The 72,089-nt window shown below is 37.6% G+C and overlaps 3 protein-coding genes and 1 long non-coding RNA gene across 6 annotated transcripts in view; 2 read left to right on the top strand and 2 right to left on the bottom strand.

Annotated features, from left to right (window-relative positions):
- Nucleotides 1–18,179: 18,179 nt before the first annotated feature.
- Nucleotides 18,180–24,085, top strand: LOC137737588 (uncharacterized). 2 transcript variants are annotated; one of them, XM_068477120.1, is made up of 16 exons: nucleotides 18,180–18,300; nucleotides 18,383–18,411; nucleotides 18,533–18,644; nucleotides 18,791–18,888; nucleotides 19,175–19,271; nucleotides 19,355–19,444; nucleotides 19,554–19,616; nucleotides 19,766–19,840; nucleotides 19,954–20,019; nucleotides 20,096–20,173; nucleotides 22,331–22,441; nucleotides 22,525–22,602; nucleotides 22,689–22,808; nucleotides 23,213–23,256; nucleotides 23,322–23,382; nucleotides 23,820–24,085. In XM_068477120.1, the coding sequence occupies exons 1-16, from the start codon at nucleotides 18,268–18,270 to the stop codon at nucleotides 23,832–23,834; spliced, it is 1,170 nt and encodes a 389-aa protein (XP_068333221.1). In that variant the 5' UTR covers nucleotides 18,180–18,267; the 3' UTR covers nucleotides 23,835–24,085. The 2 variants fall into 2 exon arrangements, with proteins under 2 accessions (XP_068333221.1, XP_068333222.1); XM_068477121.1 differs by lacking the exon at nucleotides 23,322–23,382.
- Nucleotides 24,086–38,370: 14,285 nt separating this feature from the next.
- Nucleotides 38,371–38,874, bottom strand: LOC137736528 (uncharacterized). The gene is made up of 2 exons (XR_011068760.1): nucleotides 38,735–38,874; nucleotides 38,371–38,646 (listed from the first exon to the last, which is right to left on the bottom strand). It is a non-coding gene; the product is annotated as an uncharacterized lncRNA (long non-coding RNA).
- A 22,809-nt stretch (nucleotides 38,875–61,683) lies between these two features.
- LOC137736015 (uncharacterized) lies at nucleotides 61,684–62,518 on the bottom strand. The gene is made up of 3 exons (XM_068475363.1): nucleotides 62,191–62,518; nucleotides 61,942–62,144; nucleotides 61,684–61,803 (listed from the first exon to the last, which is right to left on the bottom strand). Exons 1-3 carry the CDS (start codon nucleotides 62,516–62,518, stop codon nucleotides 61,684–61,686), a joined length of 651 nt encoding a protein of 216 aa, XP_068331464.1.
- Nucleotides 62,519–67,553: 5,035 nt separating this feature from the next.
- Nucleotides 67,554–72,089, top strand: part of LOC137737019 (replication protein A 32 kDa subunit B) — a 4,870-nt gene continuing 334 nt past the window's right edge. Inside the window, exons 1-10 of one of the 2 annotated variants that reach the window (XM_068476361.1) lie at nucleotides 67,554–67,755; nucleotides 68,097–68,207; nucleotides 68,288–68,385; nucleotides 68,482–68,523; nucleotides 69,041–69,118; nucleotides 69,943–69,987; nucleotides 70,343–70,421; nucleotides 70,529–70,588; nucleotides 70,668–70,747; nucleotides 71,922–71,990. In XM_068476361.1, the coding sequence (XP_068332462.1) occupies nucleotides 67,651–67,755; nucleotides 68,097–68,207; nucleotides 68,288–68,385; nucleotides 68,482–68,523; nucleotides 69,041–69,118; nucleotides 69,943–69,987; nucleotides 70,343–70,421; nucleotides 70,529–70,588; nucleotides 70,668–70,747; nucleotides 71,922–71,990 (767 nt within the window). In that variant the 5' untranslated portion in view covers nucleotides 67,554–67,650. The remainder of the gene's footprint in view (nucleotides 67,756–68,096; nucleotides 68,208–68,287; nucleotides 68,386–68,481; nucleotides 68,524–69,040; nucleotides 69,119–69,942; nucleotides 69,988–70,342; nucleotides 70,422–70,528; nucleotides 70,589–70,667; nucleotides 70,748–71,921; nucleotides 71,991–72,089) is intronic. The other variant, XM_068476362.1, reaches the window with a different exon arrangement.

Genomic DNA, 72,089 nt, shown 5'->3' with positions numbered 1-72,089 from the left:
ATTTATTATAATCTTTCCGTCAGATATAATTTTCTCATCAATATTATAAAATATTGTGTCAAAAGCATAAGGTGTCAAAGAATCTATGAGACTTTAATTTTGTAAAAAGTCTCCTTAATGTTTGTCTTCTGCCAACAATCTAATGAGATTCCAGAGTGGACGGAGTTCATTGAAAATTTGAACGACACCCACTGTGTTGTAATCCGTGGAGGGAAGCCATTCACAAGAACCCATGCCATTGCCATTAGTTCATGAGCTAGACAAAATGTGTGAAAATGTCAAACATTCAACACGTTGTCGGACGGATCGAGAACTGCCATGTATATATTATTAAATCCCACATCGGCAGTACAAAAAGAGAAGTAACAGTTGAGATACATTAACTCTACTTTAATTAATATGGTGGATCCCTTGACCTCGAATAAGGTGAGTTCCCTTGGCACGTGGTTACTAATATGTGGATTTCCCATATGTGACTCACTAATTGTGTCTCATGTGAGGAGGCGTGTTGAATCCTGCATTAGTTGTAAAAAAAGAGAAGTAATAGTTAAAATACATTAACCCTACTCTAACTAATACTAAAGATTATGCAGGTGATAATTACTAAATTGAGGAGAATATTAATATTGTTAAAATGAATCTTTGACCTGTTTCTCTAATAATTCTACATATATGTGCGCGCGCGCTGTATGTGGCCGTAGTCTGGTTCTGGTTGTAAGTTGTAAAACCTGAGTTTGTATTATTATTATTCAATCAGATCTTCAATGTTGAAGATGGATGGTGGTAGGTGGACGCGCATGGTGCGGTGCCCCTCTCTCCACCCATCACTATTAACTTCCATTTGCTAAAACTCTGTGGTACTGTAATTGGGATTTGGATTGCATCCGAATCCTTTTTGTAAGAATTTTAGGAATTTTTACATTTTATCTGTTCATCGTATATCGTGTAGTAAAAAATTATTATAAATTTTTTATTTAAAATTAAACACAAATAGTACCTAATGAAAACTAACTGCACGATGAATAAATGAACAGATAAGATGTGATGATCCTAGAACTCGGAAATGACCATCATCCCTCTAATTGGCCAGCCCCCACTTCCCTACATGGATTGCCATTTTCTTTTTGAAAAAATCAAGACTAAGTCGTACTACTTTACTTATAGTTATTTTTATGAATTGAAAAAATTGATGGTTTATCATTAGGATGGTATTTGCTATCATAATTGTCGATTTATTCGACACCTTTAGATAGCTAAATAGCATCCAAATCAAATGTATTTTTTTAGAGATGGTCTATATGATGATAAAGAGAATAAACAGTTCCAATTACGACGTTAGTAAAAGATAAATTTTAATACGACCACACCTTTCTTGAGGACTTGAGTTAATTCCAACGGTTTTGGTGGTTTTCATTGTTAGCTTTGATTAAACTAGTGACTTATTCCAAAAAAGATCAGTCTGCTGCCTCATAAGTGCGAGTCTTTGTCACTTTGGTTTGTGTCCATTTAGTTGAATTGATCCTTTGTCAAACCTTTCTGAACAAGTTTTGAGGCGTTAATAACACTTGTTACTTATTAGTTTCTTTTAATTTTTGAAGGATTGATATGTTTGTTAGTCCTCATATTATTATTTTTTTTATAGGTAATTAGATTATTTGGACTATCATTAAATAAGCTCTCGTTTTCAACCAAATTGTCACTTATGCTCTTAAATAACGTTGAATAATATGTACAAAATTAAGATCTTAGTAACTTAATCATACACATATCTTCTCACTTACACGTCATACATTATTTATGTTAAATTAAGGGAATTATTATTAGCACTCTAAAAATCTTATTTGACACTTCAAACTTTCCATAATTAGAAAGAAAAATACACTTGTGAGGAGTGTAAAATGAGATTTTTAGAGTGCTAATAACAATTTCCTAAATTAATACTTCCTAACTTGAATCACAGGCATAATATGTTCTATAATATGTGATACAACGATAAGAATAGCCAAGCAGTGTTATACGATAACCGAGGGTCAAAGGGCTCATTTTAGCCCTGTCACAAAAAACCGTCTCCAACCGAGGGCCAAAAGGCCAAACACAATTTATTATTTAAAAACTACAACTTAAATTCAAATCCAACGGCTAAGTGACGTCAGCTAGCCATTGGATTTGAATAAAATTTTGTAAAATAGAAGTTATAGGAAAAAAAAATAGAATGGAAATCTAATAGTTTTAAGCAAAATTATGGCCAGCCCTCTGGCCCTTTGGCCCTTTCAAATTCCGTGAGGTCCACGAGCGCTCTGGCCTAGCTCTCGGTTGGAGATGATTTTCGGGCTATTTTCGACTATTTGGACCCTTCGATTGGAGATAGCCTAAAACCTTGTGTTGCAGTGCGGATTAATAAGATACATAAATAAAATAGTCAAAGTCCAAGGCCTTACCATAATTTATTTATTCCTATTTATTATTATAATGAAATAATAATAATTATCAATAATGTGTGATTGATACGGTCAAAGGCCCTGGAAAATCATTTAACTATTCTTAAGAGGATGCGCATCGAGCTCTAATCAAACCGGCAGGTCAATTTGGACTCGACCAGCTTCGCCGTCTTCTCCTTAGTTTCCCTATAATTGTTCATATTATATACGTGCATATGCATGTATGATGTATAGGCACAGCATTTGACACGCTTGAGAGTATGAATTTCATATCGAAGAGCTGAGAGATTTTGTAAGTGTTTATAAAGAGTTTGATTATTTTTAATTTGTCAATTGGCTTTATGGTAAAATCTTAATTTTTTTTATGCTATCAGAATAGTTTGATCCATGTGTGAAACTCAACGGTCACACGTACTCCACTTCATCTAATTTTGTGTTGTTCACGTGTTAGGCTTAAAAAATCATTACATGTAAGTGAGTGTGTTGAGAGTATATGAATTTCACGTCGAAAAGAAAAAAGACATGCATGTGTATTATAAAAAAATTAAAGCACTCCCCATATTGCTATTGAATCAGTTCAAGTTATGACGTTTTGAAGCCGAAAAATATTAATTCTTTGTTTCTAAGCTCAACTTTTGAATTTTTTTTTTCGCCCCTTATGTAATTCAGCCCTTGATTTTAAAGTAGATATACCTTATAATCAGCATAAGGTCAAGACAGTTGATGATCTTTGCCCTATAAATAAATGAGAATATACGATATATTTGCTAGTACAAAAGAACAAAAAAAAAAAACAAAAGAATTATATATATTGACGTATATATTGCATCCTTGCATGCATGCACGGTGTGCGAGAGATACTATATAGTTGTTGTCAACGAACCCGAATTATATTAAGTGAATTGAAAACAGAGAGAGAGAGTGATAGGAGCATATTTATACTATTTAGTTATGTTGTTTCCTTTCATTTAGTTAGTTAACTACTACTTATTATAGTCTTTTAAGCTATTTTCGTATGTTTTTAGGTCCTAATGGCAACAGGAGCAAGAAAGTGCATTTTGGAGTCATTTGGAGCAGTTTTGGGCTTGGAATGGATTGCACATGCATGGAGCAGGGTGGATGGACGAATTTGAAGATCAAGACAGGCTAGGAATGTGATTAACATCTAGAAGAATTAAATTGAAGACTTGGAAAATAAGCAATCAGCTACAAAGAAGGAATATTATCCAAATTTCCTTATCTTATCCAAACCTTATCCAACCTTATCTTATCTTATCCTATCCTAACCTTTTCCTACCTTAATTCCAGCTTCAAAGAGGACTCCTTTCACATTAAATCACCTAAATATCATGTTCTAGAAGCCCTATTTTCGTGCCCTAAGTTTATGCTACATGTAACCCTTCTAGAAGTTCTAGAATCTGCCACAAGGACCATTCATTATCCTCCTTGGAATCTGATTGAAAGTGTCCTCGTTCTTTGGTGATTTGGAGTCCTAATTCCTCTCATTTTTAGCCCAAATTCGTGCCTTCCCTTCACCCTATAAATACATGATGCCGCAACACTCATAAACCACCACCCTCTACCACAAATTCACACCACACCATTCACCACACCTCAAGAGCCTAAATTCACACAAATCCCCATTGTTGGCAGCAAGGAAGGAAGGAGGAGCCACCTGGAGTGTTTCTAGGTGTATTCTATCTTTGTTTTTAATGTTTAAGTTTAATTATCTTTGTTTTGCAAACATGTGGAACTAATTTCTTTTTAGTTGGAGGTGAATTCGAAGCCATGATTATATGTTTTATATGAATTGATTCCATCTAGTTATTGTTTTTTAAGGCTTGAATGTGATTTGCTTATCTAAGTTATTAAAACTTGTTTATGTATGTGGGTTGGGGGTCGACACTTAATTTGCATGCATGAATTTGATGCTAGAGTGTAAGGGGGTCTCACGTAATAGTTATTCACTTATATTCACAAGTAGTGGAGGTTGCTAGTCACAATCGTGTTAAGTAAATCCTTGGTATGAGTCTCATGCGTTTCATAGTGATGAATGCATTGTCAATGCTTATGATTTTCATAGAACTTAATGACTTTTAACATGTATCTCTATCATGCGTTTCATATAGGGAATTTGAGAAAGATAATTTGGTTTAGATGCGTATTCCATCTAATTCAATGAAATAAGGAAAATCTGATGGTTAGTTGTGCGATACAACTAACTTGGGGTGTTGTCATTCACAGTCTAAATGAAAAATAATTGGAAATTGGTTTATATGCATATATCATGTGTGGAGAAGGACCCTCTAACTAGCCTTTCACCCATTTAATTCACCTAATTTCATTTTTACAAAGTGTTTTCTACAAAGTTTTTGTTTTAAGTTTTAAATTCGTCAAAAACAATCTCCCTTTCATTTAGTCTTGTTATTTGAGTCAAAATATGTTTTCTTTGAGTCTTTTGAGTCAAGTAAGGTTTATTTTTGTCCAAAACACTTGTTAGGTCTAAAATTGAGTTTTTTTTAGTGTTTGTTGCTGTTTTGAGTGTTTTAAGTTAGTTTAGAGTCTATAGAGTCTAGTTTAGTGTTTTTGAGTCTTAATTGTATTGATTAGCATCCCTTCTAATCCCCCGCCTAAAACGATTCCTACTTTCATATACTACTGTTTGGACCCAAATTTACGCTATCGGCCCATACAATCAAGGCCGTTAGATGAGTAAAGCTCTAGACCGTTGGATGATGAAGTGGTTGAGATATTTTTCAATTATTATTAAAGAATAATATTGTGGTTTTCATCATAATATTATCTCTTAATATATATTGGATTATCTAAGCCTAATATTGGCTATATCCAGCGGGTTGGTATCAGATAAAGGTGAAATAGCGCAATGACGGTGATCGTGATCAACAACGGTTTGTGATAATGGCAGAAAAGGATTTGCAATTGATTTGCAAATGGTTTGCATGGATAAGACGACATGAGAAAGGGAAGCATTTTGATGCTCTCCACGTGGAAGGCAACCCACGAGTCATGATGGCCTGCACCTTTGGAATTTGAAGGATTTTGGCAGTGCCGTGAAGCTTATCAAATTGGCTAATGCATGCTAATTGTTTGCATGAAGTAAAGAGATAATGATGATATCTAAAAGATAGGTTGTTGCTTACCTTGGGAAGTCTTTGACCTAGACTCTAGCTGATGAGTTTGAATTAAAATCAAATTCTACACAAGTGAAGCCGCACCACACATCTGCTTCTATAAATACAAGGCTGCGAACACCATTCAAAGGACCTTCAAATCAGCATACAATTGCCCTGCGCAAAACCTCTCAAACACCTTGAGATTTTTTCCTTTTCTTTTTCCTGCCGACACACCTTCAGTTTGGATAAACAGCACTGTGGAAGCACCCGGCGAACACCTTCAGTTTGGATAAACAGCACTGCTGCCGCAGAATCAGCCGACCAAGAAGCACCTTCAATTTGGATAAACAGCACTGCGTCGAGGTCGACCGATTATCTATCCAAGTCTCGGTCGAGAAAGGTTTTCGAACCTTTGTTGGCAGAGGTCACCTTGCTAGCCTTCTCGGCATAGTTAGGTGTTACGAATAACATTGCTCGGCGTACTGGTCGCCGAGTGGTTTTATGATTGGATACGCACAAGTGAGTTTCAGGGTTCGGCATTCCGATGGCCGAACTACGTTTACCATCAAGACATACATCACGTTCGAGTACCTGTGCCCATACAGTTTGGTCTCGATTCGACGTGCTTATACTCTCACGAATATAATCACAGTGACCGAATCGGGCTCCGACGATTTGTGAACTCCGCAGAATTAGCAGCCTTGTCTTCAGGCTGTAGAACCCAGAGACCGAGAGCGTTCCTTCCTCGGTCGCAATCGCAAGATAGAGAAGTCAACAACGCGCCCAAAGCGACATCAACAAATTTTACTCCTCGGCCAAGCTCGGCCGACGAGTTGGTACGCCCCGCATTCGACCGAAGGACGTAGTTAGCTTATTAGTTACTCGGCCTGTGCGCCACGTAGGTTTTGTAATTTTTAGAGTCAACAACTACAATCATAGGATTTTAATTTGAGTGTTAGAATATTTCACATCAGAGAGAATAAAAATCACACACAAATACAAAATAATCAAATATATAATACATAATCTCGTACCATATGAATCATGGAAATAGAGAGACCGGTATAGTTGTCAAGTTTTAGGTCGATCCAAAATTGTAAATATTACCTTGACATTTTTGAAACACAAAGGACTCAATCCACGCCTCTACAAATCTTGCTTATCATGTTATGACCTTCACCTTTGTATATACGAAAATTGATAATATTTAATCATTTCTTTGGATATATGTATCTCATTCCTCACGAATTGCGTATCTTAATCTTACAAATATATAATTAAAACATATCAAATTAGAACTGTTTAGTCATTCAAATATATTAAACATATTGATGGTGTAAGTACTAGTAACATCTTTTCATTGTTTCATTCCTCTTCATAATTATAAAGTATTACCATACACAAATTACAATCATAATTTGATTTATAATTTGAACGTGATGCACAAGTGTTTTAATCTTTTTAAAATCATATTTTAAGTTTAAAAAAGAAGCTAATGAAGAAGTTGTGCTAACACAAAGTTCATGCTCTTTTTTAAAAAGTGTTAAAGGAAATATAAAAGAAAACTAATAAAAAATGCTTGAAAACTTTGAGTTTTAATGATAAGCACAAAATAAAGGATAAAATGAATAGTACTATGATTGACTTTTTAGTGTAAAAATATGTTTTTTTGTTAAAGTGAACAGTACCGTGAATTTTTCGTTAAAAATCGCAATATATAATACTATTTTCTCTGCATATCCACTTTCCAGCAAACCAACCACCCTCCTTTTATTGACAGGTGCAAATTATTGCTGTAGAAAATCCAGAAGAATCACCATGAGGAAGATCTAGAATATCATCATGGTCTCAAAATTGGTAGATTTCCTGCTGGCCAATAACAAGCTCCATTTATAGTTGTCACATATATATGCCCTAGCTCTCATGCTATTTAATGTAATTCACATGTTATAATGTACGTTTGTGGAGCAAAATCCTTCATGACAACCATTGGTGTCAGTTAAGTAATCATGGGAGACGACGTGATGTCACCAGCCACACCAGTCCCTACATTCACTGACACATCCCATCCGAAAAGTTTACTTGGACTCCAAATTGAGTTGTGTTGGCCGATACCAAGAGGGTGACGAAATTATAAAGTATAGTAATGTGGGAAAATGTGAATAAATTTAAATCTAAAAGTGCCTAAATATGAGAGTGCGATGTGAGTGGAAATGAACCTATTTCACATGTGATGTCAGAGCATAAGTAAAGTACAGTAGAGTTGATTGAGAATCATACCATTGAAGGTAATCTCCAATACCAAGATTTGCCACAAATCTTCGTCAATAAGAAAGCTCAGCTAAAAAAAAAAACCTGGAGGGTGGAAACAAAACAAGGGTGAGTGGTCCTGAAAATAAAATTTTAATAAAAACCTTCTAAATCATTATAACCCCTCACTGTGAAACCTGTATAGTTTTAAAAAAAAAATCATATCACGTATCAATGTAAAATCAAAATTATATCAACAGTAAATCCATAAATATACCACAACACAGCATCTCATGAGCAATATAAATAATCATGTGCTCAATAAATCAATACTAGCATGTAAGTCGGAGTCACCTATAGTGACCTGTACAACATGCTGCGTGTAAATAAATACACTCACCTTGGATCCAAGGTAGGTGTCAGCTTGTCGTACATATCACATTACGTGATTCCAACTCGTAAGTGACTTGCGATACTTCGCACAGCCTTCACCGCCCGGTCCAGGATGTGACATTCACACATACACACATATATTATATACAATGAAAATAATAAAATGATATTCATATGCACCACATGTGTCATATGCCGCCCGACGCCCTTTGACTCCATCATACATGTTTTCTGTGCTTGTTGTGTGACCAATTCTATAAGAAACTTTACAACCAACCATCAGCCATTTCATATCATTATTTTTTGAGAAAATTAAAATTCCCTGCACTTTTTTAATTCTTTTTAAATCAAACATTGGTTCTCTTTTGATATTTGATTAGAACGCCTAAACGATAACCATATCAGCAATTTTATATTTATTTAGATTACATGTCATTATTGTGTATTTTTTTTTTTTTGGATGTGCTATCCACACACCCCAAATTACTTCTCACACACCCCTTGTTAATTTTTCTCCGTTGATCTTCTTCAATTCATCCGATTAGACGGCCGAAAATTAGAAGGGTGTGTGAGAAGTAATATGGGGTGTGTGGATATCACGTCTTTTTTTTTTTAAATTTAAAATGTTAATTATTAAATTCCATATATATCCTTTTAGGCTGATATATTTCTGTACATGGCCTTTTTTGTAGGAAGACGTATGGTTTGGTGGTAGTGTTTCCAGAATTCTTCTCCCACGTTTGAATTCTGTGATCCTCATTTTTGAATTATGTGATGCTCATATGAATATCCTTTTCTAATGCTCCTTTGTGGTCATACGAACGATTGCTATTCTTTTGTACATCCTTGTCTTTTTTTCTTTTTTTTTTTTTCTTCTCTTTTTTCAAACAAATCTATAAGTTCAGCCTGTTAAAGTCACATAATTGAACTCAAGTCGCAGAAAAACTTGGCTGCAATAGTTAGGATTTTCTTAATCCTTCCATCTTGAAAAGAAGTATTTTTCTTTTCCGCAAACACCAAAAGATTGAATATGGCAGACAGAAGAATGCTCGGAAGACTTGCACTCGCTCGGAAGAAGTAGCGGTGCTTGGTATTCTGAATTTCGAGTTCCGCTCCATGCCATTAATTGAGAAGTTTGAAACTTGTGATGATCTAAAAGGACGTTGGAGAATGCAGATCCAGGTACCAAGGATGAATCCTAGTATACAGCCACTTTAAAGTTTAAGGATATGGAAGAGGAGCGAACACATCCTCACCGGTCTCCCACCCAAGTGTGTAGCAGTTGAGGATATTTCACCCTTCTCTAGCGAAGGTGTCATAGTCCTCTTGGTTACGAATTCTTATCATGGGCGGCTCATACATGGTGTCATGGTTGTGGCTGGGGCTAGTTGCACACTAAAAGAAGCCATTTTGCTCCCAAAAAAATGAAGAGTAAAGTCAGAACTTGAAATTTGAAGGAAGTTGGGAATTTTCAAAGCTTTTTGCAAAAGAGAGAACCTAGAAGATTTGGATGTGGCGAAGATAATGAGAGAGGAGATGTAGATATTTATGGACAAAAGAATAGAATTTCATAATCATCGACTCCAGAGCTATTTGCATCTAGATTCGTGATCCAACAGTTGAAACCTTTCGAAAAAGTAGAAATTTGTTCCTCAATTTTTGTGGACACGCGATGTGATGGCTTTCCATACATATCTTAATTAGATCTAGCATTCGTGTCGTATTTTTCATGTTCAACTCTTCCTTGAACATTGCATACAAAGAAATGGAAACAGATATTAAGATATCAATCTATAAACTGAACCGGTGTTACGTGCTTAACTTACATACAAAATAATAATAAAATGCATGCAAACTCTGCTGAACCAGAGGAGTTTAGAAATCAGAAACAAAGTACTTAATCCGCTAAATTCATAGTTAAGAAAAATGAAAATCACTGTATAAAGGAATATCTATCAATAAAATAGAAATAAATAGTTAAATACCCAACATTAAACTGAAAAATCAGCACAAGATTTGTAACTAATCAGCACAACATTAAACTGAAAAATCAACCAAATAAGAACCGACTTTCCTTCCAATGCTTCAACTACAACAAGGGCCTTGTCCACTGCACGTGGGAGGAGAAAAGAGAGACTGAAAGAGGCTACCGGAAGAACTGAACATACGGTGGGAGAGAAGGGCTAGGAAAAATAGACGGCAGGATCCGGAGAGAGGGTTACTAGAGTGGGGAGAGAGAAAGGGATTAGGGCTTTTGTTTTGATCAAATGGTAAAATTGGAAAATAATGGAATAGAGAAGGGGTTTTTTCGTCCAAAAAAGTTCTAATAATATAAGTGAAATAGAATCCAACGGTACATATTTACTCTCATTTATCTTACGGCTGTTATTGTGACATCCCACATCGCCCAGGGGAGTGATCCTTAAATGTATATTCCCATCCCTACCTAGTGCGAGGCCTTTTGGGAGCTCACTGGCTTCGGGTTCCATAGGAACTCCGAAGTTAAGCGAGAAGGGGGTTAGAGCAATCCCATGATGGGTGATCCACTGGGAAGTTGGTCGTGAGTTCCCAAAAACAAAACCGTGAGGGAATGGTAAGCCCAAAGCGGACAATATCGTGCTATGGTGGTGGAGCGGGCCCGGTAAGTGATCCGTCCCGGGCCGGGATGTGACAATTTGGTATCAGAGCCTAACCCTGGTCTTGTGTGTGCCGACGAGGACGTTGGGCCCCTAAGGGGGGTGGATTGTGACATCCCACATCGCCCAGGAGAGTGATCCTTAAATGTATATTCCCATCCCTACCTAGTGCGAGGCCTTTTGGGAGCTCACTGGCTTCAGGTTCCATAGGAACTCCGAAGTTAAGCGAGAAGGGGGCTAGAGCAATCCCATGATGGGTGACCCACTGGGAAGTTGCTCGTGAGTTCCCAAAAACAAAACCGTGAGAGAATGGTAAGCCCAAAGCGGACAATATCGTGCTATGGTGGTGGAGCAGGCCCGAAAAGTGATCCGTCCCGGGTCGGGATGTGACAGTTATTTAAGTAAAATCTTTAATAGTTTTTTAATTAATGTAGAAGTGTAAAAAATATATAAACGCTCGTAATAACAAATTGTACAACTTTCGTGAAGAGCTTAACTTCGAAATTTGCCACCACAATCATATAAATCATAGATCAAAATTTAACCATTGATTGTTGTTTACATTTACACTTCATTTTTCTGATCAAATTTTGTTTTTTCGGATTTTCTTTTTTGAAAACATGATCTATTAGAGGATGCAAGAAGATGAACGGTTTGGATTGTTGATATTATGTTCAGAGTTTTATAGTTAGTGAAAATATTGCTTAATATTTATAAAGTTTCTACAAACTATATGACATCAACTCATATTTCAGTTAATCGCAAATATTGAAACGTGATATTAAAGATCTGAGCCATTCATCTTCTTACATCCGCCAAATAATCATGTTTTCAAAAAAGAAAATTTAAAAAATGAAATTCAGTAAGAAGAATAAAGCGTAAATGACAAACAGGTTTATGGATTATAATGTTGGATTTCGAAGCTAACCCTTCATGAAAGTTGTAAAGTTTGTCACTATGAGTGATTGTATATATATATATTTTACATTTTTTACACTTCTACAATAATTATTATTAATTTTGCCCTCAAATAAAAAACATTATTCATGAGGGTTTGGAGGGTTTTAAAAATCTAAACAATAATGTAAGTGTAACCATTATCTACTTGTGGAGGAATAATGATGAATCACGAGTGTTTATATATTCTTTAACATTTTTCATACTTGTATGTATGTCTTCTTAGTTCTTGCCTATACAAATACTATATTAGTTTATTTTAATTTTGGACAACATGTTAAGTAAAATTTATCCTAGTAATGATAATAAGGAACTCTTATAATAAAAATAAATAATGACTAAATATTTTTTTTATAACTTATATAGAATAATAATACAAAACTATATATTTAATATAGAATATATTGTATATATTAATATGGCTATTGTATTTTATAATAAATCTTTTAGTAATTAAACTTTAAAATTATCAAAATAATTTTTTTCTTATCGGGTTGAAACAGGATACCCACATGTTACCCGTGTGTATATACTCGTTAAGAACATGTTATTAACAGGTTCTTAACGGATCGCTCGATAATGACCCGATTAGTTATCGTGTTGACCCGAAACCCATTATTTCCATGTCGTGTCAGAAACTGCCGGGTCTAGTCTTAATGGCATAACTCTTAGATCATATACCTAAATCTGGAACATCTCCACTACCTAGCATTGATAACAGAATCAGATTGACACATGTCAAAGAATCCGAGCAACAAGCTATTTCGAGCTACTCCAAAAGGTATGGTTCCTGAGTAACTATCCTTAAGGGGAATGGCCTTTTCCAAAGCACAATTAGGGGCATTTGTGGGACCATGAATTTTTTGTGGCCAAGGTAAGGCGGAATGCCAATGACTCATAAGTCTGGTCATGAACTCAACGACTCTAAGACTAGGCCAACAAAATGGATCAACGGTTCCACCACACTATGTTGGCTTCGGAATGGTAGGCAAGGCCCACATACCATGTTGAGATCAACAATGTTTGCTCCGCAAGACATGAAAGCCTAATTTGACTAAGGATCAGATTGGTTTCCTACATTCTTGGCGATTTCTACAATCTGGGGATTGGTATGCGCCGTAAGTAATCGCATTTCTGAAAGGAAGCAATATTTTATGCTAGATGTCCTTTAGGATTCCTTTGGTTTGATACAAATTCTATATCCTAAAATGACTTTCTTCCAACAAGTATAAATACACTCATCTAGGGTTCATCTATGGTAACATCTTCATAACGCATATTTTGCTCTCTAGCCCACTGCTTAAGTTATAATATTTATACTAATTTGATCATCAGAGAGCTTTTGGTTGGTACCAGACCGGTATCTTAGGTTAATCACAATTGTTTGTTCTTGCTTGTAAGTGGTCGTTCTCACACAACTCCACGGGGCAAATTTTTGGTTCCAACTACAGGTATTACAAGAATTGCAAATATTCATTAAAGGCTTAACTTTGCTTTTTTTTTTTCTTTTTTTTTTTTTTATAAAAACATCTTTTAAAAGAAAACTACACACTATTTTTAAAATTTACTATCTGGAGGCCAAAATAAGTAGAATCTTTTATTGCTTAACGTTAAATTAAAGTAGCTTTTGATATAAAATAAATAAATAAATAAAAAAAGGGCCAAACGGGGCCTGAGGCCCAATTTAGGATTGCTGTGCTTTTTTGTAAAAAATTGCTTATGTTTGCTTTAAGAATAATCAGCTGTAAAATAAAGCAGTTGAGCATTTGCTGAACTGTATTTTTAAAAGTGTTGTGGGAATGAAAAATAGTGTATAGCGTTTGGTGAATTTTAATGTAAAACTGATATAATTGTATATAATGAGAAAAATGGACATAGTAGTAGGGGTGGTGGTAACAACAACGGTGACGAGGTTAGTGGCGGTGATGACAACAACAATGGTGGGGGTGTGGTTGTGGTGCCAATAATAGAGTGTGGTGGTTGGAATATAGAGGTAGTAGTGGTGACAATGGTAGTGGTGGCAATTGTTGGAGATATGCCCTCAAAGTAAATCTTGAGAAGAAATCTTTCAGGATAATGTCTAAATGTTTAGTTATGTCAAATAAACAAATGGACAAAGTCACTCACTAGGACTATCTCATTTAAACGATATGTGTCCAAAATAGTGAATACATGGACAATGGAATGATGGAATAAGTAATCTAAAGGAGTTAGACTACATAGGCATTCTTTACATAACCATAATGTCCAAGGACCATGTCAATCACAAAAGTATACATGTATTAACTTTTGATTTGATATCCAAAAGTGAATGACCATCATGGGAATCACTTCCAAATATTACTAAAGCCAGGATTAGAACCTTGCAACTGATTGAGTATTGTCTTTGAGAAAGGAATACCAGAGTGAGACTCTGAAAGCGTGCACTCACTTAGGTTATAAACCCAAGTGAATGTAATCCATTTAACAAATGGAACTTCATGTTAGTAATTGTATAATTTATTGTTATTATGGTACTACAATGGTCTCAAGGTAGAAGAAAGTCTGCATATGGTATACAAATAAAATATATAATGATATATTGAGGTTTAAAAAACTACTTCGAAAGGTGTTACGAATAGATAGAGTTCATCTTAAACAAATGATTGAATCCAAACCATTAGGACGTCAGTAGCACATTGAGACGTAATGCGTCAAGCCATGAAATCAAGGTCTCATCTAAGTATTTAAACACAAAGAAGGGACAACATTATATGTTTTGGAAACATGTAATAGTAAATCATTTTCTAAATTAAAAGAATATTTAGTTATGTCTAATACAACAAATGGGCAAAGTACTCATTAGAACTATCTCAATTAAACAATATATTTCCAAAATAGTGAATCCATGGAGAATGGAATGATGGAAGAAGTAATCTAAAGAAGTGAGATTGCAGAAACCTTCTTTACATAACCATATGTCCAAAATGTGCCTGGTCATAGGATTGTCAGAGGGACATTGACAATTAGGATAAACCAGTACGTACTATGTTTACTTTAATTGGAAGGATGGAAAGTTTCAAGCCATTCGTGTAGGGACACTAAGATGAGTATGTAGACGCTCGTTAAGAGAATGAGTCCGCTAAACAAAATCAAACTATTGTACTTACTTGTATGGAATTCTACATATGCCAAGCAAATGTACACGCTCATTAGAGAATGATTGAATAACATTGTAATCCAAATGAATAAGTTCTTCTACCAATATTAGTTGTGTAATCATGAGATATGGTTCGATGCCACTCATGGTTTGTGAGTTAATCATCAAAGTGTGGGAGAATTAAAAGTAAATTTTAGTTCGCAATGTGATTGTAGAAGTACTAATCAATTGGATTGAGACCAATCACCTCACTGCCTCGCTAAAACTAGAACCTAAACAATTGTATACCAATACACTCATATAATGAGATAAATAAAGGATGATAATTAATTAATTAGAAAGTCTAAGTTAATCATTAATCATGGAAGTGATCAAACATCGCTTTTGGGCTAGAAAAATAGTTTGGGTTATATTGTGTCCATTGGGCCCAACCATTGGCCTTTTATTCAAGCATGAGATGAATTGAAATGTTAAAAGCCCAAACACAAGCCCATCACAAAGAGGGTCGGCCACAATAGAGGAAGGAGAGAATGAGAATAACATTTTTGGAGTTGTTAACTTCTCTCTCTATATAAGGGGAGTTAAGGAAAAAGTTGTAGTAGGGGTTTTATGTTCACTTTCACAACAATGGAAAGAAAATATCCTCTCTTTCTATAACACATAGCTGGCTACCAAAGTGAGAGATTGCTAGCCTTCTCTTGTCCTTTTGGTTATTCCCTCATACATCACAACACTTATGGGTGTAGATATTTAGAGGCTTTCAACTTTAGTGTCACATCCCGGTCCGGGCCCCCACCATATCCCGGGCTCGACTCCGTCGTAGCATGATATTGTCCACTTTGGGCCTCTACCACACCTTTACGGTTTTGTTTCTAGGAACTCACATGAGAACTTCCTAGTGGGTCATCCATCCTGGGAATGCTCTCCCCTGAACTCGCTTAACTTTGGAGTTCTAATGGAACCCAAAGCAGTGAGCTCCCAAAAGGCCTCGTATTAGGCAGAGATGAGAATATACATATAAAGCTTACAGGATCCACTCCCCTGGGCAATGTGAGATGTTACAATCTACCCCTTTAGGGGCCCAACGTCTTCGTCGGCACACTTCCGCCTAGGGATTGGCTCTGATACCAAATTGTCACATCCCGGCCTAGGCCCTCACCACATCTCGGGTTCGACTCCACCGTAGCACGATATTATCCGCTTTAGGCCCCTACCACACCTTTACGGTTTTGTTTCTGAGAACTCACATGAGAACTCACATGAGAACTTTCTAGTGGGTCACCCATCCTGGGAATGCTCTCGCCCGAACTCGCTTAACTTCAAAGTTTCAATGGAACTCGAAGTCAATGAGCTCCCAAAAAGCCTCATGCTAGGTAGAGATGAAAAAAAAATATATATAAGGCTTACATGATCCACTCCCTTGGGCAATGTAGGATGTTACAATCCACCCCCCTTAGGGGCCCAACATCCTCGTCGGCACACTTTTGGCCAGGGATTGGCTCTGATACCAAATTGTCACATCCCCGCCTGGGCCCCTACCACATCCCGGGCTCGACTCCACCATAGCACGATATTATCCGCTTTGGGCCCCTACCACACCTTCACGGTTTTGTTTCTGAGAACTCACACGAGAACTTCCTAGTGGGTCACCCATCTTGAGAATGCTCTCGCCCGAACTCGCTTAACTTCAGAGTTTCGATGGAACCTGAAGCCAGTGAGCTCCCAAAAACAAAAAGCCTTGTGCTAGGTAGAGATGAGAATATACATATAATGCTTACATGATCCACTCCCCTGGGTGATGTGGGATGTTACATTTAGGGCTTAAAGACAATTAGGGAGATCCAATCTTTTGCAAGGTGGAGGAAGAAATGAGTGAAGCTAAGAGGAAGGAGTTCCAAGAGGAAATAAGTTAGAGGTGGTCAATCATTGGACTTAAGTCCAGGTCCAAAGGTATGAGATACAAATCCTTCCCTTTGTTCTTTGATAAATTAGTTTGATGCATCAAGTATGAACCTATACTTCTTGAAGGGAATTTGCAGGACTATATCTTTGATTATTTGCTTATGTTGCTTATGTACATAAATTTTGAATTGTATATGCATGCTAGTCACTAGAGATCCCATATAAATCTTCATATTTACTTTCAGTGATTGTAGTGGTGGCGATTGCAATGTTGTTGAATGTGGTGGTGACAACAATTGGGGTGGTAATGGTGGTGGTGATGTAATGTTGTGGTTGTAGTGGTAGGTGGTGATGATTATTTTATTATAAGGGAGAAAATATGCATAGGAGGATAAACAATGTTATTTTTTTAAAATTAATGAGGGTATATAGGATTTAAATATATTCATTAAAGGCTTATTCCACTTTTTATAAAAATAGCTTCTAAAGGTAATTTACATGCTGCTTTTAAAATATGTTGTTAGGAGGCTGTTGATTTGAAAATAAGCAGAATATTTTATTTTGATCAAACACATTTTTATTGCTTAATTTTAAGTAAAGCGGTTTTTGGTGAAAAAAAATATAATACCAAATGTAGTCTTAGTAATGTGCTAGTGGCCTCACACTTATAGTCACTATGCTCTACCCCCTTGGAAACCACATCCCCATTAACACACTTTCGTCTGGGTTGAACTCTAAATACCAATTAGTATTATAATCTAGTGGTATTCTTCTTCATTTGTAAATGAGATGTCTTTGATTCGATTCTCACATATATTCCTTAAGGTATATAATATCGTTTGTTAAAAAAAAAAAGAATTGTTATTAGCACTTCAAAAATACATTTTAAACTCCAAACTTTCTATAATTAGAAAGAAAAATACACTTGTGAGGAGTGTAGAATGTGATATTTGGAATGTTAATGACAGTTAAAAAAAAAAAAAAAAAACTCTAAATACCAATTTGTTGGTTTCAATGAATAATCTTTCAAATTAAAGGAAAAAGGGTCCGCTATTCCACTTTAATCACTTCACTCACGCCTTTTGTGCCGTCTGGCGCCATTTACTTCACATCCTCTACACTAAAAAAAAAAATCATCCCACCACAAACCCACCACTCATATCCCACCACGTCACTGAACGAAACTGATCAACCCTAAAAGCCTCAATCTTATTGGTCAATACATGAAACTTTAATAGACCAGTCAACAGAGGAACATCGAGAAACTAACCACCCCGGTCCAAACCAAGTCCAAAAAAATTTGAAACATTGAATATCGCCACCGCTCAGATCTACTGAGAGAGGGTCTCACTCTCCCCATCTCTCTCTCTCTCTCTCTCTCTCTCTCTCTCTCCCCCCGAGCTTCCCTGCCTTCAACAATGCCGGCGACGGACACAGACTTCGATCTCAGAGTACTATTCCTCCAAACCCTAACAATTCCACTTCCATTTTATCTTTAATTTTCTCACATTATCTTTCTCTGTATTGGTGCAGCCGTCACCTCAGTCCGCCATTCCAATCGGGTCAGTTCCCCACCTCCATTTCTTGGGTTTTAAGCTTATGTATTAATGGGCATTGTGTATATGTAAGTGTGTTTATATGTTTGTGGGTGTATGTATGGGATTTTGAAATTTTGTGCTTCAGAGAGTTCGCATTTGCCGATGTGGGGAATTTGGAGCATTGCATTAAGTATTTGAATCAGACACTTGTTACCTTCGGATTCCCGGCGTCACTTGATCTCTTCGCAAATGATCCGGTCAGTTTTGCTTTGGTTTTTTAATTTGCTCCAGCAAAATTCTCTCTCTCTCTCTCTCTCTCTCTCTCTCTCTCTCTCTCTCTTTTTTTCTTTTTTTCTTTTTGATTGATGTATTTTTCAAATTTGTATCTGCTGCAATTTTGTAGGTTTCTGTTGCTCGGACTTGCAATTGTATGTATGCTTTGGTTCAGCAGAGACAAAGGGATGTTGAATTTCGAGAGTCCACTAACGAACAGAGACAGCGGTATGATTCTCTCTAAAACTTATGCATTATTTGTTTGGACCTGGATCTCTGAATCGATAATTTGAGTGGAAAATGTGTATAAAGTTTCCCCTTTTTGTTTTCATTGGGGTTTTATACAATGTTTTGGGTTAATGTACTTGTATTATGTATTTGATTAAGCACATTGTTATTATTTATTCTGTTTGTCCGTTTTGTATGGACCTTTCATTTAGTTGAATTTTTTTTCGAATTTCAGTGTCCTGACGAGTGATTCCAATGCTTGTTGTACTATATTTTTATTCTATAGGCTGGTGTCTGACATATCGAGATTAGAAGCTAAAGTTGAGAGGCTTGAGGGGCAGTTACAAGTGAAGGATAGGGAGATAGCAACAATGACACGAACGGTTAGAAATTTTCGTTTCTTTAAAAAGGATATTGTACTGATTTTGTACTTTTATTGATTCTTTTGGGAATTCTCTATAATTAGGAAGCTAAAGCTACAGCATCTTTTAAGGCCCAAATTGAGAAGCTACAGCAGGAGCGAGATGAGTTTCAGAGGATGGTCATTGGCAATCAGGTTGGGCCATTTGAATTTAATGGACTTTCTTTTCTGAATTTTGGTAGCTTCTATGTGAAAATGGACAAAAATCCTGACAAGTATCATTGCTATGTTGATGCTGCCAAAGCAAGTTAGGACTCAACAAATGCATGAGATGAAGAAAAAAGAAAAGGAGTACATAAAGTTGCAGGTATAATATTATCTACGCGTATTCTTATCCTGTGAGAACATATTGGCTTCCTTAGGTTTAGAGAACTTGGATTTTATACGTGACCAAAATTACATGAGTGGACGAGATATTAGATTTGGAAACAAAGAGTGATGCCATTCTAATTTCAGGAGAGGCTAAACCAAGTGTTGATGGAGAAAAAGAAGGAATCTAGATCAGGCATGGAGATAATGAATTTGCTTCAGGTATTAAAAGGCTGACGTACTTAAATTACCTTTTAAAATTTCAAATTCATCCACCTAATTTTACATTTCTCTCCCTTTTTACATTTCTCTCCCGTAATATTACGTGCAAACAGAAAGAAGGGAGGCAGCGTGGAACATGGAATGGAAAGAAGGCTGATAATGATTTTCACAAAAAGATTGTATGTAGCTTAATTGTCTTATTTAAGCTTTTCGGAACCACTTTCTTGTCAAATTTTGAATTTACATTATTTCCAGGTGGATGCTTATGAGGCAAAAAATCAAGAACTAATGGCAGAGAATTCCGATTTAAAGGCATTATTACGATCCATGCAGGTAAGGTTAATCATTGTTGTCAATTTTGTGGCTTATGACTCCCAATTTTCACTAGGTGTACATATCTTTAAATGGCAGCATCTTTAAACATTTTCACTGACTGCCATGGCAATTTTTTTAATCCTATTTTTGGTCTTTTTGTGTTTTTCTATTTCATGATAAAGAATTAGTGAAGTATCGAAGATACAAGTTCTACGTTTTCAATCACACCAACAATTTAAATGGGTCAAATTTGTGTAATATTCCTGTTCCTGTGGGTGAGGGGAAAATACCAAAAATATTGCTAGAAACATGGATTGTTATGTTGAAGCAGAACTTTTTGAGCTATCTACCTCAGATTAAAAATCATGAGCGTGAACCACATTATAGGTGAGAGGTCTTAGGTTCGATTCTCGCCAAAGGCGAATTTGAACCACATTATTGCTAGCCCATTGTGAGGCTAAGCCCAACCCCTCCCCCTTAGTGTAGATAATACCGTTTGTTCAAAAAAAAAAAAAAAAAAAAAAAAAATCATGAGCGTGATGCTTGAGTTTGGAAGCAGAAGCCATACATAGGGTTATGGGAGATGGGGCCTGTTAATGTGCTTTTAGTTTGTTGGATCTATTGTCCTAGTTTACTTTGGGGTGATGTTAAGTTTGTTTTTAGGACACCCCCTATATAATGAAGATTCTTTCCTTTTCTTGCCTGATCAGTAAGTCAATGCATCATTTTACCACACTTTATTGTAAGAAGTTTACCCACCACTTTGTTGGAAACAAGCATGAAATCAGGAGCCTTTAGTGTATGAATGTGTTCACGTTTCTAAGATTGTGTCTTTTAATGTTTAGTGCTAAAGTGTTAAGGACAGTTGAAGAATTGCCATCTTCACGTTGCTAGTTTCTTTCGTAATCTATGCATAGGAGGAACTATATCCTGGATATAGGGTAATTTGGAATTGAAAGATTTTGTGCTTCCATCGTGCCCCATGTGTGTAGTTGTACCTATGTATTGTTATGTTGAAGCAGAACTCTTTGAGCTATCTACATCAGATTAAAAATCAAGAGTAATTTCCTGTGCTTGAGTTTGGCAACAGAAGCCATACAGAGGGTTATGGGAGATAGGGCCTGTTAATGTGCTTTTAGTCTGTTGGATCTATTGTCCTATTTTACTTTGGGGTGATGTTAAGTTTGTTTCTTGGACACCCCCTATATAATGAAGATTCTCTTTTTTTTTTTTTTTTTTTTTGTCTGCCTGAATATTTAGGATTAGTAAGTTAATGTATCATTTTACTACAGTTTATTGCAAGAAGTTTACCTGCCGCTTTGTTGGAAACAATCAGGAGCCTTTAGTGTATTCATGTGTTCACGTTTCTAAGATTGTGTTTTTTAATGTTTAGTGCTAAAGTATTAAGGACGGTTGAAGAACTGCCCTCTTCACGTTGCTAATTTCTTTCGTAATCTATATGAGAACAATATCCTGGATATAGGGTAATTTAGAATTGAAAGATTTTGTGCTTCCATCATCGTTCCCCATGTGTGTAGTTGTACCTTTTTGTTTTATTATCTGCCAAATATGCTATTGTGGCAGCCTTCAGATTTTCTTCCCTCTGCATCACATTTATTCATATCATTTTAATTCAAATCCCTCTGTTCTGTCTTTATTGTGTAATCTTTTCTTTGGTCCCCATTTACTTGTCTGTTTCTATCCTATTCTATGACAACAGCTTCTAAAGAACTGTCATTTCGTCTATTGATGCTCACATTTTGTGACACCCATTTTTGCTTCGTTTCTGTTGTATTATTTTCGTTTAGGGTTTTGGGTTGAAGAAACCTTCAGTCTTTGAAACTCTTTACCTTATTTTTGGGCATTAATCCTTGTGCCATGTAGGAAACTGATCTCTATCTGCGTTAGATGGTATCATAATTTGTGGATTCTTTTGTGATAGGAGTTCAATGTCTTCATTTTGTGTAGTTTCTGAGGATGTCGAATATGGGCATGTTAAGTGGGGACTGTAGTCAGCATCTAGGAAGCACCTCCCCCTTATCTAACATCTTTACATCACCATATTAATTTCATGTTTGTCCTACTTCTAGTCATATTTTTTGTTGAGAAGTCTCCACTATCTTTTTCTTCGTATGCCATTGGGTCGGAACATTAACTGGATTAGTTGCCTTGCAGGTTGATATGCGCGATTTCATAAATGCTCCAAATGGGCTCTCCAAGCAGTCCCGGGATGTAAATGAACGAGTTGAAACTGACCACACTCTGTCTCCACTGGGTGGGAGGACGGTATTATACTTTCTAAACGGTGCATGGATGAAATGTTTCATTGGTTCAAGTGCTATTTGTATCATTGAATTTACTCCTTGCAGGATGTCTTTGACTTGCCTTTTCACATGGCTAGAGATCAAATAGAAGAAAATCTTCGAAATAAGATGGCTTCCATAAAGGTAGTTTGTTTTCCATTAATAAATGTTCATCATGTATCTTGCAAAAAGATGAAATACTGATGGGTTTCGTTTCTTATGTTATAAAGGAGCGCATGGTTCAATTGCAAGATGCACAAAAAGAAGCAGAGGTTACATCGGAAGTAACCGAGAGGGAGCTTGAGCTTGAAGCTCAACTTGTTGAGGCGAGGAGCATAATCCAAGAGCAGGTTTCATCCTTTTGCTCTTATGTATATATACAGACTAATGATCTCTGGCGAGATATTTTGCATGTTAGTTGCCAGGCTGTGGATCATGACCGCATATTCAATGGTTCTAATAGACTTCTTCTGCATCTCCTCTTGTAAAGTTATGGTTTCCTTTTTATTTTTGAGGTGTCACCAGAAAAGTGCACAAATTTGCAACATTTAAGAAGCTGAATCTCCAACTTTCTGGTTCTGTTTCAAATGCTAGAATTTCTTTGAGAATTTATATACCCGTTCAACAATGTTATCTTACCATTCAGTTTGTGCAAGTAGAGTGGACTAGGCATTTACCAGTTCAGTTTAATAAAATTCTGCTGTTTATTATGTGTTTTGTTGAGGATAAACATAGAAAATTGGTTTTATTGCAGGCATCCATAATGTCTAAACAATTGGCTAAGTCCGAGAGGCCAAGGTATTTCCCTTGTCCCATTTACTCTTTCTTTTAAGTACATATTTATATGGTTATATATTATGTAGGAATCTGAATGGCAGCCATTTTAATTCTGGCGGGGAATCTAATATTTCATCACCTGCTGAGGTAAAAATAAGATACTTATACAAACTTCGAATTCTTAGGTTTGAAAATGGTGATTCGGGTTTTTCAAATTCACATATATTCTTGTAGAGTTTCCCCACATATTTCTATGTTCCACAAGTCTTATGTACGAACTTAAAAGCCGCACAAGTTAGAGAACTTGATTACTTTTTACCACTAGATCGTTCATCCCGGTGCTTTTTCATATGTCAGCCACCATTTTCCTGTGTGTGAGGGATACTTTTCATACTGCGATAGTTTTAGATTCCTCTCATGTTGCAGTCTAGACTTATTTCAAACGGTTGCTTCTTGGCAAAGAACCTTAAGCATCACCTTAGAATGGAGCAACGTAATAAAAAGATTATGCAAAGAAACTAACGAAGATGTCAACTACGTATTCTTAATAGTATGTCTGATTTTCTTCTCGATTTGATGTTCAGGGGGTAAGAAACTAACGAACCTGGTGACACCGAATTCTTTTGGCCAATGTCAAAGATTGTTGAAGCTGGCTGTACTATGGTGAGATAAATGACAAGAAGCATGTAAACTATTCTGTACTTGTTTTCTGACCGAAGTATTCCGAACACTCATTCCGCGACTGTAACGTAGAAGACTGTTAATCTGTATTGCCAATGTAATTATTATCTAGCTTTCCTTGTGGATATATGCCTCAAGCAGTTTAATCGAGTTTTATGATTACCTTTGACCCGAGATATCATAGTTGTCTTGTTCTTGCAAAGTCCTCTCACTTTCCTAGATCTCTCATTTGTTCCTATCTAAGTAGGATTGCCGTGTGGGATGATACGGCTGCAATTTTATAAAGCACGGCATCAGATAATGAAGCATGCAAGATGGGGGAATTATCGCGACCGAATATCCTGGCAGGATGCAAGTATTTTAATTAGACGGGATCATGCAATTGCATGCATTATCACATGTACGGAAAATAGGGATTGCATGCAAGACTTGGAGCTAAAATGGGAGTCTATCAGGTCGCTGCAAAGGAACAGTGGGCTTTTTGAATGATGGTGATGATAAGATGGCAACAATCAGATAATTGACCTTTGGTCTTTTATGCTAAATGATTTAGCATATTGGCATATGCTTTTACGCCGTGAGGCAGCGTGTAGACTTTTATGAAGCTAGATTCACACAGCATGAATATTGGGAACTTGTTCAACCATGCATGTCGCCAACTGTGTTGATAAGGATTGCTCAAAATGATTATCAAGCAGTGGTTGATTATCCTTTAGTATCAAGACGTGATTTATTGAGAGTCCCTCCAATTCAACACACAACTGTCCTGTGCAAACCTCTCAAACACCTTGAGAATTTTATTTTCTTTTTCTCGCTAACACATCTTCACTTTGGATAAACAACATTGAATAGCACCGGAGCCGTAGAATCAACTGATAGAGGAACATCTTCAGTTTGGATAAACAACACTGCTTTGAGACTGACTGGTTATTTATCCAAGTCTCGGTCAACAAGGATTTCTGAGTCTTTGTGGGAAGAGGCCATCTCAGCAGCCTTCTCGGTGAAGTGAGGTGTTACCAGGTTACTACATTTAGCACACTGAAAGCTGAATTTATTATTGATCTTCGCAGAACTAGCAGCCATGTCTTCAGGCTCTAGAACCCAAAGGTCGAGACATGTTCCTTCCTCGGTCACAATCGTGAGATCAAGAAGTCAGTAGTGCATTCAACGCCACATCAAGCATATTTTACTTCCTGGCTGAACTTGGTCGACGAGTTGGCATGCCTTGCATTCAACTGAATGACGTAGTTAGCTCATTAAATACTCGATCTACGCGTCACGTAGGCTAAGTAGTTTTTAAAGTCAACACATAGTCAATCCAACCCAAACCATTTTCTTTTTATGAATTTTTATTTTAATACTAATCGCAGCAATTAAGTTCTCATATCACCTTCATCAGTGGAGATATTAATGGGATGACGGAGGATTACAGCCTTTTTGAGTAGTCCATAAGTTTAATGGAGTGGAATCCAGTTTCTTAATGTAGTATGGTTAACTACTTTCTCTCTAATCTCCTTAATTAAGTAACATAATCATTCTACCTTTCCAAAACACCCAATTGTAAAATGCAGGAAACAAAAAACATGAAAAGTCAACTTCAAACGTGATTTTATGGTTCATTGAATCAATGATGCTTTACAACCACAATTGATTCTTCTTGTTTTTCAACACAAAACGGGGGTTATTTCTAACTTTCTAGACTACTAGATAATACGTGCATTAGTAACATATTGTGGTATTGTGTAAAAATTCTCTCTTGTGCGTACGGGTTGTGCGCATGAGCTCTGAATGATTTAGAGACGACGATATTGCAACCGAATATCAATGTTATGTTAACGATGCTCATTTTCAGTAGATTGTTCTTGTCGCTGACCACAACAACGCTTGTGTGTGCGTGTGTGATTACTTTCCAACTTTCTAGATTTCTGGATAACACGTAAACGCATTGGCACAAAGTGATTGCGACACTCAAAAATTTTCTCCAATAATGGTCAATTTATTCCTTTGTAGGTAATTAATTGGCATATGCAAAATATGTTAATGCATGAAGTGGTAAATAAGAAGCAAAGGTGACTTGTCTTGAGAGTTTGGTAAAGCACATGCAAGATAGGCCGCCCAACACCAATGGAGCTTTGATTGGATGCATGTTTAACGTAAGCTTAAGAATAAAGGTAAAATTCCTCTCTCTTTGCCTTCCTTCCTTACCTATATCACTTGCAATATTCAAATAAATTACAAATAAATTGCAAATAAATTAACATAAATCTACTTTTTGGATTGTTAATCAATCTTCAATAATCAAAACAAGAGGATCATGCACCCCAAGACACCATCACATGCCTTCAAAACCGGATTCAAATCTCTCTATATTTATACACTACCATTCTCTAAACATAATACTTCCATTAAACTTCTCATCATTGCCTCGAAAACCCAGAAAACCAAACTGCAAAACACATCGATCCAAGTCCTCAATTTCGTTCGAAATAATGGGTTATGAACCTCGAAAGAAAGGAGTTTCGGCGCTTGGAGGGGATCAAGAGTTTTTGTTCAACAGAAACCTCTCAAGAAACTCCTCATCCTCATTGGGTTGCTCTTCTAGGGTTTATTACTGTAGGAGTACTGAAGGGGTTCCATTTAACTGGGAAATGCAGCCAGGAACACCGCGGAACCCTCCGAAAGAAGAAGTGATTCCACCGATAAGTCCTCCCCCGGCTGTGCTCAGCTTAGGGCTACCCAAACCCTGCATTGATCAACATCCTCGTAGTAATAAGCCTCCAACAAGCCCTCTGCATAGGCTCAAGTTTTGGACAAAAAAAAGTAAGAAAAATAAACTACGTAAGAATAATTTTCAACACAATGTTAATGTCGTTGGTGAGTCAGATAAGTTTGATAAGGTCGAGTTTTGCAGCTCTGACTCTGAGTTCATGGCATCGTCAACTTCGCCTCGGAACTCAACCTCGTCATCCTCATCCTCGTTTTCCTTTTCGAAAGGGCAGTGCTCGAGTATAAGGAGTACTCCGGCAAGGGATTTGTTCACTAGTTCTGGTCATTTCAGCTGCAGTCCTTGGAAATTTAGCTCGCTTCTCACTAGTGCTGGAAGGCGAGTTTGATACAGCGTGTCGTTAAGTTTTGCATTATGCTTTGTAATATACTATACATTTGTTTCGTTTCTAGCAAGGTTCTTTATTAAATTCTGACTTAATTCTTAGCCATCTAGATGTTATTACGGTTAATAAAGAGTAATGCTAGGAAGACTAAATTTGTAAACTAAATGTTGTAAACAAAATGACATGAAAATTGGTGATTGGATTATTACTTAATCGTTGATGAATGTGCTCATTTTCTGTTAGTGACAACTCATTTGGTTTACTAATTTAGTTTACAAATTTAGTTTCCCTATGACACGCCCCAACCCCGATATCCTCAAATATCAGGGTAGGCACGTGTTGGCTGACACCTGAGGGTGACGAAGCCATTTAAAATATGCATACAACTAAAATATTTAATTAGAACATATTAAACTAAAGTAGAATCGTGTTCAGAGCATACAACTAAGCAAAAATAATATGAAAGAACTTCTATAGAAAGGTACGAACCAAGGCATGAGACTCACACAGAAGAGGCTTGAAAATGCCTAAGTGGGAAAGTCTTGACGACAGGATAGCGTGCCTTGAATCTAATTCCTGAAGGGGGAGCAAAACCAGAAAAGGTGAGTGGGCCAAAGTTTATAATATTAGTACTAATAATAGGAAAACATTTTATTTTTGAACATAATAACCCCTTGTTTTGAAAACATATATACAATACTACATAGTAGGTTTTATGAAAACCCTAGCATGCAATGGAAAATGTTTGTAAAATCAATACGTGTAAAACCATGCTCAAAAATGATGAAAACGTCGCTCAAAGGTAAATCCGTAAATCTCATTAGTGAAGTACTCAACTAGGGTTCTCATAGTCGCCCGAAGGTAGTACATGTCCATCACTTGAAGGTGAAGCTGAATAACCTGTCCATCACCCGTAGGTAAAGCTGTATAAAATAGCATACATCCACATCGAAACTAGCTGTGGCTAGTGAAGCTGTCCGACACTGCTTTCGGTGGTGAAGCTGGGAGTATATAATATATCATATCTCACTCCTCCATCATCTATGTCCTATGACCACAAACATAATGCCCATGGTGTGCAAATGTACCATATGATAACCCACTAGATAGTACCGAAAACATCTCTCAAAATCTCAAGCCAAATCACCAAAGCTCAAGGGTTCAAAATCTCATTTCATAAATCGTATATAAAACATATTTGTAAATCTAAGGAGTTTCATATATGCAATTCCAATAATTCATAACTGTTATTAAATGTAAATTCGATAAATTATAAATATTCCGTAAAACAATTTATTTAAATCATGAATTCTATATAAACCATAATTATAGAAATCCGGAAAACATAATATAAAACATATTAAATGCATGAAATATGAAATGCATGCTAGGCTAATATTTTATAAAAATATATAAGTTATGAAGGGGTCCACTCATCGATTTTATTATCCGAGAACCACTCGAACTAGTGAAGATGACGTCGCTTCCTGCCAACGGGCCTAAACACAGTTAGGGACCATTTAGCAAAACCATACTAAAACATTACAATTTCAAAAAACGGATGGCGGATTTGGATTTGGCACGTTGAGCAACCTCGGGTTTTTCTTCCACGGGCCACCGCGCATGGCGGTCGGCCGACCTGACTAGCCGAAAAATTCAACATCTCCAAAAATTCCCAAATTTTATAGGAATGAATATCTCGATGAGAGGAACAACTTTCATACCTGAGACCAAGGCCAATTTGGCCGATATAAGCCCCAATTTCACGAAAACCCGCCGAAATCCTAGATTTGGGTGTGCTTTGATTCGACCTCCATAATCGCTTCGACACCCAACCAATGATTGGGCATTGTTTCTGAGCTCAAGGGAAGTACATTGGTGGTGGAAATTGCACGAAATCGTTGCAAGAATGGCGGATTCACTGTCGTGGGTTCCCTCGGAGCCGACGGCTTCGATCTTCATGAATCAAGGTCCAATTCCTTTGATTTTGGAGTGAAACGTGAAGAAGGAAGGTTGTAGCGTTGGTTCTAGATGGTGGATAGCATAATTTGTCGAAAAAACTGAAGAAAACCAAAGAGAACTGTCGGAATTAGCGCCGGGTCAAAACCGGCTCGCGCGGGTTGGCTGGGTGTAACCGGGTCAAGGGTGATCCGGTGCATCCCCTTTCCCTCATTTCCCCTCCTTTCTTCTCTCCCCCATTGGTCACTTCCCTTTTCCCTCTCTTTCTCATTGTTCGGTTTCCCTCCCTTTTCTCTCTTTTATTTTCCATCTCCACAGACCATCTTTCCTATCCTTTAATCTGGACCACAAATTTGGCTTTCTAGATTTTGCTCTAAAAATCCGGAGCCTTCCAAAAAATATTCAATCTACTAAAATGCCCCCGACTTTAAACGTTAATATCTCATTCGTTATAACTCCAAATCACGTTCCGTTTACGCCCACGCATTCGTAGCGACGAGTACTACATGATTACGCCAAGAAAATGAACCTTATGTGACATGGCAAGGTAGTCAACAAAAGTCAACACTTTGCCCTGAAGGGCATTTTCGTAAATTCACTTATTAAAATTATAAAAATCATAATTTTTAGGGACATGTCGTCACATCCTAGCATTACTCGTTAATAAGATACATGATTTGTATATAGATTTAATGGTTTTTATTTGTTTGGGAGATAAGTTAACCAGGGTCTGCCACTAGTATTGCAGCTTAATGATAATCATCTTTACCTAATTTATTATGCTGGCTTAAAATGTGACTTATCCCGAATTTACAACCAAAGACGGAGCCATTATTTTTTTTTTGGTCGGGTGGGCTATAATTCTAAGTTACATAACATATTATAAGAGCCTCCCATATTGTTTCTCTCGTCCACGCCTAAAATGTATATAATGTATAAAAACATATAAATAAAATCTTAATAAACAAAACTCGATTGTACTAAAGTAAAATTTTAATATAATGAGAATATGTCAAAGACTAAGACAATCAACAAAAAAACGCTCCACAAACATAAACAACTTAGTAGAATCCTAAATTACGTATCCTAATTTAAGTGAAACACGTGAAACATTAAGGCCTCGTTTGGTACGTTGTATAAGGCACCGGCTAGGACTAAGAACACAAAACCAAGTGTTTGGTGTCCATACGTATTAAATAGTCACCGGATTATATAATCCGGTCTCACCTCTTTTATACGGCTTACACTCGCTTGGTTATATGTACACTCGCTTGGTTATATGCTACAAAAGCACAATATTATTTAGTCGGGTAGAAACACGCTTGCTCGCTCGATTTCTCCGTCCTCTCATCGCACTCTCTTGTTCCTCCTGCATTAAGAATCTCAGGTTGCTAAAATTTTTCTTTTTCCCACTTTGTTCTACCCTCCTATTTTTCTTGACCTTGTCCAGGTCATTGCTGTCACTCAACATTGCTGGAGATTCTGTCCCCTTCTTTCTCTCTTTTTTCACACAACTATGTATTTACACATTCTACTCAAATTGTCAGAAGTGTTATGGACTGAATCGAGAGATTTCGTCTGGATTCATTAATTAGTAATTGATATTTTGTTGTGAGGTAATTAAACTGAAAATTGGGAAAGATTTTATTTGGGCTTTTGAAGGAAATTAAAGGTGGTGATGAATCAATGATAGATTTGTAAATTAGGTTTTCTTGGGAAATATTTCAAAATGAGAAAGATGATAAGTTTTGTTGGGAATTGATAATAGGATTTGATGGAAAATGATAGGATTTGAAAATTATGAAATATTTCATCTGGGCAATTTGATTGGGGGAAGATGAAGAAAGGAAGATGACGACCTGTTTTTTTTTTCTTCCTCTTATCGACACAACACCAAACACAGTATAAATAATACGGTCGTTATCTGATATTGCACCAAACATTTGCTAATTTATTCAGTAGTATCCGATGATTATTTATCCTATCTGACTGAAATAGTCAGTACAGTCCGAGCTACCAAACGAGACCTAAAGGTTCTCAGTACTTACTCGGGCGAGCTGAGTTAAATCTATCGTTTTGAAGGGATACACATTCTACAAAACTAGTTTCAACAATCCAACCGTCAAACTTGTTTGTATATGCTCCAAGATCACATACGTAAAAAAATCGTAAAAAACAGACATTCAAATATTAGGTAATGGGACGAAACCTTTCGACGTTTATAAACGAAAACTCACAATTTAGTTGTGGAAGTGATGTGGTTATACTTTGTTTAATGTCCAGGACAAATGTTATGAGTTAACAAAGGCATGCAAATTATTTCTTTATCATAGAATACTATGTTAAGTTATACGCCTTTTTGCTTAACAGTTTTATTTTAATTTTATGGTCCAATCTTCTCCATATGTATTCTAAGTTATATGATCTATTTATTGTAGAATTCAATGATCAATTTATTGTAGAATTTAAATTAAGCATCAAACTTATTTCAAGAATATTCCAACGACACATTTGACCATTGGTAAATAATTGATTCCAACAAAACCATATGCCTTAAAAATTTATTTTGACAAAGAAAAAATTTTGTCAGAAAAATATGATTACTTCCGACAACAACTAAGCACCCTTGAAAATATAAAAGCATTACCGGGAGGACTTTTTTTCCCTCAAAAATATAAAAACACTACCAAGAGGTCTTTTTTCCCCTAAAAAATACTAAATCAATTTTGTCAACATGAGTAAACCTTCGGAAATAACCATTCTATTTCCGATAAGAACTTTACTTGTTGTTAATACAATTGGTACCAATTCTTCCCGCCAAACAAAAGTGCATTTCCGACAAAACTTGAGACTTTTTCTAAGGACATTATGTGCGTTGGTAATAAAAATTTGTTTCATGCCATGTTACTGACGACCCATATTTTATGGTCACAAAATGTGCTTTTTACAACGGTTTTTTTGGGCCCTCGGAAAATCTTCGTTAGTAATGACTACATTTTTTGTAGTGCCTTTCATCCAATTGGACTCTAGGATAAAATTATATCATAACAATCCTTCCCAATTTTTTTTCCATGACATTAATGTAAACACAAATTTTCTGTGACAAATGAAACAAGAACACGTGTACAAAATAAATTTGTATTAATGAATTTGTAGGGTTACAATCTCTGTTTACAAGTTTCCTTTGATTTGATTTCCAAAAGATGTGTGGATGTGTAGGTTGTACACACTAGTAAAAAAACCACTTTGCGCGACGTAGGTACTTTCGTCGCGCAAAGTAAAAAATCGTTGCCTAAGGGTTTGCGTGACGCAACCTTCGTCGCGTGTTAATCGTCGCGCAAAGTCTGAGACGCTAGGGTTTGCGCGACCAACGGAGTGCGTCGCGCAAATCCACTTTGCACGACCCACTTTGTGCGTCGCGCAAACTCACCTTGCGTGACCAACGAAGTGCGTCGCCCAAACTCACTTTGCGTGACCAACGAAGTGCGTTGCGCAAACTCACTTTGCGTGACCAACGAAGTGCGTCGCCCAAACTCACTTTGCGTGACCAACGAAGTGCGTTGCGCAAACTCACTTTGCACTACCCACTTTGTGCGTCACGCAAACCCACTTTGCGCGACGTACGCATGAGTCACGCAAAGTGGGTTTGCGCGATGGAGCCATGCGTCGTGCAAAGTGATTGGTCGTGCAAAGTGGGGAGTAGTTTTGGTCAAACTTTTTTTTTTTTTTTAATTTTTGATAAATATTGTAATTAAATTCGAAAGAATAATTAATTAACCAAGCAAAAGTATTTAATTATAAAATATATGGAAATGTACATACAAGATCCGAACAAAAAAGAAAAAACTACAAGTGAACTAGGTTTAATACATCAAGCTACTAGGTATCGGCAGGGCGAGGTGGCTTTGAGGTCGAAGGTGGACCAAGATGAGGTGTTGGTAGTGAGATTTGAAGGCCGGACATCTGTATGGCTTGTACAAGGTCTCTCCACGCCCCTACATATGACCTCATCTCCTCGCCCTGGGCCCTCAGCTGCTCCTTCATCTGCTCGCCCTGAGCCTTTAGGGTTGTCACTTCCTCCTTCAATGCATCTACCTCTGCTGTGTTTGATCTGGAAGAAGAGGCACCCGTTTCACGAATCTGTGCTTTCCCCATACACTGAACAACCTTGCCACGACGACGACCTAAGTTCTGATCTAGGACATCAGTCATGATCTGAAAACCTACATCCTCAGGTATCGTGACGTCCTCGATCAGGGTCTCCGGGGGAAGCTGCGATGTTGCTTCTTGGAGAACAGAAGTGCTCTTTTCCACCATAGTAGCCTATAATAATAAAGAAAAAACATATAATGTTTAATAACAAAATATAAATAATATTTGAATGATTCATACATATAAGAATAATAATAATTACATATACTTACATGAAACTGCTCAGTAATTTTATTAATCAATAATAATAATAAATTGTATAAAATTTCAAAGTTAATATACTTTTACCTGACATCGTGTCTGAAGCCTATACGAAAAGGGCTTCGAACCGGAATGGTGGAGAAGTGTCTTTGACTCACGAGCTTTTTGGCCAGCAACAGATTTCTTCTGTTAAACACACAATATACATGTTAGTGCAACTATTTGAAATAAATTAATAAAAAAGGTTAAAAAAATAACTAAAACAATAATAAATTATTATTAAAATATTATGTACATACCACAAATTTTGGGTCCGTAAAATGTTTGCAGAGCCACTCCCAATCATCTGGCCGGTTCTTTAACTCGCTTGGAACATGTAGGCGAGCAATCTCTGGATCATCCCATCGCTTAAAATACGTGTGAAAAGTGCTCTTCCAATTTTTATACCGGTTTGCTAAGGTCTCCTCTAAGTAGGTCATGACCTCAAGGGATATGTCCTCAAGATCATAAATGACCTACGAATATGAAAAACAATAAAATAATATTAAGAAATTTAATAATATTAAGATAATATATTTTGGTTTTTAATATTTGTAAAGAAAATTAAAAAAATGATAAAGGCTAAAAATTAATATACTAACCGACAACTCGTGTCGCACCAGTCTCTTCGTCTCCTCGGGAATTTCTGCCCAAGACTCCCACTGAAAAGGACAATTGTCTCGAATAACAACACCACAACTACTAGCAATGAAGCTATGTTGCTGTGAGGTAGCTGCTCCACGATGTTGCGGGTTATATGCAATCTTGATCTTGGAGGCGGCCTGCCATGCGCTCTGTGACTGCTTCAGCATTCGACTAGGCCCTCTGGTGTTTTTTTTAGCTGGCCAAAAATACTTAAATGGTGAAATCCCAAAGCTTAAATTTGTAAAAAAAATTTGACACAACCTCCCGTAATAGTATAGCATTTTCCAAAACCTTAAAATAATAAAATAACATTAATTCACAACCAGCAATAGATTTTCACAATCTAGCAAATTTTCACCATCATAAAAATAATAGTTTTAAAATGAAAAAAAATTACAGCGTAGTGAGAATTAGAAAAAACTACTTGGATGGGAGGCCTCACACTCGACTCTGGATTCTGAGGAAGTGTGATCAGAAGGTTCCGGCTCACGGCGCCGCCGATGAGGCCGCCGTGCACTGATCTGCTCAACCGACACTGATGACATCGATGATACGGGCACCTGGGACGCAGTAGGAGTGGCCTCAGCAAAGGGTGTAGGCTCACTAATCAATGGAGCACTCACGGCTGGAGCCGTAGATGCTGATAATGCAGGAGGTGCATAGGTCACACTCCGACGACGAGTGATCAACTGCGACATCTACACACTTATTCAACCATAAAAATATAACATTAGAAACTAATCCTACAACATTTTTCTTAAATGCAATAGATAATGTTGTGGGTTTCATGACAAGGTAAATGCAACAGAAAAACTCACATCAGGCTTTCAAGAAAGATTATAACCCTGGAGTATCAATATTTCTCTTACAGTTTTCAACCTTATCATATTTCTCAAATGCAATTGTGATCCTAGAAAAGGAAAATACGATTGTAACTATACAACGTATTAACTAAGCATAATGTAGGAAACCAGGAAACGATGGGGTACATATTCAAATAACCTATAGATATATGAGAGTCCAATCTAACTTAAACATCAAAACTAACATTTCAAATTCATCACCATTTCCATCACAAGCATCAGCTTTCAAATCTGACCTTACGGAGAGTCAATGCGTCAATACATGCACCACCCACTTGGTCCACTAGAGGAAAAATGATAGGCAAAAACAAATGGGATGGCCCAAAATCATGAGAAACCTATTCATATCCATTTCAAAACTGTTTTCCCATGACAGAAAGAGGATGACATAATTCTCAAATGCAAACTACTTAACAATAAACTCATTATGGTGTCAATGCTGTAAGTGGGTGTATATGCTGGTGGTGCATTTGCCAAGCATGTAAATGGACAACAATAATCCAACTCAATCAAAGCTGTTGAGGCATTTCAATATGACAAGAGTGTTGAGGCATTTCAATATGACAGAGTGTTGCATATCAGCATGTAAATAAAAAATACAACATCAACTCATGACGTGAGTGTTGAACATCATCTATATGAGAAATACATTCAATATGACAGAGTGTTGCCTTGACGATGCAAACCCCATGACACAAAGTTTTTCAAGATTTGAGGCATTGACAAATAAATAGTTTGACAACTCTGTATCTTTCACAGTTGTTCTTAAAGTCTTTAATTGAGGAGCAAATATATTGAAATTCATTGCATCTCTTCCGAAAAATGGATGTATATCGAAATCTTCAAGAACAAGGGAGTTACAGAAAAGCTTTTCCAATGAGGTATCACCTAATACAAGATCTGTAATAACATGAAGCAACTTGAGACTTTGGAAACAACAACGCAATGTCGCAAGAAACCCAAAAATTTCACTAAAAAGCCCAATTATATTTGGAAGCTTAGTCATTATATATTCGTAGCAAACCAAGCTCAAATTCATGAGTAGAGTGCAAAATGAGGAGTATGCAAATTCACATTCATACCACGCCAAAAGGAATGATAATTCATAATTCGGATATTCGAAAAAATTCACACTAAGCCCATGCAAAACCATGTGTATTGATCATGCCAAGCCAAATTGAAATAAGTTCATAATGTTAATACATTAACAGTTTAATTTGAAACACACCAAACTGCTCTTCACACAACACACTCAAGTGGGCCAAGCCAGATAACGAAGATTACCAAGCGGGTTGTGGCGTGAACGGTTACAAAAAGTTCATTGGGCCTACGTGCTTGTGGAGATTTTGGGCTACTTGGGAGAACCAAAATCAAGGCCCACAACTCTAATTTCACACGGGAGGTTATGAGATATATCCCTACCCCTTTCCTTACAAACCAACCAAAATGCTTCAAACACAACCAATTTGCCTAGATTTATGGGTTGACAAAGTCTGACCTTGGGGCGCACACCTCATTTTAACTTGGTGGATGAACTTTAGCATTTGAAGCTCGCGCAGGAAATCAAGGAAGAAAATGGAGAAGGTAGCCAAAGATGGAGCGGGATTTGGTGCAAGCAAAGGGAAATTTGGGCAAAATGATAAACTTAGCCTTCACAAGGCTACTAACTCTCTACAGTACTATCCCAAAGAGGCATGATGCGGCTTCAACAATGGAAAAAGAGAAAGGAAATAAAAATCCATGGAGGAATAATCCAACTCAATCAAAGTTGTTGAGGCATTTCGTCAAACAGGTTAGGGACAACAATTTAGCACAAACAAGTCCATGGAGGAATATACATTATACCCTATCTTCCAAGTGCTAAATTTCACAAACCCTAAATTAATTCCAAAATTTACCTGATTTGGGGGAGAACCGATGAACAGTGAGGTCGAAAAAGAAATCAGTGATGTGGGAGGAAGTGAGGGATGAGAGGTGAGTCACTTGTCTGATGTGGGAGGAAGAGAGAAATCGGCTCACTTCTGTTTGAGGAACAGAACTAACAGCTCCTTGGAGAACAGAACTAACATCAGAAGTGGAGGAGCTGTGATGTTGCTCCTTGGAGAACAGAAGTGAGTTAAAAAATTCTTGGAGGGTGAGGTTGAGAGAGAGAGTGAGTTCGAGGAGGGTGAGAAGGGTTTGAGATTTGAGGGATGAGAGGTGAGTGTCCAAACTTGGACAAAGTGAAGGATGAAAGATGAGCATCCAAACTTAGAAAGGAAATAAATTAGAAATTTGAAAAAAAAAAAAAAGCGCCTATTTTTTACTGTTGCACCGCCAAAATTATCACAACTGGCGCAACGTAGGTATACAATTTGACGTCGCACAAAGTGGTTTTGCGCAACGATCACATTAAGGCGTCGCGCAAAGTTTTTTTTTTTTTTTTTTTTTAATTATTATAAAAATTACTGAAAATGTGACTTTCTTCCTTTGAAATTCAAATTTTTTTTTTACATAAACCCCACTACAATATAGTTTTCTAACAAATGTGGTTCGATGTTATACGTATACAAGATGGAATTCATTGATAAATGTGGTTGAATGTGGAATTCATTGATAAATGTGGAATTTTTTTTTTTTACATTATATCGCACTTTTGTGTTAATAACTCGTTCATTGATAAATGTGGTTGGATGTTATACGTATACAAGATGGAATTCATATCATGCATTGCAATTATGAGAGGCATGAGTCGTGTGAGTTACATGGGGTTGTATCGTGATGGATTGGAATGAAAATTATGATAACGATGGCGCGTGAACGAATGTGTCATGGGTGGTAATTCATATAACAAGACATACTCGAGGCCAAGGCACGGTACGGAACGTGCGAGGCTTGTGTGTTTTGGTGTGTGGATTAACAAGAACGGATGCGGGAATGACGGAACATTCATGCATAGAGAAATGGGAATGACGGAACATTCATGCATAGAGAAATGGGAATGACAGAACATTCATGCATAGAGAAACAAAAAAAGAGAAATTTGCCGCACCCATCATATTCCGTCTTAATTTTCTGTTTAAAAGTTGTAAAGGTACCCTAAACTCCCGCACTCCCGCACTGATAACACGAATATTGAGCAAGGTCAATAACATCATCACTTAAAATTTTGATGATTTTTCTACTAGTGCTACAGTTTACCCTCCGTACAAAATTAGCAAGGTCAATAAGTAAAATCTTGAGTATAACCAAAAGTATATTCTCTCTATCAGATATGCCCTTGTTACGCGGTAGAGAGTCAATGACTTGGTCAACGAAATTTCCTGCCTATTTGCGGCTTAGTTACAGTAAGATCTGTGTATAATGTTTGGCCACAATATATCTTCATGTCACACTGCATATCTCTCTCATTCAAGTAAGAATAAAAGTTCTACAAATCAATGACATGAAAAGTTATGGATTTTTAAACAAGGTATATCAAACTATACACCCAAAGCAAATCATTTACACGGTTGCAATTCGTAGTTCCTAATCGTTCTTCAATCCATCGGAAGCACGAAATTAGTATTCAAACGAGCAACTTTATTTCTTCAATCCCACACTTTTGCTCCTTAGAATTTATCCTTACCAATGAGCCACAACCAGTCAAGGCAAACCCCTGCAAATATGCCTCCCAAAAGAAACAGAACAAGTATATTTCCCAAGGCATTTTGCTCAGGTCCCTGCAAATCAAACAACCAGAAATTAATTTTGATTTGATTTCATTAGAAACCGTGAAAACATATGTTATATTCGGAACAGGTTACGTACGTTGTAGCCTTTGGGTGCCACTGTCATGACACAGATAGTGAGATAACCATTTGTTAATCCTAAGATTAATGTCAGCAAGATCATCCACCCTTGGTCAGCGTACTTTCCTGTGAAGTAGTACGCTGGAACAAAGAGGAAACGTAATAGGATTGCAATCAGGAGGCCCTTTCTGGAAACGCAATAATATAAAGCTTCAGCTGCCTCTCAATCCATGTTTCGTAAAGACACAGCATCAAAAATAAATGTCATACTTTCTTTTATACCTTTTACCTAAAAAATGCTGGGAAGATGGTAAAAGTTTGGACACAAAAGTTCAACATCTCTAGTATAGTGAAACAAATTTCATTACTGAAAGAAACATTTACCCCCATGTGAAAACGATAACAGCTTTTGCAATCGAAAAAAAGAAAGAAAATGACAATGGCTTCCTGATGACAACAACTTTAACAGAAGAATCATGATACATCAAAGGAAGGAAGTTAATATCCGAGATAACATACCCCTTAGCTTTCCTAGTAGTACTTACGAGAGCTCACCAAGCAGTCAGAGAAGCAAAAGGAATGGCAGTAGCTTCCTAGAATCACAGAGTAAGATAAAGCCAAATTGAGTTGTCACACAGCAATAACAGGAATGAGAAGTTAAAAACTCTCATCTACATAACATCTCACCATTGTTGTCAATTCTTTCATGAATTCCTAATAACAGAAATCATGAAAGAATTGATAATAATGGGTGTAGAAACAGAAAAAATAAAAAATAAAAATAAAAATCAACAAAGGATTCGATATTTCCTCTTATTGCTATATGTCCATTTCCATAAAGCAACGTGCTGCTTAATAATTGTAGCTTGATTAACTCTAAGTTCCATTTCATATCAAGTAGTTTCTACTCCAGTTCATCCAACCAATCTAAGCTAAAAAAAACTGTTTTTTCTTCTTTTTCAGTTGAGCAAGGTGGAAAATTCAAATTAAAAATGAATTAATAAAAAATTTAAGCTCCAAATGTACATTATTCAGACAAATGAACACAATCATACCACTAACACACTCAGAAGCATCATTACATTATAAAAGCAGCTAAATAACTAGAAAGGTATGCGTGTGTGTGTGTGTGTGTGTGTATTGCTACAAATGAACACAATCATTACATTATATTGCTATAGATTTTTAAGTTTTGTTGGAATTGGAGGAACGAAACAGAGAGAGGAGCAAACAATAAAATGATCATTTCGCTCATTTTCTCCGCAAACAAACAGAACTTAGAAATGGGATCAATCTAAAAACAAGGTGAAATTTGACTCACTTTGATATCAACGGGATTGATTGGAGAAGGTTTTGAAGAGAGATCGAGGAGGGAGGTAGCTGCTGCAACTGGGTTTGCAGTTTCTGCCTCCCAAACTGATTAAGTGGAGTAGGAAAAGTCGTTGACTTTGCGCGACGCATTTGCACATGCGTCGCGCAAAGTTGACAAAAAAGCGGTAAAACATCCTTTGTTTGGCGCCAAGATATTGCGCGACGTACAAAACGTTGCGCAAACGGCATTTGCGCGACGGTACTTTGCGCGACGAAGGCTGGAGTCATGCAAAGTGTTTTGCGTGACGCACAAGTTACTGCATCGCGCAAAGAAGTTTTGCGCGACACTATAATTTCGTCGTGCAAAGTACCGTCGCGCAAAGGTTGTTTGCGCGACGCTTTGTCTTTTAGGTCGCGCAAACATACTTTGCGCGACGAAATTTGTACGTCGCGCAAACATGTTTTTCTACTAGTGTGTTGATCCAAGGGTCGCGATGATTTGATCTTGGATGAACAGTTGCGGTGAGGTTTTGGCTCTTGGCAATTTGAAGGATCGACACGGGTAGTAGTGCTTGATGATTCTTCGAAGGTTTGGTGAAGCATACATAGAACTTTCTGAACTCTTCTAAGTGTTTTGGGGATTTGGATGCTTGAGCTTTGGCAGCGACTGGGTGTTTGAATGATTTCTGGCTCCTTTCTTTTGTCTTGGAGCTTCCTATTTGTAGACTCTCCAAGTCTTGCATACATATGGATTTGACCTTAATTGTGGGCTTGATTAATTGACCAAATAACCAAGACTCGATTTGTGGGCTGGTTCGTGATTTGACTCCATCAATTAACATTTTATTTAATTAAATTAAAATCAAATAATTCCCTTATGCCAAGTGTTGACACGTGTCCTTCTTGATTACTCGTCCGATTTTGATGAGTCATTTCCATGTGTACGATTTATGTAATTGTTGACCCTAAAAACTACCTAGCCTACATGGCATGCATGCCAAGTAATTAATAAGCTAACTACGTCATTCGGTTGTGTGCGGGCATGCCAACTCGTTGATCGACTCGTTGGCCGAGTTCGTCCGAGGAGTAAAATATGTTGATGTGGTGTTGGGCGCGCTGTTGACTTCTTAATCTCGCAACTATAGTCGAGGAGGAACATGTCTCTACCTTCGAGTTCTAGAGCATGAAGATAAGGCTGCTAGTTCTGTGAAGTTTAATATCAAATTCGGCTTTTAGTGTGCCGAATGTGGTAACCTGGTAACACTTCACTTCTCTGAGAAGGCTGATGAGATGACCTCTTCCAACAAGGACTTGGAAATCCTTGTCGACCGAGACTTGGATAATAACCAGTTGGTCTCAAAGTAGTGCTATTTATCTAAATTGAAGGTGCTCCTCGGTTGGCTGATTCTACAGCTCCAGTGTTGTTTATCCAAACTGAAGATGTCGCTAGTTCCCTTCACAGTGCTGCTGAAGATGTCGCTAGTTACCTTCACAGTGCTGTTTATCCAAACTGAAGATGTGTTGGCGGGAAAAAAGGGAAGGGAAAAATCTCAAGGTTATTGAGAAGCTTTGCGCAGGGCAATTTGTGTGTTGATTTGAAGAGGCTTTCTCAATTGCTTGCCACTTTGTATTTATAGAGCTACTATACTTGCTTGTTGGCTGATACTTATTGCAGAATATAATTGCATTCAAACTCATGAAGCGATTTACGTTCTGCAAGCTAAAGCCTATGTTTTAGTCATTTGACTTTTCCAACATGGCTAAAACCTATCTTTATCTCATTCTGATCCCTTTTATTAATCCAAAGCTTAACTCCAGATAATCACCTCTTGCAAACTGGGGCCACGTGTTTATTTGCAGCAACTTGATGCTCTTTCACTTTATCTCCAATCATTCGGTTGTTATCACTAAGCCAATAGCACATCAGGGACATGCACGACATTAATCAAACACCACTCACATTGTTAATTTCTTCAAATTAGACTCTTGATTGCATGGAATTAATCTCCAAATAGAAGTCTCCATGGCCTCACGCTGCATGCAAATGCAATCCCATCTTTAATATCTTTGTGCTGATCTCCTACTCCAAGTTGTTCCAATCTACGTGTCCCAAGTTAACTTGAACCCTGTTATTGCTTCTAGATTGGAGATAATTTGAATCCCATTTATCTCGTATAAGAAAATGTCAATGAATCCCAAGTTAACTTGAACCCTGTTATTGCTTCTAGATTGGAGATAATTTGAATCCCATTTATCTCGTATAAGAAAATGTCAATGAATCATATTAAAAGATAATTATTATGATAAAAACCATAATATTATTCTTCAATAATAACAAAATTATCTTCACTTTTCCATCCGACGGTTAGGAGCTATGCTCACTCATTGGCCTTGATTATAGAGGTTGATGGTGCAAATTTTTGGTCCAAACACATCCCCGGATTTCCATGAGTTTCAGCCTTTAAGCTGAATAGTTGAGGAAATTTATGCTTGCATTTGAACATTCGTAGCTGCCAGATAACTCCATCGAATACATATTGATTCGGCAAAATTTGGATAAACCTCGTCTTTTACCAAATATACCCACCAAGCTCACATAGGTGAAATGGTGTCCAGGTCGTTGATCGAAATGATTCGTCGAACCGCAGAAACCATCAAATTAACTCCTCAAATCAAGGCCTTGGATTAGAGTTGACGGTTGAGCAAAATTTCGAATTCGACGCTCTCCACAGCAAGCGTTAAGATTGACATTGATGTTGCCGAATGGGTCAATACCACTAAACTCGGCTTATAGCGCAGCCAAGCTTAGAAAAGCATCTGCACTTGGCCTAAAAATCTTGAACCAATGCCGACAACAATGGCTTTGTAAAAATCGAGGACTTACAATCTTGGCCTAATTCTTTTCCACCGAATGACCTCTATTCGACCGAGTGCAAAGATATTGATATATTATATATATATATATATATATATATATATCTCTCTCTCTCTCTCTCTCTCTCTCTCTCTCTCTCTCTCTCTCTCTCTCTCTCTCTCTCTCTCTCTCTCTCTCTCTCTCTCTCTCTCTCTCTCTCTCTCTCTCTCTCTCTCTCAATGCACCACTAACTCATTTTTAAATGGCCAACTAATTAATTACTAAAGAGCTATTGGCCTTTTCATTGCTAAGCGTTACTTCGATCGAACCTTCTTCGGTTGTGGCCTTTCGTCGCTCAACCTTGATTGTAAGACAGCATTCGAGTTTAAGATCCTTGACAAACTCCAAATTTTTTCTTTTCCTGACAAAATACCACCGAGTGGACCAAATTCTGATGAAAAGATCCTCAACCGAGAGACAACAATTGGCCGAGACTCTACCTAAAAAACTTGTGAAATTGATGGGTACCACTTCACCATTGAACCTTACTTATTGCCCTAGTTGGAACCACCGTTGGCTATTTAGCTGACCTAAAACACCATCAGCACCGGGATAATGGTGAAGCAGCACCTTCGGACCATCCATTCCAATTGGTCGAATCGGCTAAAGAAAAGAGGACCGAGAAAAACTTGATTCTCGATAGCTCGGTCTACCATCAATTCTCGGCCATTGCTTCGGTGAATACTGCTCTTTGCCTGTGACCATCGACAAATACCCATGGTGATTGGCATCCCCAATTTCTCAGTTGATGGCAGAAAAATTGAAGCGATAGAAATTTGAAACCAAGACAACGATCCTGAGAAAAAAAATAAGACTCTGGCCAAGGAAATGAAACAGTGGACAAAGAAGTCGAGAAAAAGATAAGACTTTGGGGGAGGAAATGAAACAGTGGATAAATACCACTTATTCCCTACTTTTCTGCAGCAGACAGTAAACAACAAATGCCCTGTGCATGCTGACTTGCAGTACAAATATATGCTGCATATATTCTTTATCCGCGAGTGCAAAAATGTTTAACCGTTCATACCACATGTTGCCCCCTTTATTTTTTCAAGTCTTGGCCTACACGGTCGAATGATTAAGAAAATAATTTATTCATATATATATATATATTTTTTTTTTTAGTAAAGGAAAAGAAAAATGGCTGAATCATAATTAGGAGGAGGCCAACGATGCTTCACTCCTAGCCAAGATAATTTCGTATTTTGATTTTTTCCAAAACCAAATAAAAGATCATCTCTAAATAATCTTAACTCGGTTAAATACTCCTCATTCTCGGCCGCCGAATGTGTTGAACAATTATTAAGCCCCTTGGGCATAACAATTTCGCCAATCCGGCTTTTAACTCGAACAACTTAGCTGAACGGGATTTCTCCATACCGGCTTTACCGCTAATAACCATATTGAATGTCATGGTCTCGACGTCTAAGATCACATCTCCAATTACCATATCAATTGATATGGTTTTTTTCGACTAGGCTTATGTCTCGGCCTTGTTCGTCATTGGAGCATTCCTTTGATGAAACATTTTCTAAGTCACTTTTTGTATTTGGCTCAGAAACTTGAACTTTTTCTTCTAGGCCTACCAAACTCTCAATCTCGACCGAAAAAATTGGTGGCTTAACTTTTTCTTCTCGGGCGACCATATTTTTAGTCTCGACTGAAAAACTAGGTGGTCTATCTTTTTCTTCGGCCAAATTAACAATTTTCTTAGGTTGATGTTTGATTGCGACCAGAGCAGAAAATTGCTCCCCGGTCTTTTGAGCAAACCATTCTTCAAATGAAATTGATTTGAACCTAATACCAGAAGGCGTTTTCTTATCGAGCCACTCATAAAATCGAGCTCTTTCTTCATTTAACAATTGATCTTGTAGCCTGTGATGAACTTTCCCCTTTATCATGTGAGAGAAAGATTTTTGCCTTTCTTCACATGCTTTAAGGATCGGTTTCGCATCAAGTTGAACTAGGAATGCATCTAATCAGCTGAACGGAGCCGGATTGACATCTTGATATATTATATGAACTTCGTAGTTTTAGCACTAGGTCCCACCGGGCATGCCAAAATGTTGACCATTAAAACTACCTAGCCTACGTGGCATGCAGATCGAGTAATTAATAAGCAAACTACATCATTCGGTTGTGTGTGGGGCGTGCCAATTCGTCGGTCGACTTTGGCGGGGGAGTAAAATATGTTGTTGTGGCGTTGGACACGCTGTTGACTTCTTGGCCTTCGGGCTCTAGGGCCTGAAGACAAGGTTGCTAGTTTTGTGAAGTTCAATATCAAATTCAGCTTTCAGCGTGCCGAATGTTGTAACCTGGTAACACCTCACTTCACCGAGAAGGCTGATGAGATGACCTCTTCCAACAAGAACTCGGAAATCCTTGTTGACTGAGACTTGGATAATAACCAGTCGGTCTCGAAGCAATGTTGTTTATCCAAACTAAAGGTGCGCCTCGGTCGGCTGATTCTACGGCTCCAGTGTTGTTTATCCAATTCTGAAGATGTCGCCAGTTGCCTTCGCATTGCTGTTTATCCGAATTGAAGATGTGTTGGAGGGAAGAAAGGGAAGGGAAAAATCTCAAGGTTGTTGAAAAGTTTTGCGCAGAGCAATTTGTGTGTTGATTTGAATCCCATTTATCCCGTATAAGAAAATGTCAAGATGAATCATATTAAAAGATAATTATTATGATAAAAACCATAATATTATTCTTCAATAATAACAAAATTATCTTCACTTTTTCATTCGACGGTTGGGAGCTATGCTCACTTAACGGCCTTGATTGCAGAGATTGATAGTGCAATTTTTGGTCCAAACAGTAACACATGGCGTATGCCACGTATGCCCTGATACGTTGAAACTTTAATTTATTTCATCAAAATTTCCATCTCTACAATTAATCCTCCTGATATTTATCCAAATATGAGACCACGTTCAGCCTTGAAATACCATCAGCTTACAAATACAATGTCAGACTCATCATATCTCCAGCCAATCTAACCAATTAATATCACCAGACCATTGCATTAGGAGTCATAATCTCCCACGTGGCCAAAGGAACATCACAAATGAATAATAACAAGAATATACCATTTGTCTTCATGTGATAATCATCCCATCTTGCATGCTTTGAAAATCATCGGATAAAAAACACAAGGAATGTGTATCCCCATTATTCCATCACCATTCAAACCAGCTGGGATCTAGATTTGTCGAATGAAGCATGGTTTGTACTTACAGAAGCTCGGCAGTAGAATCCTTGCAAAGCCCTGTTTGAATATTGTGGAAGGCGGTGGGTGCCATAAATTACTTGACAAAATTGGTGACTGAATTAAATAACTGGAGAGCCAGTCTTTCTTCTTCGGTGGGATTAGTTTTTGCGAAGATATTATGGGGTGCTATAAGCAAAGGAGAAAACGCCATTTTTCTCGGTCAAGTGTGCACATTTTTCTCGGCCAAGTTGCGCATTATTTTTGGCTTACGTTATTTTGATCAAGAAGAATTCGCCCAAATGTGCGCGTTCGACGTATACTACATTGTTTTTAATTAAATTTTTTTTATTTAGATCGGCCCGCAATCCTTTCTCTCTGTTCTCCATTTTCTTGATAAAATGATGATAGGAGGACCCTTTTGAAAAAAAAAGCTTTATTTCTGTTTGATAGAACAAAACGTCAAATGACCCTTTTTTGTTGAGTTGACCTTATTTTTATTTTTATTTTTTAACAGAAGTTGGGTTGACCTTATTTGAATTGTTTTTTTATTTATCTAATTTATATCGCATTAGCTGTGCAAAACCATTGCTACCTAATTAAAGTGGCTATGATTATGCCTAAAATTAGGAATTAATCCTTGGTTAAATAGAACATTAATACTTAACTGGTTATTTACCCCTTAATGTCTCATTAAATCTTCAAATTTGGGAAGTGACTAGACAAATTTTGGGTTTAAGGTGTGATTTCTCGGGATTAAATTCCTGAATATGTGAAATTGGTACGACTTTGATTTACCTTCCAAGTATGCTGGTCTAACTTCCTATATAAACAAAATGTGTCAAAGGGGACTGATACTTCTCTCCAATTCAACATACCAAAAAGAGGAAAAGAAGCAAAAATCCATGGAGAAATCAACTAGCAAAAATTCTGATCCGAAAACCCTTTCACTGTTCCAAACCAATGAGTTGTTTGTGCACAAAATTCTATCGAGAAATTCATCAGTTGGCAGCACCTCTTCACGTTCTTATTTTGGTCGTGTGGTTGGAGCTGTTCCTTTCCAATGGGAAGCAAGACCTGGCAAGCCAAAGTTGGATGCACATAAGGAGGAACCACAACGTTTTGATGATTATGCAGCTGAGCTTCCAATGGTTATCGGTCCGCATCCAGCTACTCAAAGCCCAAGCATGAACATGGCTAGGCATATTAATTATTCGGGGCCATTAACAAATTCGAGATTGCGTTCGTTCTGGAAGAAGTTGAAGAAGAATCACATTAAGGTGAAGAAGAAAAGTTGCCAGAATACTCACAAGGTTCATCAGTGTAATAACAATGTTAATGTTAATGGGTTGGAACAATTTTGTCAACAGGCTGATTTGTGCATGCGTGACGAGGAATATATGAAATTTTGTTCGTGTGGCTCATCAAATTCCTTCTCTTCCTCGTCAACTACTTCAGCTTCTTCATCGGCTAGCGCGATGGATGCCCTAGCCAACTTTCAACCCTCCAAGATACAAAGGCTGGCAAGGGGTTTCATAAGATGGGCAGTTTAGAGCTTTCTGTCGCTACTTGTTGTGGAACCTCAAGCTCTTCATCGTCACCAACAATGTGCCCCTTGGTGTGGCTTTATTGTTTTTTATGTCCAAATCTCGTGGATGGCAAATCCGCTACCAAATTAGATTGTCAATTGTGTGCCTCAGCCGACCCTTCCCTTAATGTAAAATATATCCTTGTACAGGAAAAAGAATAGTTTTATTATTGTCTAATTAGAAGTTTGGTAAATAACTTTCTGTTCCTCTTGTGAGTGTAACGCATCAATTTTAGATATAAAGGATATTGATAATGTGATGCAACAATGGCGAGTAGGTGATGAAACAACCAGTGCCCTTGTATGCTGGAAAACCACAATAAAATGGATTAGTTGGTCACAATAAATTCTCCCTAGAAATAGAGATATACATAATTGCTGTGAAGCATATATATCATTGCCATTGGGTTCTCTTAACTTTCAACAATCCATGTTGGACTTTTATCTAATTATACATATTTGTTTTTTTTTTTTTCCTTCTTTTGATTCAAAAGGAGACCAGAGGTGAGGGGAATTTCAAATTTGGTCTTGCTTGTGACTTGTGATCACAACTAATTTATCTTGGACTAATGTGTATAATTTCCCTAATTGATTATCCTAGGTTAAACACTGAGGCCGTCACTGGTGTTAGTGATACATTTTGCTGTTTAGGCTTTGGTCATCGGGCTACAATAAGTCATTGACAAGAAACAAACTAGAGGGATAAACCTCGAAAATATTATATGTAGTTCAGGGTGGGGGGAGGGGAGGGGGTCGGTAGTCGGGCTGAAGATTCTGGAAGGTTACCAATTTCTGGGATTAGCCGCAAAAGGGGATCGTAGGGCCATTTCCAACTGAGGGTTGGCCAGAGAGCTCGTTTTAGCCCTTTGGCCCTCCAGGATATTAATATTTTAATGAACAGTACATGATCATATTTGCCTCCATCTCCAATCGAGGGCCAAAAGGTCAGAGGGCTCGTTTTAGCCCTGTCACAAAAAACCGTCTCCAACCGAGGGCTATAGGGCCAAACATAATTTATTATTTAAATTTAAAAACTACAACAACTTAAATTTAAAAACAACAACTTAAATTTAAAAACTACAACTTATATTTAAAAACTACAACTAAAATTTAAAAACGACAAATTAAATTTAAAAACTACAAATTAAATTCGAAAACAACATTAACTTAGATTTAAAAACTACAACAACTTAAATTTAATATCCATAATCAACATCATCTTCATCATCTGCCATTGTAGAAGTATAAAAAAGATGAAGTTATAGGAAAAAAATGGAATTTAAAAAAAAATATGAAAAATAGAAGTTATAGGAAAAATTTTGTAAATTAAAAATAATAATAAAACTGTAAAAATAAAAAAATATATATATTCAAATGCAACGGCTAGCTGACGTCAGCTAGCCGTTGCATTTGAATTTTTTTCTTAAGCATTCCTGTTGGTTATAACCGACAGGAAAGATGATTTTTTTGGCTGGCTGCCCTCTAGCCTATCCCTTGGTTGGAGACGGTTTTCGGGCTATTTTCGACCCTTTGACCTTCTGGATCCTTCGATTGGAGATGGCCTAAGGCAAGGCTGTGGCCACCGGAGACTGGTGGGGGATGGTAAGCCGAGGTTGGAATACAAAATGGCAAGGCTTAGGTTGCAAGTAATATAGCAAAATCAGTGGAGTGAATCAAGCTTTCAGTTGTTGTTTGACTTTTCTAATCAATCGATAGAATGAGTTACAGTTTGTCAATGAGTCGTGTATATTATATCTCTCTGATTACAAAATTCTGCAGCGTCTAGCTAGTTTCTGATTAATAATAAAGTTTCTATATTAATTTTGGATATAGTGAAACCATCCTCACAACATTGTATATATTTTTTAAAATGGTTAGTTTCTGGTTACCCTTTGATAAAAAAAAGGTTGGTACCATTTTACTTTGAATGTTCATAATGGAATACAATTATGTTCAAGTATAATATTATGCATTTACTGTGTAATATGACACGTAAAATTACAGTTTCAACTTTGTTACAATAATACCAACATCACTATGTGTAATTAAGTATAACGGTACGGTTAATATATAACCTTATAGTATAAATTTGGATGATCATAGTGTAACTTTACATTTGTTATAATTTAGAACTTCTCCAATTAATGGACTATCAAAATGAGCTTTTAGCCCAAATATAAGGAGACGTTGGAATATTTCATCTCCAATCACACTCCACATCATGCTCTTAGGGCATTCCGGTGTAAACATGAAAAATTGAAGATGTAAATGGATTTTTACATCTCCGGTGAAATTTTCATTAGAATATTCGAAGTTCTAAAACGATTTTGCTCCAGTGGTAGGGTGTAAAAAATCTTGGATGTTAAAAATGTTTTTGAACAATTGAACAAAATAAACTTTTTATTTAATGTCATTTAAAAATGAAAGCAAACTAAATCTTATATAAAGGGAGAGGGTGATTACTGCTCCAATTAGGAGTGGGCTTGGAAAACTCAAAACCGAAAGAAAAAAAAAGGGATCGAATATCAAACCAAAACAGACCAAACCGATTAAAAACCGAACGGAAACTAAAAAACTAAACCAAACTGAAGACTATAGTTCGGTTTTGTTTTTGGTGATTCAAAAATCAAAACGAAGAGAACCGAATGGTAGATAAATTAATATTTATTTATGACGTTGGGTATTCATTTTCAAATCTAATTCCAAGTCAAACATTAGTCTAATTTCAATCCAAAATTTGGTAAACCCAACTTCATGCCCAAATATATTGAAAGCCTTCATTCTCCATGCCGCGTCTTCCTTCTCTCCCATCTTCTTTCGCTTTCTTTCTTTCTCCATGCCGCCTCACCTAGGCTAAAAGCGACTAGCCTCCTAGGCCATGTGAAGCAAGACTGACGTCAGCTACAATTAAAAATTTAATAAAAATTAATTAAAAATACAAAATATAATTTTTTTTTTCTTTCTATAAATACCTAACCATGTTCTCCTTACACCACATTTCAATATTTTCAAAGATTTTCAAATACTTTCAATCAATCTTTTATTATCATCCGAAATAAAAATTAAATTAATCTTTTATTATTGTAAAAAAAATAATAATAATATTTTAATACGAATACGAATTGTTTGGGCTATTCAATTTAGAAGTGGAGATGCATTTGGACAATTATTGTTCACTAAGGCCTCGTTTAGCAGCTCGGACTGTACTGACTATTTATGTCGGATAGGATAAATAGCCACCGGATAGTACTGACTAAATTAGTCAGGTGTTTGGTACAGTATCGGACTAGTGACCAAATTATTTATATTGTGTTTGATATTATACTAGATAGGAGGAATCAAACTTAAAAAAAAAAAATTTAAAAAGTGAAATCATTTTTTTGTTCCCAGATCTCTCCGCACCCCCCAAACACCCTCCCTCTCTCTCCCTTCTTCTTCCCCGACTGCAGAAGAATCCCAAATAATTGTTCCCCAGCTCTCTCCGCCACACCCCCCAAACTCCCTCCCTTTCTCTCCCATATTCTTCTTCCCCGACTAAATAATCCGGGCGTTTTGGTTGGTTTTATTAAGCGGGTGTATACCGTGTTATCCTATCCGACCGGTTAAATTAATCCGGCGCTTATTTAGTACGAGTGAACGCCAAACACCCGAGTCCGTATAACTAATCCTATCCGATCCTTTATTCGATCTGCCGCCTAAAAGCAGTTACTATTCACTTGGATGATTGAATTGCCTATTACCCGGAGGGCTTTTTAGGGGTGGAATGCTCTCAGTTCTTCCTTCTATCACCTCTTCTTTCTATTCCTTTCTCCTTCTATGTAACTTTGCCTCTACCTTCTCTCTCCTCTTTTCTCTATATGCCAGCCAATGGATACTCAATGAGCCATGTCCACCTTTGCCACCGATTCGACTTGGATTGATCATGGAGTCTACACTATTTGATCCATTTGCCACGACTGCGACACATAAGCACCTGCAACTTACCCGATTGCGACTCTGTCCAATTTTCAGGTTAATAAAAAAAAAAAAAAAAAAAAAAAAATTAAAATCGAAAATGAACCTAACCGAATCAATTTGGTTTACCATTTTAAAAATTAAAATTGACAAAACCAAACCAAACAATAATTTTAGTTTGGTATGATAGGGAGACTAAATTTGTACATTAAAATTTAGAAACTAAAGGACATAGAAGTTGATGATTGATTTATTACTTTCATTTTTTCAGTTTCAGCCAATCTGCACACCATGACATTTTTGGTGATAATTCGACTTTCCGGTGGAGTTTTGATGCAAGGCCAATTGGAGAAGGAAACTAACAAGTTGAAGATCATTATGTCCTAATTTCATAATTTTCTATGAATTCAAACGTTCCAGTTTTGCAAGTTAATCCCGCAGAAGTTGCTTTCCCGTTAGTACTGTGCAGTTGTGAGAGAACGACGATTTGATGGTTTTCCTAATTTTTTTGAGTGGCGTGCGATATATGCTTGGAAAGATAAGATACAAAGCTATGTGTCTCATATTTTTACAAATTTTTTTAAAAGATAAATCCACCCCAAAACTGGCGTGCAAGACAGCTAACGTGTTTCCTAAGCCAAGAAGGATTCTTTCCTAGTTTGTGCCATTAATTGTTTAGGAGTTTGTTTTATTTTAGGAGAATTTCTCTAGACCTTTTAGGATTTTTTTCTAGTATAAATAAGGCGAGCTAAGCTTTCTCTAGATATCCCCATGTCACCCACACCACTACACCATTCACCATCTCCACAATTCGCGAGGAAGAGCTTAGGGACGTACTTTGCCATGGAATCCGGGTTCTATCTTTCTTTTATTTTTATTTCTATTTGTAACTAAGTTATTTTCTAAGATTAATGATGAAGCCATGACATGAATATTTGCAAAGTACTTTGTTAATTGTTATCCGATTATATACCATGTTATATTCTTAATCTTTGTGTGTATTTTATTCTACATTTGGATTTTCTAATGACTGATCACCATTAGGAATTTTGTATATAGATATTTAGATAAATCTACGAGGATGACTAACCAATTAGGTTTATTGGAATTAAGATTAAGAAGAGTAGACAAACTAGTGAGGATGGCCAATATCAAGCTAGTCCTACTTGGTTGACATGATTCTTCAATGCTTAATGGGTTTTTATGTGTTTAATTGTATGCCTAATCATTATGATAGAATTATCATATAGAGATACAAGAGTTGATGCCTGACCACGGATTAATTCATACCTTAGAAAGAACAATCTTTAAAATTGGCATGGTAATTGGATAGTAGTTGGCTCTAGGAAAACTAAATAGGATTGTTATTGATGAATTCATAACCTTATGCTTTTTTGTGTCGTGTGTTTATTTTAATTAATTGTCTTTTCTTTTTCTTGTTAATTTTAGTCTTAATCAATTACTCAATTATTCAATTCAATTTATCCTTTATTTGTTTAATAAAGTCTAGCGTGATTAATCGATTAAATTGGTGTTAAAGCAATCCATGTGGGATCAACCTCGTATTTGCATATATTATTACAATTGATTCGTGCGCTTGCGTGTTTAATTTGGTTCAAATTAATCTGTTATTTAGGTTAGTTTAAATATACATCAACACATCATTTAGTTTGCAAATTTAGTATCAAATTAACCTCCCTAACATTATCCTTTTTATTTTAGCTAAAAAGAAAACTGAAGTAAACTGAACCCACCAGTAGCTCCATTTATCAAGAGAGAGAGGGTGTGGCGGTCCCCAATTACTTTTTTGTCAGCAAATAGCTAATTACTCGCATGTAGAGCGCGCGAATTATTGAGGTGTCCTACATCATTATTTCTCATAGAATCCAATACGGCTTCGTTCGACTCCGAAAAATAATCCGAAAGATGTCATAGATTTGTAATGATGTCCACTACCTTGTTATGAACATTTTTTTAGATTAATAATTTGAATGTATTTTCCAATAATTTCCTCTTCTTTGATAACAATTTTCTCGGGTCTCACAATGAATATGCAAACGGAGACAAGAATTATAAACAACAGAAGGTAACACAACCGATTTGTGGTCAAAGTTTCCAAGTTCATTGGCAGGACATGTCAATACGTATACATGAAAAAAAAAAAAAAAAAAAAAAAAAACGTTGTAACTTGTAAGGCAAGTTAGATCCAACTTAAATGCTGCATAAACTAGGGCTTTAGAAATGGAAATGCTAATAAAATTTAAAATAAAGTTATTTTTTTCTTTCTTTAAAATAAAGTTATTGATTAAACCAAAACTAATGAGTAAAGGCATACTGATTGAACTCCAATAATCTCGAGGGTGGATCAGTACATCGTATACCCTTGATTTTCCATGAGCAAATAACTCATCCCTATTTTTCATCATCACCCGAATTATTACATGAGAAACCAATGTTCACCCCCTTGTCTTCGTAGTAGGATTTTCTCTCCTTCTATTTGCATCCCCTCTCCTCCTCTCTTTTCACACTTTGTTTTTTTTTTTTTTTTTGTTATCTTTTTGTCTCTATAAAAGTATCAATATAAGATGCTGACCTGACTTAATCGTAACCCTTCAAATAGAAGGAGAGGGGAGGGGAGGAGAGAAAGATTAGGAGGGGAGAGAATCTTCCTCTCTTGGCTTCACCTCCTTGGCACATGGTGGCTTTGCCCGCCCCTAGTTCACCTGTTCTATTACTATAATAGAAACCTAATGTTCATTATTAATTAAAAATAGGTATCTCGACCACTAATAATATAGGTTAGTAGTATTCATTTCTGCTACTTGTGAGTGATAAGTCTTAAGTTTAATTTACCCAAATAATGAATTTGTAACCAATTATGACTAGCCGATTATTGTGTGCCAAAATTCTACCCAAAATATCATTATATACATTATATATATATATATATATATATATTTCCTTCCATAGTGTTAATGTGATAAGTTCTGTTTGTACTAAAAATATTATTGGGCCTCATTAAAGGCCCAAGTCGTAGAAGACAATAGAAAGAATGGATTGGGCAATTAAGTCGTTCTAAATGAACATTGTGTGCCCAACACCTTTTGACTTGTCAAAGATACCAATCATAACTCTCTCTCTCTCTCTCTCTCTCTCAAAGAACATTGGAATTGAATGCAAAATACTTTTACATTTTTGAAGGGAAGGTGATCTTAAGATTAGTAAAACCCCTGTCCTGGTTAAGTTAATCTGGGTACACCGCCCAATTCTTTTGTGCAGTATCACTTTACCAACTTTAGGACGGCTAACCTTTGGTTGAAACCCTTTACAAGGAAGCATCATTAACCCATATGATGGCCTCAAATCCAATCCGATAAGAGTTTTTGAGTGTTTTAAGTTTATTTGTGCATGTACTTTGTTTGTTTTGTAATATCCAGTACCATTAATATCATAAAAAATCATTCAATTCTCAAATCAAAAGTGAATAGTGTGACATCCCACATCATCCAGGGGAGTGATCCTTATATGGATATTCTCATCCCTCCCTAGCACGAGGCCTTTTAGGAGCTCACTGGCTTCAGGTTTCATTGGAACTCCGAAGTTAAGCAAGTAGCATACGATAGCATTCCCAGGATGGGTGACCCATCGGGAAGTTCTCGTGTGAGTTCCCAAAAAACAAAACCGTGAGGGCGTGGTCAGGGCCTAAAGCGAACAATATCGTGCTACGGTGGAGTCGGGCCCGGGAAGTGGTCCCGCTCGGGTCAGGATGTGACAATTTGGTATCAGAGCCTAACCCTGGTCACGTGTGTGTCGACGAGGACGTCGGGCCCTTAAGGGGGGTGGATTGTGACATCCCACATCACCCAGGGGAGTGATCCTTATATGGATATTCCCATCCCTACCTAGCATGAGGCCTTTTGGGAGCTCACTAGCTTCGGGTTTCATTGGAACTCCGAAGTCAAGCGAGTGGCGCGCGAGAGCATTCCAAGGATGGGTGACCCATCGCGAAGTTCTCGTGTGAGTTCCCAAAAAACAAAATCATAAGGGTGTGGTCGGGGCCCAAAGCGGACAATATCATGCTACGGTGGAGTCTGGCCCGGGAAGTGGTCCCGCCCGGGCCGGGATGTGACAAACAGGATAAACCATACTTTCATACAATATCTTAATTGAACTATTATCTTTCTGCTATTTACTTATTGTATGTCTTATTTACTGTCTTTACTTTCCCGCGAAAGACTAAAGTGGTGTGTTTTGAATATATCCATTTTAGATTAACCCACCTTAGTAATCTCAGGTCTAATATTGAGCGATAGTTAAAGTCCCTAACATGCAAGACAATTAAAAGAACTAAACCTGAGCCAAGCATTGATGCTATATATTGATTAATAAGTTTTATTTACTTGTGGCTCAAGTATCCCATATACATATAACCAATTCTAAGTATAATACTGTGGAGCAAAAAATAATCAAGAAAATTATTGAGGTGATATGTGGACTTTTGGGTTAAAAAGACAAAATTACCCTCATGGCACACCGAGATTCCCATGTGCATGCAACGAACAATAACGGCTTAATCAAGGAAGAGTCAAAGGTAATCAAAATGGTATTTATTCAAATCCCTCTCATCACTCTTCATCAAACCCCCACTCAAAAGGTAACTCCCAATTATCATTTTTAAGTTAGGATTGATTGCCAAGTTAATTGCAAGAAATTATTTCACATAATCTCTTGCAATTAAACTCATAATTTTACCAATAATGGCCGGTCCCTATTCACCAAATAGGGTCGGCCACTGCCCTATAAATAGTCCCATTTTCTCCACCAAAAAGCTAGTTCATTCTCTCCCCAAAAATTTCTAAACACTTTCTCTCCCAAATTCTAACTTTGAGATCGGAAATTTTTCGACCAAAGCCCCCCATTCATCGTGGGAGTGTGAGGCTTTTGGCCTTAATATTAGGTGTTATTATTTTGCATGTGCATTTTCGTCAAAGGAGAAGACGGCGGAAGTTTGCCTCCACAAATTGGTGCTTTCATTGAGAGTCTTGATTTACACGCTCGAAGAAGACTCTTACATTCAAAATTTCTCATTTCTTGTTCCTTTGTGGATTTTTCGTAGTATCTTACTCCTAGAATTTTTTATAAAATTCTGTGAATAAACGTAAAAGAAAAGTACAATGACTAGAAATTCGAAAACCACGAATGACTAGAAATTCAGAAACCACGACGAACGGAACTTCCTATGTTCAAGGATTTGGATCAAGTGATGGAGATCGTGACATAGCCCCACCACGACGATCCACGAGGCTCAACACAACGATAAGTGGAGTGGCACCACCCTTACGGGGCACCACTGTGGTAGCCACCACGGCAGCAACCACAATAACAGCCCTTGGCGAACTCACTGCCCACAGCAAGCAGGCTACCTTGCAGTAGCAGCAGGCCTAGGCCCATGCCACAAGGCAGTTAGGCCAACGTAAGGCAGCCTACATTCAACAGGCCTAAGTAACTGCAGCAATTGGAGTAGCCCAGCACTCGCAGGCTTAAGGTCAAAGCACTCCAAAACTGAGCCCAAGACCCGCATGCCCAAGTCTTGCCGAAGAAGGCCCAGTGCCCATACGCTCCAGCAGCCCAGCCTATGCCTACTGTCCAACCCGCGCTTGCGATCCAACCCACTCCCGTGGTCCAACCCAAGGTCCGGCCCACTTTCGTGGCCTTCATAGTAGCCTAAATCAGTCTAAGACCGGTTCAGCAATCCCGACTTCAGATTTTTGGATCGATGATTTAACTATGGGTATTTTCACCCCATTTCTCCGCAGAGTTGACATTTCCCAACTCAAATCTCTCTCCAGAGTCTATTACAGTTCCACTATTCAAGGAGATGCATATTGTCCAAGCTCTTCCAACCTAAATAGCGAACAACACTTGTCTCGACAAGTCATAGAGTTGACAAGTGCCCTTGCGTAGCAGACAACCTTGGTGAATCAGCTCTTGCAATGTATCGAGATGAAACGTGCCCTAGATGAGGTGTCCCGAAGTAGGACAAGGGTAGACGATGAGCTTCTCCAACAATGTCCCAGTAAACAGCCACTTGATCAGTCATGAACTGAGCGTTCTGGCAATGTTTATTCCCGACTGGCCCCTAAGATAACGTATACTCTCGTTTTAGCGCACAAAGGAACGTGCACTTTGGGTTAGGCCCACGGACGAGCATAGATTCACGGTTAGGGCCACACTCCGATAATCAACATGAGAAACTTTATAAGTGAAGTGTTCATTCGTGGCTAGGCCCATAAGGAGCATCATTCACCTCACATCGGAGTAGGCAGCACGACAGACAGAAAGAAGCAGTCACTCAATCTAGCTCAAGTTTAACCGGCAGCCTGCAAGGAATTTGCTTGCCTACTAGGAGCATACCACATGTACCGTAGCCACGGCATAGACGAGCCGAACATATGGAAGAGTAACCTAGACATGTAGGTCACGATTGGGGGAGCTGATAACTCGGCTACCTTAACAAAGGTAAATTCAAGAAGAAGTAAAAAGGCTCCTGACTGAGTGATTGCGTGATTTCCAATGCAACGAGGTCACTGATGAGGCATTGCAATGAGACATGACCAACATAAGTCGGTCACCCTTCATAGATGAGATCGAGCGGGTAGAGCCTCCACGCAAGTTCAATATGCCACATTTCACACCCTTCAAAGGAGATGGAGACCCAGAGAAACACTTGAAGCATTATCGAAGCACAATGGTCCTTTATCGGAACAACGACGCTCTCAAGTGTAAGATATTCACCCCTACTTTACAAGGCGAGGCGCAAGGTTGTTTCCACACCTTGCTGCCACAATCCATCCAAAGTTTTGATGAACTTTCTTTGGTTTTCACCAAAGCGTATTCATCTTATCACTCGAACAAGAAGAAGTCTGATCACTTGTTCAATGTGAAGAAGAATCCAAAAGAGTCATTTTGCGAATATGTGAAGAGGTTTAAAGTAGAGAAGACAAAGATAGTCATATGCGATGACTCGATAGTTCTTATAGCCTTCCAAAAATGACTCCCAGCAGACCACCTCTTGTTCAGTGAATTGATCATGAAAGAAAATCTAACTCTGGCAGACTTTTTCGCTATAGCAGATAAGCATGCACTTTGGGACAAGGCTCGGCGAGCAGACGAGGCACTCGAGTAGCCTCGAAGAGAATCGGCAGTAGCTTAAAAGAAAGAGGAAGGGAAACAGTACAGGACAAAACATCCGAAGATGATGCAGTACCTAAAGAAGGTACGAAAGCAACTTGAGGCGTTTCAAACTTACACCTTCACTCAAGCTCCGCGGGTAGACAATGCTTACGTGGGAGCGCTAACTGGCCTAGGCTCCATCTTGGACCATAAACTCAAACGATCTATTTGGGTGAAGTATCTAGACAAGCCAAACATTGAGACAGAGCCAGCAGCCGAGGTGTCACAGGTTAGTACAACTCCAAACTGACAAGATTCCATTATAGACTACTTGGTCAATGGCACATTCCCCATGGAAAAATTGGAGTCTAGAAAGCTCCAAACAAAAGCAGCGCGTTACTACATGTGGAACAACATTCTTGTCCGAAGATCCTACATTGGACCACATCTCTGCTGCCTAGCATCTCCCGATGACCAAAAAGTGCTAAGTTTAATCCACAAATGTGTTTGTGGAAATGACTCTGGAGGCCGATCCTTAGCACAGAAGGCTCTTAACGCAGGCTACTACTAGCCCACCATGCATTAAGACGCTAAGGAGTTAGTACAAAAGTAGACGAGACATTGGTCGTTCATGCAATAGGTAATCGATTTGGTAGGGCCAATGTCGCCCGCTACTAGGGGCAGAGGCATGATGATCGTGGCAATTGACTTCTTCACCAAATGGGTGGAAGCAGAGCCCATGACAACCACAACTCAGACAGATATAGCTCGCTTCATATGGAAGAACATCATTTGCCGATTTGGCATCCCTCAATCGATCGTCACAGATAGTGGCCCGCAATTCGCAGGAAAAGATTTGGCGAAGTTCTCCAAAAATATAGCATCAAGTAGCACATGTCCATGCCAAGGTATCCCCAAAACAATGGGCAGGTCGAAGCATCTAACAAGACGATTCTTGACTGCTTTAAGAAATCCCTCTTCGACAAGAAGGGAAAATGGCCAAACAAACTTCTCGGATGTCTATAGGCGTATTGCACAACCAAACAACGAGCAATTAGCGAGACTCCTTTCTCTTTGGCATTTGGTTCAAAAGTAATGATTCCTCCCAATGTCATCGTGCTAAGTATCAGCACTATACTGCTAAGCATCGAGCAAAATAGAAAGGAGATTGCCATAAACTTAGATCTGGCAGAAGAGAAATGCAAGAAGGTCATCATCCATATCGCAGCCTACTAGCAGCAGCTCATCTCCAACTACAACAAAAGGGCCAAAATCCGACAGTTCCAGCCTGGAGATCTAGTTCTAAGAAAAACCTTCATCACTGCTCACAGAGAAGACTCAAAAAAGATGGATCCCATCTGGGAAGGTCTGCACAAGATCACCAAAGTAGGTGGCAAGGGTAGTTACACCCTCGCCACCATGAACGACAAAGAGATCGAGAAGCAGCAGAACACTTATAATATGAGGAAGTACTATGCATGATCTCTCGCTACATCAAAGCCCGAAGACTTAAGCAGCTCGACGGGCACTGCTTCGTAAGCTGAGGACTATCCAGTTGTTATGCAGTTCCTACCTTACAGCTAAGTTTTCGTTCGTTTCACTCGTTTTTCAATGAAGAATTCAAAAGTAATTTACAACTTGGCTCGACTACATGTTTATAACAACTGATCACTCACACACTTCAAAAGAGGACATCGCCATTCTTAGGAATTTTAGGAATTACACCCCCCTGGGGACCAACCATGCTCTTTAGTGCGAAAGGGTAAACTAACTCCCACACACCCACATGGGTTTGCTCTCCAATGCGGGAGGATAAACTTTACACTCCGAATATCCAAAAATGGATAGGTCGGGCTACCCTGGTGTAACTAGGTGCATGATGGCTTGTGTTGTGATTCCTAGAAGTAGCCACAATGGTCTTTTTCAAGGCTTAGCTAATTGAAGGATTTTGGATCTCTTGGCCTAATCTGTGATGAATTGAGCCTCAGAGATGAATGAGGCACATTACGCAGTACGTCCTATGGACGGCTGCCCAGGAGCCCTTAAACTGCTACTGAGTGCACTAAGGTAGCCTACGATTTCTAAAAGACTGCCTAAGGCTTGCCCTTCGAGTAGTAACCGCGCGTTAAACTTATACAACCGCACATTTTTGTGAAAGGTTAAACAAGTTAGTGTGCATATACAAAGCTTTATCCACTGCCGACATGTTACGCAGTCAATAAGCTTTACCTCTGCCAAGCGCGGAATGATTGTTTAGATATATACTGATTCCTAAAGTGTTGTGATACTTGCTATTCAACCCATGTAATTGGTTACAAAAAAGACAATGAGTTCTTTTGGACCTTTGCTTACGAAATTCCATACAACTGCGTATTTTTGATATAAAGGTTAGCGAATTTCATAACCCAAAAATCTTAAGTATGTTCTGATGCAGGCCACACAGCTCAAAGGTTAGCAACCAAGTGGTAATGCATACTCGCCTGCTTTTGTAAGTAAGTCGTCTGGCTGCCGACCTTATGGCTAACAACTTGGCAAAAGTTCTACACCAACACCTATGGCTGCATAGGCTACGTGGGCCTGTTTGCTTATAGAAAAGCAGCACGCCTGCCACTGGTTTAAAGGTTAAAGGTTGGGCGTAAACAAAAGAAGCAAAGATGAAGAAAAGCAAAAGAAGCAAGTTTATTAAATTTTCTAGCAAAATTGATAAACAAATAACAAAGGTTGAAGGAGTTCAAGCAAAGGAAAAAGCAACAAGGAAAACAAAGAAAATCCTAAAGGCAACCTAGAAGGCTACTGTTCATCAACTTAGACATCCCACGACTACTCGGTCGCCACACCTTCAGCAATCGCGACGCTTTCAGCAGTGGCATCATCCAACACTTCATCCCCGGCTGCCCCATCCCAGACACTAACTTCTCTGACTATTTCGCTAATGGAAGCCTAAAAAGTGAAGGCAAGCAAGTCTTTTGGAGAAATAGGGAAGGTCTTAAAGTCTTTTGCCAGCAAACTCAAAGTTAGGGGCCTACCAAAAAGATGATTTATGTAACCCAACTTGTAGAAATCGGCCTGACTTTAAACAAGCGAAGCCTCAAGCCCAGCCTTCTCATTTTTTAGCTGCTTGTTATCCTCGAGCAGATTAACACGGACACGGTGCAGCTCATCCACTTCCTTCTTCAGACTTTCGTTGATCTTCAGTGCACCTTGGAGTTCCAACACTTGGGATTTAAGCCTATTGACGATCTTCTTAAAGCGGATCACTTGATTATAAGCAACAATCAACTCTTCATCATTTGCATAAGCAACGAAACGAAGCTCAAAAAACAGCACGCTTAATATCTTGAATTTGAGGTATGTAATATCCAATCTCATTCTCTGCATTTTCATTCTTAACTTGGATCGCGTCAAGCTTAGTCTTTAAGTCAACGATCTCTTGGCGAGCGGTCTCAAGCTTTAGAGAAATAGGGGCAGAGATATTAGATCCCCTTAAAGCAACGAGCTCAGACTCCAACTTCTTGATCTTCTTAGCAGACGAATAAGCTTCAATTGCCATAGTCTTTGCCACCTCCTTGGCAGCCTTGGTATCTTCTTGGTCAAGGAGCATAGACTCGGCTACCAAAATTGCCATTTTCTGCATCATAGCAAGTAGGGCCGTCATTTTGTATTTGGTCGTATGCTTTGCAAAGGAACTTAGGCAACAACCCCTCTAACGCCATCAACAAGCTTGGCATACGCGTTTATGTTTTCAAGCAAATCTGGTTTCAAAAGCGCATAAATCTCAGTAGATCAGTCTTAACAGTGATGGGAGTGGGCTTTGGCGCCGCTTTAGCAACAGAGTTCACTTTATCACTCTTCATAGCGGCAAGCCTTTCAGAAGGTGAACCAGACTTAGCTCTCGACGGACGTCTTGGCACAAATTTCAGCACTAGGGGCAAGACGAAACCTCTATGCTGAGCATTCCTATCAGCAATTGTAATAACCACCTTTGGCATGGAAGACGTCATCGGCTCAGATCTAACAGCCTCATCTTTCTTCCCCTTGGAAGAAGTTAAATCAATCATAAGCTTATCGGCAACACGTGAGGAAGTCTTCGGCTTTTCTCAGCCGACATCTCTTAAGCAGGTGGGGAAAATCTCTTCTTTCTACCTTTATTCACTACAGGCTCCATGACAGTGATCGGACAAGCCAATGCCTCCACCTTGATCCGCTTTATCTCCTTTCTCGGAGGTAGCCCACTTTTCTCTTAGTGAAGATGACTAAGCAGCCAATGTCATTTATGGTACTCAGAAGAGATACCTAGAGCAACATACACCTTCTTTATATCTGGAGAAGTCTTGGGAGTTGAGCCGAATTCCAAATTTACATAAGCAGATGAGGACAATCAATAAATCAGAGAGCAGCTAAGCAAAAGCACAAAGTAACCTAGAGACTAAACAACCAATTTATCGGTGATTAAAATCATTGGAACACGTAACTCAGGGGAAGAATCAAACTCATACTTTCCACTTATCCCCAAAGTCTCCTTGGCTAGTCATGATCCCCTTTCCTCGAATGATCAAAAAACCTATGGCAGGACCGTAGCTGCCCAACTCCTTCAATGTGGCCTATGTCAAAGAAGTACCATAATTCGTTGATGGTCAAATCCAAGTCAAAGAATTAGCTTAGATTGAGGAACCTCACCATTACACGGACCGCATTTGAAGAACATTGAACGGGGGCACACTTCATAGAGCAAAACACTTATGGGAAAAAACGCGACATAGGAAAAGTAAATCCCATTACGAAGTAGTAAGGGTGAAACTTAATGGCTCTCCAAGCTCCACTATATGGCTTACGACTGTTACCTTCCTTAACACGCTTCACTCGTACCCGCGATGAAATGGCGTGCCTATATGCCTCAAGAAAGTCTCTAAATGAGTCGTCAGAGTTACTTCCTACCTTACTCAAAGACCCGCCTTGACGATACAATGGTGGCACACCATTATCACTTTAATGGCTTGAAGAAGACATGCTTAAGGAAATTCTACAAAGATGTGAGGAAAATTTGTTAAATGGTTGCCAAAAAAAAAAAAAAAAATTCAAGGCATCAGGCCTTATGGTCCAAAGACCAAGTCACGGCCCAATACTATAGAAGTCCAACAGCCGCGCCAGGCCTCACGGCCTGATCTTTCCTCTCTCTAACACGAGCCTAAGCATAACGGCCCAGACCCAGTGCCTCTCAATCTCAGCCCAACCCGAGAGTTTCTTGACCCAAGCTGAGCCCCAACTTGCCTCTACTACCCACATCGCTGCACCCAGACCTTGGCCCGCGTTGAGCTGCTACTGGACCAAGTCGACAGCAGCAATGCCATGACCCTTTCCAACCATTTTTTCACACATCCTCGACCCTCGTCGAGCCAAATTTCAAGCCCTGAGGCTCCCAAAAATTAAGAAAACAAGGAAAATTAAAAAAATTATTACCTTGGTACGGCGTGAAGACAAAGAAAGCAACGAAATGCGATCTTTTACACAGGCAAATGTAGAAGATTGCTAGGGGAGGGAGAACAAATATCCCCTAGCTTTTTCTCTCTTGTAGGGTAGAATAAATTGCTCTTTGAAGTTGATTTAATCATCTACTTAAGGTAGACTTAAATAAACTTCAGAAGTAATTTATTTCCCTTTCCTAGAAGGACCTAATTTCCAACTAATGAGGGAATCTACATCCAAATAAGAAACAATATTATGTTCCTAAAGCAAGGGAAGATCTCTACACCTGCTGCCCTTTCTTGTGAGTAGCCCAACATGTGTGGGGCATTTATGGAGCCAAAAATAATCAATGAGGTGACATGTGGACTTTTGGGTAAAAAATGATAAAATTACCCTTAAGGCACATCAGGATTCCCACGTACATGCAACATACAATAAAAGCTTAATTAAGGAAGAGTCAAAGGTGATCAAAATGGTTTTTATTCAAATCCCTCTCATCATTCCTTATCAAATCCCCACTCAAAAAGTAACTCCCAATTATCCTTTTTAAGTTAGGACTAATTGCCAAGATAATTACAAGATATTATTTCACATAATATCTTGCAATTAAACTCATAATTCTACCAATAATGGCCGGTCCCTATTCTCCAAATAGGGCCGGCCACTTCCCTATAAATATTCCCATTTTCTCCACCAAAAAGCTGGTTCATTCTTTCCCCAAAAATTCCTAAACACTTTCTCTCTCAAATTATAACTTTGGCATCGGAGATTCTTTGGCCAAAGCCCCCCCTCCAATTCATCGTGGGCACGTGGGGCTTTTGGTCTTAATCTTAGGTGTTATTATTTTGCAAGTGCATTTTCGTCAAAGGAGAAGACGACGGAAATTTGCATCCACAAATACATCTTTTCGCTGGCGGAAACCAACGGTGGCACGCCTTTCATACAACAATTGCATGATTCACTAATGAAGGCCAATGTGTGAAACCTATAATTGAGAAACAAACTACTTAGCGAGCTACTATTTTTTTTTATTTTTTTAAAACAAAATTTAAGGGTAAAGTTAAAATTTTGTTAAAAACATGTGATTATTGGAATGATAAATCGACGAATGGCTGCTAATGTGATTTTGGAGGGTATTTTACATGATATTTGGCACCTTGCCAGCTATATGGAATTCGTGAAGTTTGTGTTTTCTCATCACGAAACCAATAAAGTGGCACACGCTGTAGCGGTTTTCTTTCAATCGGCAGGTGGTTCTTTTATTTAGGATTGTATTAGTCCCGATTTTCTTTTTAATATTCTTGCTGAGGATGTAAACTTACCTATTAGACTTGATTGAATAAAATTCATCTTTTGACAAAAAAACAAAAAATATGAAATACACAACATTTTTTTAGGAGAAAATTAGAATTAGATGTCTCATTTTAGACTTTTGTAGACTAAACATTTATGCTTTTTGAGTTTTTGATTAAGCTTTTGAAACATTTGATTAAGATACTCAGACTTGAACTGTAAGATCCCACATTGCCCAAGGGTGAGGATCCTATAAGCCTTATATGTATATTCCCATCTCTACCTAGCACGAGGTCTTTTGGGAGTTCACTGGTTTCGGGTTGCATCGGAACTCCGAAGTTAAGTGGGTAGCGCGCCAGAGCAATCCCATGATGGGTGACCCACTGAGAAATTCTCGTGCGAGTTCCTAGAAACAAAACCGTGAGGGCGTGGTCGGGGCCCAAAGCGGACAATATTGTGCTACAGTGGAGTCGAGCCCAGGATGTGGTGGGGGCCTGGGCTGGGATGTGACAATTTGGTATCAGAGCCAATCCCTGGCGGTAGTGTGCTGAAGAGGACGTCGGGGCCCTAAGAGGGATGGATTGTAAGATCCCACATCGCCCAAGGATAAAGATCATGTAAGCCTTATATGTATATTCTCATCTCTACCTAGCACGAGGCCTTTTGGGAGCTCATTGGCTTCGGGTTCTATCGGAACTCCGAAGTTAAGCGAGTAGCGCGCGAGAGCAATCCCATGATGGGTGATCCATTGGAAAGTTCTTGTGTGAGTTTCCAGAAACAAAACCGTGAGGGCATGGTTGGGGCCAAAACGGACAATATCGTGCTACGGTGAAGTCGAGCCCGGAATATGGTGGGGCCCGGGCCATCCCGGGCTGGGATGTGACATGAACTACTTCAGATTAATTGAAATTAATTTACATTTAAATATCTGTTATATATTTTAAATAATTTCAACTATATTTAAGTCTAAAAATTTAAACTTTTCAAATCTAAATGAACACCCAAGCCAAATGAAAATGTACCAACATTAAATGAAAACGTACCAATGTCAAATGAAAACGTACCAATCCCGAATTAAAACGTACCTAATTATAAACTATATTAAAATGAACATTCATCTTTTTGGAATGTTTAAAAATATGTTTGATTCATACACAATGCTCTAGATAGTCTTGTTTGTTGGTACATAAGTCTCTAGAACAACTTTTAGTTGATCGGAGATAAATCCTTATTATTGTAGATAATGATAAATAATAACGATAAATCATATAATTTTGAATTAACAAAAAGGCTATTGTCTATTGATTAATGACTCTTTCTATTAAAAAAATAATTAATTAAAGTAATTTAAACTTTTACATTGTTAACCGTTCTTTTTATAAAAAATAATAATTAATTAAAGTAATTCTTCGTTATTAGGACAAAAAGTAATAAAACTTATGTTTTGAAAACAAACATACCAAAAATTCAAATGTACTCAGAAGCTAAATGGACCAAAAATTCAAATGTACCATTATAATCAAACGTACTGATGTAACCAAACGTACTTAAAAACGAGTTTTATTACATTCTATTTAATTTACTAAAATAAATATTTTAATAAAAAATAAAAAAATCTTAAATCATCATAATAAAAGATGCATAAAAATAGGAGAAAAAAATAGAATGCTAACGTAAATAGACTTCTAATGAAATAAAATTAAAGTACCAAAATTGTAGGGAAAATGTTTAATTAAATTTGCAAAAGGAATAGATGTTTAGTATATGACAATTAAAAATGAGGCGTGTATATCAAAACGTCCTTTTTTTTTAATTAGATTAAATCACTAATATCAAGTACGAGATATTTTTTAATTGGATCAAATCAGAAAGTTAGAATACAATATACTCAGTACTAATATTATCCAAATAAAATTTCCCAATAAAAAAGGGCCCTGGAATCCAATTTCCGTTTATACCTATTGGCTATTTAAGTTTCACTCTTCCTTCCGCGGGCAAATTTCATACAATCTTAGGGTTTCTCTGTAAAGCATGAGCTTCACCCAATTCGATGGCAGTGCGGCCTTCTCTGGCGGTGGGTTCATGCCCCCTCAGGCCACCCACACAGGCACCGACACCACTTTCTCTTCCACCAGGGTAACTCTGGTTCCTCTCTGTTTTTGGTTCCCGAGAAACCGCCGGAAACTTGAAACTTTCAGTGCGGCAATCGGGGGTTATACCACTCTCTTTGGTTAAGAATTTTGTGGACTTCTAGGGTTTTAAATTGATGGGTAGTTTACGAAATCGTTTCATTTCTCATGATTTCCATGTATATCAACCAAACAGAGACATAGGGATATGTGTGTTTTGTGTTCTATGATATTGCATTGCTCAATTGCAGCACCAATGTATGTCTTCTTAAGAAATTACAGATGTGTGTATTATTCATAGACCAATTAAAGCGCGGTTGTTAAGGTATTTGTGATTCATTTTTTCAGAATCGTGACATCCAGACATTGCTTCCACTGACAGTGAAGCAGATAACTGATGCTTGTGTCTCAGCAGTTGATAAATCAGAATTTGTTATTGACAGTGTCGACGTGAATAATGTGGGTTTGTTGTTTCTGTTTTTCATTTTTGTTTTTAAATCGTTGGTGTCGGGTTTTATTTTAACTTTTCATGTCTTCAGGTTACACTTGTTGGGATGGTGCGTGAAAAAATTGGAAGAATTACAGATGTTGCTTTCTTTCTTGACGACGGAACTGGAAGGATAGAGTGTAACAAGTGGTGAGTTTTATCAAGCTTTTCTTTTCATTGGTTTGTTTGTTATATGTTAGTGAGTTTCTTGATTCTATGTGAATTATGGTTTCTTGTGTTTTGTAGGTTTCATGAAGCAAAAGACGCAAATGAAATGGAAAGAATCTTGTATGCTTCTTTCTTGCCTCCCAGTTGCACCTCTTTCTGGACTGTACTTGCATGAACAAGTAGATTTTAATGTGTCTGTGAAGCGTTTATTTAAAGAAAATCCTCTCTTGTTTTTCACCGTCTTTTAATTATAGTAAATATAAAAATACCCGGACAGCTGTTAGTTTTATACAAAAGCACTTAGAGAGCTCAATTGGAGTTAAAAAAAAAAACCCTCAACCAAACACTTGACATTTTCTAGCTTGTTTTTGGTTGCGACATTCCTTTGATGCTATACTCCCATTGAAAGTTAGTAGGTGTATTTCTGAAGTATTGGTTTGAAGTGTTTCAAGTGTAACATTATCAAGGGATTATATGTGGCAATTATGTAAGTTGCAAAACTGCTCATATTCTGATTCATTTTATTCCATGTTTCTAAGATATATTCTGATTTCATGCTATGAATTTCATGAAATAAGTTAGTTTTTTCTATATTCTGTATCATAAGTTGCATCCTAACATTTATCTTTGATATTAGGGATGGAATGTATGTCCGGATTCATGGACGCTTGAAGAGCTTTCAGGGTAAGAAGACCCTAAATGTCTTCTGTATTAGGTACAATTCTACACCCTTTTGTCTCACGCTTTTTACTTATGAGGAATAGTTCTCTTTGTCTGTCTTTAGGTAAAGTTTTTTTTTGTTTTTTTTTTTGTGCGTGGAATTCTTTGTCTTGAGGTATTAATAGTATTTTGTTTTCTTTTGTTTATTTGTCTTGTGTTAATGTTAGCATTTTATTTTCCTTTTGCTTCATAATGGTCACTTTCAGTAATTGTTTATTTTGTACATAAATGTTATGCTTGAGAATTCTTCATGTCTAGTTTCACAATTCAATTTATGTTAGAAGATGAATAACCATCCCATCGCTATAAAGATTGAGTCAACGGAATCACTTGAAATTGGGAAGAAAATGCAATGGTTGATATAAATTGTCTTGGAAAAAGATTAATTTTAGGGAATTGTTATTAGCACTCCAACAATCTCATTTGGCACTCCAAACTTTCTATAACTAGAAAGAAAAATACACTTGTGAGGAGTGTAAAATGAGATTTTTGGAGTACTAATAATAGTTCCCTAATTTTAAGGCAAAATTAATGGTAATTATTATATTGGTATTTTTGAGCTAAATTTCGGCCTGTTAACTTTTCATACATATGTGAGAGAATATTAGCACAGCTGCAAATGAATAGGTTTTTCATTTCGATTCTATAAAGTCAGATACAAAGAATATTTTGGTTCATCTTGTGGAAGTAGTTCATGACCTATCATTTGATATGGGGGACAATTTGAATGGAGAGAATAAAAAATTGAGTAAGCAGCAATACCTGGTTCTGACTAAAAGAATGTTTTACTTCTATCTTTTTGTTATCTCTTTTTTGAAGAAGGAGCTTCATAGAGGTTACAAGGTTTCTTGTGATACAGTACAGGTGAAAATAAAATGTCTTATACCTTGTATGCTTGTATTTGACAGTGTTCTAGTTGTAAATTGAATTTGAGGTCTACTGTGTTTTGATTGTCTTACCGTCAGGAAAATTCCCTATCAGTAATATATCATTACAATATGTTATATCAAGAATGTCCTTACCGTCAGGAAAATTTCATTCTAATTGTTTGATCTGGCTTTTAAGTTGGGACCAAATACTTGCCCTAGGTTTCAGAACTTGAATATTACTAAGTTGTCATTGGATGACTTCATGAAGCAGGGTCAACTTAATTAACCAACCAATACTTCTGATATTATTTATATTGAGGTTTCGAGACTGAAGTTGGTGTAATGTTCAGGCCTGTGAGTGACTATAATGAGATTGCCAGCCACTTCATTGAGTGCATCTATGTCCATTTATACAACAGCAGATTACGGGTATTGGTCTACCCACTGAATATGTGATTTTAGCTTGGATTGTGTAGTTAGATTGATTTGGAAGCATATGATGTGATCTTCTGATGTCTTTGTTAATGTTGTGATAGAAACCACCTGCTGATTTTGGTGTCACAGCGCAACCACATATGACATTTCCAACAAATCAGGTTAGATGTTTAAATGTAGATTTTAATACTATGTATTTTTTATTGTTGCTTTACTAGCCCACTTCATTGTTTACTTCAGTTATCTGGCCAATATAGCTTCGATGGACAGAGTAGCATTGAAGTAAAGGTCTTAGAAATTTTGAGCCACCCTTCATACCTGTGAGTACCTATAACCTTGAAAATAGTTATATATATGTGTATATATATATATATATTTTTTATAAGCATATTGCTGTGAAGCGACCCAAGTGGCAAAACAGTCTCAATATTTAGCAGGTAGTTTTGTGTTACCGTCAAAACTCCCCGAAACTAAAATCAAGCCCAATGAAAACAAATTGTTGATATTGTATGAGTTTTAGCAAACATCTTTTAGCATATTACAATTCCCATGTTGTATGTTTTGCATGGCCTTGTTTTGGTTTATAAGGTTATTCTTCTATCTTGTGGGAAGGAAGATGGCTATTTTGGAGGTTAGCATATCCATTTGGTTGGGTCAATTTATCTCTATTTCAGACAAGGAAAGCACTTGTATTAGCCAAGAGATTTGGTGTCTTTAATTGATGAATGTTGCAAAAACAGAAGAAACAAAATCTTCTGCCATAAAATTTATATTTATGTAGATAATGCGAGTCAGTGATAAATACTTATTTGAACTTTGAATGAGATAGTGATACATATTGGCTGGCCCATGAGAAGATAGTTTGTCAAATTATTCGCTTACTGGGATATTACTCAGAACTCCACACACATAGGGCAAAACCGAGCCCTGAGCAAGATTGTTTACTCATCTCGTATTCTGTTTGATTATGGAATAATTTGGTTTAGTTTTTCTTGTTGAGCACTAATCTTATGTAAATAGGTCAGCGACAAATAATAATTCTAAATTCGTCTATTAAATGCATTGCGCCCCTTCGTTTCATAGTTGCTTATATTTTTTACAAGACTGGCTGTTACTTGTTGGGTAAAACTCAAGAACGTTTATGTGAGTGGCATTTCTATTTTGTGTTAGATAAAAACATGTTATGGAATATTCGAGGTCATTGTCAAGTGGCTCAAGTTCTCAGATTGTAATTAGGCTGCCGCCTTGTATAGTGCAACAAGGTGTTCCATTTTCAAGTTCTGAGATTGAAAATAGGCAAGGGGTAGGATGCGCTTAAGAAGTTCTGGCATGCAGATTATGGATGTACTAAATGCGTACATATGCGTAGATAATTGTACAGTAGTGTTGATTTGTTTCTTTTGCATGCAAATGTGTGAAATCCAGCATGTAAGCGTTTCCTTTTGTTTCTTTTCTTTTTCGCACTGAATTGTAACTAGCTTTGCGTGTTTCCAGTGGAAGGGAAGAGGGGGCGCACCTTGAGGATATAGCACGACAACTGAAAATTCCAGCGAATGATCTCACGTCTCTCTCTCTCTCTCTCTCTTTCTCTCTCCCTGACACACACGCCCACGTGCACGCTCACAATTACCTGCACACTAAACCGATATCTGAATCCTAAAT

This window comes from Pyrus communis, chromosome 6 (assembly GCF_963583255.1).
Source record: "Pyrus communis chromosome 6, drPyrComm1.1, whole genome shotgun sequence".
Lineage (NCBI taxonomy): Eukaryota > Viridiplantae > Streptophyta > Magnoliopsida > Rosales > Rosaceae > Pyrus > Pyrus communis.
The sequence above is the reverse complement of the archived record's forward strand: the minus strand, read 5'-3'. Positions and strand labels throughout refer to the sequence as shown.

Excerpts from the sequence above, each read along its gene's own strand:
- LOC137737588 (XM_068477120.1), top strand. The coding sequence starts at position 18,268 with ATGCCGGCGACGGACACAGACTTCGATCTCAGA. Across the intron at positions 19,272-19,354 it reads TAGCAACAATGACACGAACG|GAAGCTAAAGCTACAGCATC; the intron begins GTTAGAAATTTT and ends CTCTATAATTAG. Across the intron at positions 23,257-23,321 it reads GCTAAGTCCGAGAGGCCAAG|GAATCTGAATGGCAGCCATT; the intron begins GTATTTCCCTTG and ends TATATTATGTAG.
- LOC137736015 (XM_068475363.1), bottom strand. The coding sequence starts at position 62,518 with ATGACGGCCCTACTTGCTATGATGCAGAAAATGGCAATTTTGGTAGCC. Across the intron at positions 62,145-62,190 it reads TCAAATTCAAGATATTAAGC|AGTTGATTGTTGCTTATAAT; the intron begins GTGCTGTTTTTT and ends CAAATGATGAAG. Across the intron at positions 61,804-61,941 it reads CTGGGCTTGAGGCTTCGCTT|GCTTCCATTAGCGAAATAGT; the intron begins GTTTAAAGTCAG and ends TTCACTTTTTAG.